General features: G+C 42.3%; 1 protein-coding gene across 2 annotated transcripts; it reads left to right on the top strand.

The window, feature by feature from the left end:
- Positions 1-28889: 28889 nt before the first annotated feature.
- Positions 28890-70876, top strand: LOC121283381 (BICD family-like cargo adapter 1). 2 transcript variants are annotated; one of them, XM_041197898.1, is made up of 11 exons: positions 28890-29431; positions 34246-34461; positions 51060-51176; positions 57250-57396; positions 61070-61255; positions 61393-61551; positions 65109-65231; positions 66173-66303; positions 67656-67776; positions 69907-70085; positions 70268-70876. In XM_041197898.1, the coding sequence occupies exons 1-11, from the start codon at positions 29186-29188 to the stop codon at positions 70365-70367; spliced, it is 1725 nt and encodes a 574-aa protein (XP_041053832.1). In that variant the 5' UTR covers positions 28890-29185; the 3' UTR covers positions 70368-70876. The 2 variants fall into 2 exon arrangements, with proteins under 2 accessions (XP_041053832.1, XP_041053833.1); XM_041197899.1 differs by lacking the exon at positions 65109-65231.
- The last annotated feature ends 1213 nt before the right edge of the window (positions 70877-72089 follow it).

Genomic DNA, 72089 nt, shown 5'->3' with positions numbered 1-72089 from the left:
AGCTCAGCAAGAAGAGGTGATGATAGGTGAATGGGACAGTGAAAGTTAGGACGCTGGCAGCAGGGGTTTGGATGACTCAAGTTCATGGAGAGTAGCAAGTGGGACGCCAGCCAGGACTGTCAAAATAGTCAAAAAGAATAGTCAAATCTAGAAGTAATAAAGGCCTGAATGGAGGATTTAGGAAGCAGATGAGCTGAGACAGGGTCAAAGCCGGACAACATTACAGAGGTGTAAGTAGGTAATCTTGGTGGTAGTATAGATATGTGGTCAGAAGCTCATATCAAAAGTATGATACCAAAGTTTGTCTGTTTCAGCCTCAGACAGTTGCCAAGCAGAGGGATGGAGTCGGCCAGGGAATGGAGTTTGTAGAGGCACTGAAGGCAATCGTTTCAGTCTTCCCAATATTTAATTGAAGGAAATTTCTGCTCATCCATTATTGGATATCAGACAAGTAGTCTGACAATTTAGAGATAGTGGAGTGATCAGGAGAGTTGGTGATGAGGTAGAGCTGGGTTACACTGGATTACACTGCAGTCTTTAATGGATTGGTCTAAACATAACCCCATATCAACAACACAGCATTCTCAACCATTATCCCCATTGCAAGTCTCATTCATTATAACATAATTCCTAAATTAATTAAAACTGTACATGTACTAAACACCAACATGAGGGGTTCAGGGCTGGTGTTGCTCAAACTGTGCTAATGTAGCTTGTGGTATTGCTACACCTCACGATTTTAGGGAAAACACTTTGTTTTGCATTGAGTGTCAATGACAGAATTTCTGCAGTTGGTGCATGTTGTTGGGACAACTGAGTGAAGGAATATATACCCAGCAGATTATTCATGCATAGCATTGCCACAGTGCAGCACATCAGGTTGATTCGATTCATTCAACATGAGTTTCACTTTTTTTGGAAATGTAAGGATTGGGGCAGTGCCTCAGTCCAAGGATTGACTCCAAAATAGTCTTTATTGGTGAGTTCTAGAATGGGAGCCAAACGACTAAGATTGACCACCAATGGCTATGGTAGCCTAGTGTTCATGGCACTGAATGAGCAACCCAGATATTATGAATTCATGGCATGACACCATGACAATTGAATAAATCTTGTCATTTGTAATGTCACAAAATGACCATAAAAGCTGCTAGATTGTCATAAGAACTCATCTGATTCATTAACTCCAGTCCCACACTATGGTTGCCTTTTAATGCCTTCGGGGCAAATAAAGATGGCTAATAAATACTTTCTCACCAGCGATGAACATATCCCAACAACAAATATATTTTGAAAAATTGAAGATAGGGCTAATATTCTGAATGATAGTGTTTTAGAAATGTGAGCTTTTTGGTGAAGGCCTCAGGTTAAGATCTGTACATTTCTCACCTTAAACTGTGATACAGTACAGGAATTGTGGACTTTAGTATGCATTTCCTGTGCAGTAGTCCTCCCTACGAATGGTGACGATTAACAGAAGTTTAATCCATTATGATATTCATGGCTAACCAGATGGAATTGTAGAATGCCCTTATCCAAAAGCACCAGTAAAAACCTTGAAATTCCAAGTGATAAAATGTAACTTATTCTGTAAATCAGTGTGAATTAGCAGCACTGATTATAATACACTAAGCTATTACCCAATGTGCAATGACCTTTTATACTGTGTTGCTGTCAGTTGCTGGATGGAGCAGGGTGTGTGTTGCGGTGGAAAAGTGCGGTATTCCATATTTTTATCCATGAAATTCTCTCCTTCCATGCCAATTACATTCCTGCATGAACATCCCCACCTTGAAGAGCATGGTGAAAAATTAAATATTGAGGTTTATATTCTCTTGGTGCTCATGTGCATGGCTGCCAGGAGCAGGGTAAATGGGTTGTTATGTTAATGGCTCTTTGATGCAATGGGTATAAACAGAATTGAATGTATTATAAATAATGCATTAATTTACCTAAAATGTTTATTTCCACTTTATAGGTGGCATTATGTTGGGTATTCTCAACTTAATGCAATTGCACACAGCAAGATTATGTACTGCAGGGTCATTTAACTAGAATCGCAGTCACAGGGAGGAATCAAACACTAATATACAATTCCAACTAGATTACTAGGGTCTACATAAAACAGTTACCTCAATAAGCGCTTGAACATTGTCAATGTCCCATGCACTAGTTCCTGGTCACAGACACAGCATTAGAGAAATTGAAGGCCCTGCACTTCAAACTGAAACCAGCTGCAGCTGCATCCCATTCCAAACTACACAAGAAGTGTTAACTCCTTCAGATTGTAACAGCCAAGTACAGAATGTTTTTTTCATTCACAGAATTGTGCAGTTAAAGTGGTTAATGTGAAAACGTTTTATTCAACAAAGGATGAATATGGGGTCAGGATTGGAGTTAGGGTAAGAAGAAGAATCACAGACAGAGATGATTGAATTCTGCCTTGAGAGAGAAAGTGAGGATAAGAGTGGTGGGGGAGATGTTTTTGGTGCATCTGAGGTTGAAGGAATTGAGAGGGAGGGAAATGGGGTGGAAGGGCTTGTGGAAGTGACTGGTCATGGAGACAGTTGTGGGACGGAGGGACTGGGATTGGGGTCATTGGGGACAGGGAAATTGGGAAGGGGAGACTGAGTCAACAAAGGGAGATTGGAGATGGGAAGAGGGATGAAGCGGGCTTGTGGAAGAGAGACTGGAGTTGGGAAAAATGGGATGGAGAAGGTTGGAGAATAGAGGCTGCAGATAGAGAGGGATGTGGCACAGGGAGCCTGGGGCCAGAGGAAGGTGGGATGGTGGAGGGAAAAGAGGTAGATGTCAGTGAAGTGTGGAATTAGGAATGTTGGAGAGAAGGAACTGGAAGGAGGGATCGGGGAGAGAACATGAAATAAGAGCAAAAGTAGGCCAATCAGCACCTTGAGCCTCCACCATTTAACAAGATCACGGATGATAGACCTCAACTCCACCTCCCTGTACTATCTCCATATCTTTTGATCCTTTTAGTATCCAAAAATCTATCAATCTCTATTCAATATATTCAACAACTTGGCATCTGAACCCTCTAAGTAGTGAATTCCAAAGATTCACAACCCTTTTGAATGAAGAAAATTATCTTCTCAGTCCTAAATAGCCGACCCCTTATTCTGAGATTGTAATCCCTAGTTCTCACACATCCAGCCTAGGGAAATATCCTCCCAGCATCTACCCTGTCAAACCCTCAAGAATTTTATGTTTCAATGTGATCACCTGTCCTAACTATACGGAATATAAATCTAGTTTACTCCATGTTCCCTCAACCCTGTCATCCTATGAATTAGTCTAGTAAATCTTTGCACATCCTCTAAAGTAAGTACATCTTCAGTTAGGATCCTGAGACAGACAGACAAGCTGGGGTGTCAGGCTGCCTGCTGAATTTTGCATGCAGCTGTTGGTGTAAAACCACAAGTAAAGATACAAATAACAAAAGACCCAAAGTTTATAAGATCAATAAATGCAATAACATTCAGTAATGCAATCATACCTCCAGAAATGCCTCCAACCAAAGTTGGCAACCTTAATGGAGACCAGTACCCATGTCTGTATAAATGTAACATTACCTCCTTGCTTTTGTATTCTATTCCTTTAGAATTTTACCCAAGTACTGTGTTTGCACTATTTATTGTGTAATCAACTTGTATTAAGACCATCAAAATGTGAGGCTAAATTATGAAATGGTGACTAGTTAATACTAACATTACGTTGGAAGAAAACTGGATTCCCGATGGAAGGAAAGATAGAGGGAAGTGAGGGAGTACTACAGATGTGAGGTCTTAGGAAGAAAGAATCAAGAGTTGGAGCCAGTGTGGCAAAATTTGATTTCAACACACTGAGGAGGATGGTGGGTTTGCAGCTTGGGACGAATGTGAAATGATGAACGTTCCTGTATAATTGAAACAGAAAGGACTGGTTTTTTTGAGGAGAGGTGCATCTGTGTGAAGGTTGGAGATAGGATTTGTATTTTGGATTGCAAGCTTTTTTTCCCAGTCAGCACTCACTCAACCACTGCTTACTCCAAGCTCACATTACAGGCATTCCTGCGAGCGTAAGTATTGGAGAATAATGGTTGAGAGCTCTTGGAGCCAAGGCTGAGGCTGCAAACTGAATGCTGTGTGTGCGGAGCAGATGGCCTGAAGCACCACAGAGGCTGATCACTACGAGGCAACTTCAACTTGTGAGTAATGTAATCAATTGGGCACCTGACCTTTCACTGATCTCGCTAACCTCGATACTGATGGCAAAATAAAGATAGGGTCCCCTTCACAGTGTGCTTTATGCTGGGCCATTTGTTCAGTAACCCAGAAGCTTGAGGTGTTTAGTAAAATGATTGTTGATTGGGAGGAGCCTGACTACAAATTAGTGCTCATGGAACTGAGATGAATTCCTGGATTTATTAAGGTCAATCAGTACACAGAATTCCAGGGCAAGGACAGGCTTTTCCATAGCAAGAATAAGAAAATGCCAGTCAAAGCAGTCCATACCCTTTGACCCCTTTGATGGGAAGGTTGTATTCTCATGAATTGAAAGAATACAGCATTACAGTTCGTCACTTTAAATCCAATCTACTCTTCTTTTTCTCTGCTTTTTTAAATTCATTCATGGGATGTGGGCATTGCTGGCCAAACCAGCATTTATTGCCCATCCCTAATTGCCCTTGTTCAGAGGCATTTTTAAGAGTCAACTGCATTGCTGTGGGTCTGGAGTCATATGTAGGCCTGACCAGATAAGGACAGCAGATTTCCTTCCTTAAAGGTTTCCTGAAGAAACTGAATCTTGTTGAAGAAGAAAGCAATCTCTGATACCCAGTGTAAAGGCGACATTGTTGCCGTGAGTCTAGACAAAGGGCATCATGACAAAGCTTGATCCTGCTGTCTGCCAATGATTATGAGCACACATTTCCAGCTGGAGTCACCGGGGCAAAAGTAGGATCCTGGGTGATTTCTTTCCCACATGGGGGGGTGCTGAGGCTTATTGTAGCATTGAACTCTGCCCTGACAGCAGCTAACATAAATCAATTCTGCAACCGTCTTGTCTGTGGTCTAGTGCCACGAACACACGATGCCGTTACCTATTGGGACATAAAGGAACTCTTTGTGTATTAGACATAAAAATAGCCTTAAAAGCAAAAAACTGTGGTGCTGGAAATCCAAAACAAAAACAGAATTGCTTGGAAAAACTCAGCAGGTCTGGCAGCATCGGCGGAGAAGAAAAGAGTTGACGTTTCGAGTCCTCATGATCCTTCAGCAGAACTGGTTGAATCCAAGGAGTGAGGTGAAATATAAGCTGGTTTAAGGTTGGGGGTGGGGGGAGAGAAGTGGAGGGGGTGGTGTGGTTGTAGGGACAAGCAAGCAGTGATAGGAGCAGATCATCAAAAGATGTCTCAGACAACAGAACAAAAGAACACAGACGTGTTGAAGTTGGTGAAATTATCCAAATGAATGTGCTAATTAAGAATGGATGGTAGGGCACTCAAGGTATAGCTCTAGTGGGGGTGGGGGTCATAAAAGATTTAAAAATAATGGAAATAGGTGGGAAAAGAAAAGTCTATATAAATTATTGGAAAAAACAAAAGGAAGGGGGAAGAATCAGAAAGGGTGGAGATGGAGGAGGGAGGTCAAGACCTTAAGTTGTTGAATTCAATATTCACTCCAGAAGGCTGTAAAGTGCCTAGTCGGAAGATGAGGTGCTGTTCCTCCAGTTTGCGTTGGGCTTCACTGGAACAATGCAGCAAGCCAAGGACAGACATGTGGGCAAGAGAGCAGGGTGGAGTGTTAAAATGGCAAGCGACAGGGAGGCTTGGGTCATTCTTGTGGACAGACCACAGCTGTTCTGCAAAGTGGTCGCCCAGTTTACATTAAGTCTCTCCAATGTAGAGGAGACCGCAATGGGAGCAACAAATGCAGTAGACTAAGTTGGGGGGAATGCAAGTGAAATGCTGCTTCAATTGAAAGGAATGTTTGGGCCCTTGGACGGTGAGGAGAGAGGAAGTGAAGGGGCAGGTGTTGCATCTTTTGCATGGGCATGGGGAGGTGCCATAGGTGGGTGTTGAGGAGTAGAGGGTGATGGAGGAGTGGACCAGGGTGTCCCAGAGTGAACGATCCCTATGGAATGCCGCTGGGGGGGGTGAAGGGAAGATGAGTTTGGGGGTGGCATCATGCTGGAGTTGGCGGAAATGGCGGAGGATGATCCTTTGAATGCGGAGGCTGGTGGGGTGACAAGTGAGGACAAGGGGGACCCTATCATGTTTCTGGGAGGGAGGAGAAGGCGTGAGGGCGGATGCGTGGGAGATGGGCCGGACACGGTTGAGGGCCCTGTCAAAAACTCTTCTCAGCCGATGCTGCCAGACCTGCTGAGTTTTTCCAGGTAATTCTGTTTTTGTTTTGGATTTCCAGCATCCGCAGTTTTTTGTTTTTATCTCTTTGTTTAATTGACTGCCACTGCTCTTCAAGAAATGCCTACTTGAAGAAGTTTTGTTCGTCTCTGCGACAAGACTTCCGTATCTCTCTTTTGCCTTCTTCACCTTCATTGCTTTCCATTTCTTTCTTTGTGCTTGACAAGGTGTTTACTAAAATCCACTTTCACAGCCATATCTCCTTTCTCAATGACTGTCTCCATCTCCGACTTATCCCACGTGGATTTCAACTGAAATTCCATCCCTCTTGTTTTGAACCCACCCAGGATTACAGGTATCTCCGGGACATAAAACGTTTCTCGGACTGCTGTTCCCATCACATTCGGAGATCCACACTCAGTGCCATGCGCCGCCATAAGAACACACTCGACCTCTCCCTCCAGCAGCACCGCCGTACCCTTTTTCAAAGCTGCGCGTGCCCCCAGTTTCATTTTATTCTTCGTCTCATCCGACGCCTCAACAAGAAACTTTTTCTCTTTCTCTCAAGTGCTAAGGAACGCAATTTCCAACAACTCATCGACACCAACACCCATCTAGGACCCTCCACCCCTGCCTGTCCCTCCGTCCCCACCACATCTTCCAATCCCAGCCCCAGCCGTGTATTCACTATACCCCCGACCTTCCCCTCTCCGACGCTGAACGTTCAGTGCTCAGCAAAGGACTTAGTTTCATACCCTTACGCCTTCATCTCAATGAATTTCAGGCTCGGCACGATGCTGAACCCTTCTTCTGCCGTCTTCGTCTCCGAGCTCACTTCTTTGGGCAGGAGTCCTCTCCCTGTTCAACGGATCCTTTTACCCACCTCCAATATTCTCCCTCCACCTGGACCCCTCCCTCTGGATTCTTACCTTCTCTTGATCTTTTCATTGAGAACTGTTGGCACGACATTAGTCGTCTTAATTTCTCTGCTCCTCTCACCCATTCTAATCTGTCTCTCTCTGCACTTACTGCACTCCGTTCTCTCAGGTTCAACCCCAACATTGTCATCAAATCCGCTGACAAGGGTGGTGCTGTTGTCTGGTGCACTGACCTCTACCTCGCGGAGGCTGAGCGTCAACTCGCAGACACTTCCTCCTACCTCTCCCTGGACCATGACCCCAGCACTGAACATCAAGCCATTGTTTCCAAGACTGTCACTGACCTCATCTCCTCTGGAGATCTTCCTCCCACAGCTTCCAACCTGATAGTCGCCCAACCTCGGACGGCCCGCTTCTACATCCTACCCAAAATCCACAAACAGGACTGTCCCGGTAGACCGACCGTGTCAGCTTGCTCCTGCCCCATGGAACTCATTTCTCGTTATCTTGACTCCCATCTCTCTCCCCTTGTCCAGTTCCTTCCCACCTACATCCGTGATTCCTCTGACACCTTACGTCACATCAACAATTTCCAGTTCCCTGGCCCCAACCGCTTCATCTTCATCATGGACGTCCAATCCCTCTACACCTTCATCCCCCACCAGGATGGTCTGAGGGCCCTTAGCTTCTTCCTCGAACAGAGGCCCGAACAATCCCCATCCACCACTACTCTCCTCCGTCTGGCTGAACTTGTTCTCACACTGAACAATTTCTCCTTAAACTCCTCTCACTTCCTCCAAATAAAAGGTGTGGCTATGGGTACCCGCATGGGCCCCAGCTATGCCTGAATCTTTATGGGGTATGTGGAACATTCCATGTTTCAGTCCTACTCCGGCCCCCTTCCACAACTCTTTCTCCGGTACATTGATGATTACTTCGGTGCTGCTTCATGCTCTCGTTGGGACTTGGAAAAATTTATTAATTTTGCTTCCAATCTCCACCCCTCCATCATCTTCACGTGGTCCATCTCTGACACTTCCCTTCCTTAACTTCTCTGTCTCAATCTCTGGTGATAGACTGTCCACTAATATCCATTACAAGCCTACCGATTCCCACGGCTACCTCGACTACAGCTCCTCACACCCCGCTTCCTGTAAGGACTCCATCCCATTCTCTCAGTTCCTTCGCCTCCGTCGCATGTGTTCTGATGATGCTACCTTCAAAAACAGTTCCTCTGACATGTCCTCCTTCTTCCTTAACCGAGGTTTTCCACCCACGGTCGTTGACAGGGCCCTCAACCGTGTCCGGCCCATCTACCGCTCATCCGCCCTCACGCCTTCTCCTCCCTCCCAGAAACATGATAGGGTCCCCCTTGTCCTCACTTATCACCCCACCAGCCTCCGCATTCAAAGGATCATCCTCTGCCATTTCCGCCAACTCCAGCATGATGCCACCACCAAACGCGTCTTCCCTTTACCCTTCCCTGGCGGTATTCCATAGGGATCGTTCCCTCTGGGAGACCCTGGTCCACACCTCCATCACCCCCTACTCCTCAACCCCCACCTATGGCACCTACCCATGCCCACACAAAAGATGCAACACCTGCCCCTTCACTTTCTCTCTCCTCCCCGTCCAAGGGCCCAAACACTCCTTTCAAGTGAAGCAGCATTTCACTTGCATTTCCCCCAACTTAGTCTACTGCATTCGTTGCTCCCAATGCGGTCTCTTCTACATTGGAGAGACCAAACATAAACTGGGCGACTGCTTTGCAGAACACCTGTGGTCTGTCCGCAAGAATGACCCAAGCCTCCCTGTCACTTGCCATTTTAACACTCCACCCTGCTCTCTTGCCCACATGTCTGTCCTTGGCTTGCTGCATTGTTCCAGTGAAGCCCAATGCAAACTGGAGGAACAGCACCTCATCTTCCGACTAGGCACTTTACAGCCTTCCGGAGTGAATATTGAATTCAACAACTTTAGATCTTGAACTGCCTCCTCCATCCCCACCCCCTTTCTGTTTCTTCCCCCTTCCTTTTGTTTTTCCAATACTTTATATAGATTTTTCTTTTCCCACCTATTTCCATTATTTTTAAATCTTTTATGCCCCCCCACCCCCAATAGAGCTATACCTTGAGTGCCCTACCATCAATTCTTAATTAGCACATTCATTTAGATAATATCACCAACTTCAACACGTCTGTGTTCTTTTGTTCTTTTGTCTGTACATATTTTGATTATCTGCTCCTATCACTGCTTGCTTGTCCCTACAACCGCACCACCCCCCTCCACTTCTCCCCCCTCTACCCCCCCTCTCCCCCACCTTAAACCAGCTTATATTTCACCCCTCTCCTTGGATTCAACCAGTTCTGCTGAAGGGTCATGAGGACTCAAAACGTCAACTCTTTTCTTCTCCGCCGATGCTGCCAGACCTGCTGAGTTTTTCCAAGTAATTCTGTTTTTGTTTTGATAAAAATAGCCTTTCTCCCCTTCACCTCTCCTGATGGTACTATCTCTTTGCTGAGGTTTAGTCCCTGGATGCTAAATGTCAGTATGTTATTTCACCCTGGTGAATATCATTGCGTGTCCAGCCTTGCCTGACATCCCCACAGGTGCTCTTCAGCACAAGTTCTGGATTGCAGTCAAGAATGGGACACCTGACTGAACATCCCTTGTGTAATCTAAGGATGCTGAGGCAAATTAGAGTGCTTAGAAATTGGAAGGGAACATGCCCCAGCTAGTAGCAGCTTTATATATATAAACAACATATAAAGAAAAATCTTTTCCAACAAAAATTGCCCTCTATCCAATAATGGCTGATTGCTCATATACAGCGTAGCTGGTTTCTTGACACCCAAGTTCCTTAAAGAATGATTATCTATATTTTATTCCGCCTCTTCCACCCTCCCCAAATCCACTCTCAGTTTGTGATGTGCTGGGTGTACCAACAGTACAGGATGTCAAAATAACAATGTCATTATTCGAGATAATGGTTCTCATTTCAACCATAGGGGGCAACCTTGACACATCCGGTACATGTGGGAGTAAATGTTTGTAAGGTTTGTGGTTTAACTTGAATTCTGTTCCAGTAGGTGACAAATTTGATCCAAATCTTCTGCATAGATTAGTTTGGAGGCCAGGGGGAGGTGGGAATGAGTTTGAATATTTCCAGCTGAGAAATTGTACTTGTCTGCAGCTCATCTTCATCTGCTACCTGGTAGATGTCATAGAGTAATGTACGGTACATAAGGAGGCCATTCAGCCAATCGTGTCCATGCCTGCTCCCCACAGAGCAATCCAGTCAGTCTCACTCTCCCGCTCGATCCCTGTAGTCTTGCAAATTTGTTTCCTTCAAGTGCCCATCCAATTTGCTTTTGAAGTTATTGATTGTTTGCACATCCATCATTCTTCCTGAGCAGCAGGTCCCAGGTTATTACCACTCGCAGTGTAAAAAAAGTTCTCCCTCACATTCCTCCTGCACCTCTTGCCCAAAATCTTAAATCTGTGTCCACTAGTCTTTGTACTATCAGCTAATGGGAACCACATTTCCTCGGCCACCTTATCCAAACCTCTTATAAGCTTGTACACTTCTATCAAATTGTCCCTCGATCTTCTTTGCTTCATGGAGAACAATCCCAGCATTTCAAACCTAATTTTCTAACAAAAAATCCCCCATCCCTGGAACCATTCTGATAAATTGCCGTTAAAAAGATTTATTTTGAGTCTGTGTTTGTGGTAAATGTAGTTTGCTGACCAATATCCTGTTTACATATGACTTCATTTTTTATAGTTGTGTGCTTGTGACTTACTCCATTTGCACACCTTGCTTTCTGCATCAATCTTAAATCATGGAGTGGAAATTACTAACAAAATACTGTAACTAGTGTCCCAAAACACACAATAGATCCCTATCTGTACTAAAGCACTATTCAGGTAAATGCTTAGATAATTTCATCTATCTTGAGTGGACACAATTGCCTCCCTTTAATTTTCCCAAGTTTGCTTTTGTAGTCTGCTTGTGTTAAGATCATCTGGAAAAACCCAGTCAGTGAGGAACATCTTTCCAGCAATATCATTTCACCAGACGGTCCCTCTAATTGTGCTTTAATATTGGCATGTTAAATTTGAACTCATTGGACACAATGGTCTCTCCACATCTCCCAGTAGTGCAATTATTGGCAAGGAGGGTAGATTGAGGTTCCAGTGTTTTTCATTTTTTTTTATTCTTTCACAGGATGTGAGCATCACTGACTAGACCAGAATTTATTGCCCATCCCTAATTGCCCTGACAAGGTGGTGATGAGTTGCCTTCTTGAAACGCTGCGGTCCTTGTGTAGATACACCCACAATGCTGTTAGGAAGGGAGTTCAAGGATTTTGACCCAGAGAAAGAACGGCAATATAGTTCCAAGTTAGGGTGGTGTGTGGCTTATAGGGGAACTTGTAGGTGGTGGTATTCCTATGCATCTGCTGCCCTTGTCCTTCTAGGTGGTAGAGGTCATGGGTTTGGAAGGTGCTGTCGAAGGAGCCTTGGTGAGTTGCTGCAGTGCATCTTGTAGATGGTACACGCTGCTGCTATTGTGCATCGGTGGTGGAGGGAGTGAATATTCAAGGTGATAGAAGGAGTGTCATTCAAGCGGTCTTTGTCCTGGATGGTGCCAGGCTTGTTGAGTGTTGTTGAAGCTGCACTCATCCAGGCAAGTGAAGAATATTCCATCACATTCCTCAGACCAGAAAAAACAGTGATAAAGAATGTATGAGAGCACAAACATTTTAGTGCAGGCCAACTGAACTGTTTTAAATGTGATTAAAGATTGGCTACATATGTAATTAACGGGCAATTAGTTCACAGATCACACCCAATACAAACATATATTGGCCAAATCAGTGTTAACTGCAATCTCACTATATTTAGATTTTAAACCAGGCTCAAAGTAGTTTATTATTGTTTTTAAACTTATAAACTTACAAGTTTCCATCCCTCCAATTCTATTTCCCCGCAATGTTCTACAGATCTGTGCAAACACAGCTGGATTTATCATTATTATTTAATCACGCAAGGAATTTACATTATTGCAACATGGTGGAAGATTTCAGTACATCAAACTGACAGCTTTTTCACAATTACAAAACTCAAACTAACAAGGGATTAATATAAGCAGAAAATGCTGAAAATACTCAGCAGGCCAGGCAGCATTATAATGGCACCTGCTCCTTGCATGAGTCCAAATTGAATGGACCCCTGTATCACAGGAGCAACCGGGCTCTCCCGTCCCCTGCCAGTGAAAGTAAATGCAAGACTCACCAATGTAAATCATGGCAACCGGGATACTCATCAACATGAAGAAAGGCCAGTATTTGGGAGTGGATAGTTTATCACTAATTGTGCAGGGCTAACACTAACCATCATTAATTTATGTAACACAGGTGGCTTACCTATTCTTTTCTTCCTTCTCTTTAATCCCCTTTGTGCTTTTTCCCCCTCTCTCTCTGTCACCCACTAAACAGATTATTTAGTGAACCCCTGGAAAGTCTCTCTGGATCCTGCAGAGTCCGCAGAACCTAGCTTGAGAACCATTGTCCTACAGTTGTTATGATCCTATGGAGAAAGTCTGTGAATGGTGCCTGGACATGCAGAGGAGACATTGGCTCCAGTGAAGTCAATCCTGATGCAGGAGCATCAGTCCCAGAAACTTCTGAGATGCTGCTGTGTTGTTCAAGGGAACAGATATATAGTGTTCCCAAAGAGATTTGTTTTTGGTGTTGACACAAAGCCTCCTGCCAACATGAGAGCCAACTAGAAAATCCTGTCCAGTGCTGCTGGAGGAATGGATACATTAGATGTACTGGCCTACTATTAAGCTGAATAATGCACCTGTTCCAGCTTGTGCATCATCTTCTCTAGCGTGGATTGCAGTGCAATTCCTAAACAAGCCTTTGTGGGTTCGTGCAGCTTATCTCTCAATTATTACTGAGGGAGTGTGCAAATGAGATGCGACTGTATGACTGAGTCTACTATGGAATGTGTCACAACTTGGATTTATTGTATCACCTATCTCAGGCTAGAGGTATCTTTCGCAATGCTCTTCTCAAAGATGTTCAGGATTTGTGACTGACTGTCAGAGAATCCAGAACTTGCTTCACTCCATGACTTACTGAATGAGGAGAATTTATTTTACACAGTGAGTTGTTGTGCTATGAAATGCGCTACATTGCACTTGAATTCCTCTCCTACATTACACGAACATCACAAACATCAAGTTACTCACAAATTTGGATGAAGTATTTTGGAGAAGTAGTTTTCTTAAGTGAAGGAAAGAGGATTATGAGGAAGGTAGAGACATTAAGGAATTTTTCCAAGAAACCCCAATGCTTGTGACCCAACCACGCAGAAACCTCTCATGATGAACTCAAGGACTTTCATTCTGTACAATGTTTATAACCTCAAATCTTGAAGCTCTTTACATTCAATGAATTATTCTTGAAGTGCTGTTTCCTGTTGTGTAAGTAAAAGCAGCCATTTTGTGCACAGTAAAATTAAAGAAAATGTAAATGAGCTGAATACCAGTTAATCCAACTTTTGGTGGGGTTGCTTGAGCAATGTTTTAAATTATTTTATTATTCCAGCTGATGTTATCCCTGGACAAGCCTGATCCCAAGGTGGAGCCCAGCTTGATAGATCCTAACTTTTATTTGTTTGGTTAAATATATGGAGAGTAGCTACTGAAAAGAATCACAGGAGTCAGCTAATGAACTTTTAACAAAAGAATAAAACATTTATTCAACAAGAAAAGATGAACTATATTACAATGCTCCTTCACCCACAACTATAACTTTACAGATGTATACAGATTTGTAAGGATAACACAAGTTACAGAACTTATACTTTAAGGTTCACAGTAAGTAGACAGTCCATGTAAACCAACAGGCATCCTGTGGTCAGACACAGCAAACTCTGAAACCGAGTGACAGATGCCACCTCAACCAGATGCTATGGATCTCTTCTCAACTCCCCCCAGATGCTTATCACACCATGAGCCAACCGGCCTCACTGAACTCCATCTTTCACATGAAGGTTTCCAATCTCCACTATCTCCACTTGCTTTGGAATCTTCTTTCAAACCAATGCTTTCTCTCAGATGCCTTCGCAAAGGTTCACCTCCAGAGTTTAGAACTCTCTTTCCGATGTTCCTCTTCCCTGGGTCACTACATGCATTCAAGCTGTCTTCCACGCACACTCTCTCACACTGACTCAGCTGTCAACAATACACCACTGTTTCACATGCCCATAGCAAAAAGTAACAGACCTTCAGTCACCTCTTTGGATTTTCGCGCCTCTTGCAAGCTGTTTTAGCTTTAAATCTGCTTTTGCAGCTTTTGTCCCTTTAAATCTGAAGCTTGGAGCCTTTCTCTCTGCCCCTCACTCTTAACTTCATTTAACAGGACCTTTTCTAGATTCCAGTCCTTCCTTTTGACCAGAAGCTCTGCTTGGGATTTTGCCCTGTTCCACTCCCCTGGATTCTGGGGTCTTTTTTCTAGCTTGGGAATTGCTATCTGCCCCCTTTGCTCCAGTCTCTCCTGGCAACTACTTTCAAAACCAACTGAACTCAAACAGCTTCCAAACCCAAACTGCTGTTTCTTCTGTGTTTGTGCCTGTGGGAGGGACCTGCCTCTCTGGACCCCTGTTGCTAGGCAACAGCTCAATTCCTCTACTGTTGTTTGCTTACCTGAGCAGCAACAGAAAACTTCATTAGAAATGCAAACATCTTTTAAAGTGAAGCTAAAACTCAATTTGACCTCTCCTTAACACATTAGGCAGAATTTTTCAGTCAGCGTGCGGGAGCGAGCCCGACACGCTGACGCATAAAATGACTGTGATCACGTGCGTCCCAATGTCATTGCACTGTGTTGCAATGTTACGTCCAGCGGGCGTAAGGCGGAGTCGGCTGCGTGCCTTCCAATATGTAAAAGGCCTATTAAGGACATTAAGGAACTAATTCATGTAATTGGTAGCGCAAAAAGGCCAAGCGGCCTTCACATTTTTTAGGAAACCTCATCCACAAGCGGGATGAGATTTTCTAAAGCTTTTATTAATTAAATTAAAAAATTTTCATAAATGTAAAAACATGTCCCATCTCAGGTGACACAGTCACATGAGGGGACATGTTTAAATAAATTTTTATTCATTATTTACAATAATGATTCAATCTCCCTGAGGCAGCTCCGTGCCTCAGGGAGATTGAAACGTTCTTTCGAGCGAAAGAGCACTGGCTCTGAATCTCTCTCCTCCCCCCACCCACACAGGTGGCGCTGAATGCTACCGCTCATGTCTTACGCTGGGCGGGCCTTAGTTGGCCCGCCCACATAAAATGGCGGCAAGGAGCCAATCGCAGGCAGTGATTGGCTGTGCACTCACCCCCGCCCACTCCCACCGAGTCCGCCTGCTGCCTGGAAAATTCAGGCCATAGACACAGAAACACAAATCAAACTTAAATATTAAAGCTAAAACTCATTTCTTGGCAGATGGTGCTATCCTACATGCTGTGCTCATGAAGAGAACTGTAGAATGATATAGCACAGAAAGAGGCCATTTGGCCTATCAAGCCTGTGCCATCTCTTTGAAAGAGCTATCCGATAAATTTCACTCCACTTGGCCCTGGAATTTCTTTCTCTTCAACATTTATCCACTTCCCTTTTGATAGTGAATCTGCTTCCACTATTCTTTCAGGCAGTTCTTTTCAGAGCACAACCACTTGCTACATTTAAAACAAATTAAAAATCCTCACATCGCCTCTCATTCTTTTACCAATCACTTCAAATCTCTGTCCTCTGGTTATCAACACTTCCACCAATGGAAACAGTTTCTCCTTATTTGCTCTATCAAATCTGTTCATGATTTAGAACCTCTTATCAAATCTTCTCTTAACCTTCTCTGCTCTAAGAACAACAGCCCCAACTCCTCTAGCCTCTCCAAATAACCAAAGTCTCTCAGTCCTAGTGTTATTCTAGTAAATATTGGTTGCACTTTATCTAAGGCCTTGACATCCTTTTTAAAGTGTGATGCCCAGAACTGAACACAATACCTCAACTGAGACCTAACCAGTGTTTTATAAAGATTGAGCATAACTTCCTTGTTTTTGTACTCTGTTATTATGAAAGCCAAGGATCCCAGATAATTTTTCAATAGCCTTCTCAACTTGTTCTGCCACCTTCAGAGATTTGTGCACATTAACTCCCTTATCCCCTCAACATCAGCAAGTTCCCATGTCCTCACACCTCAGTATCTCTATTCCTGTATCCCCTTTAAGATGAAACAATTTTGTTTATATTGTCTCTCCTCATTCTTTTTATCAAAATCTATTACGTCACACTTCTCTCCATTAATTGTCTATGCCCCTCTGATGTCTACTACTATCCTTTTTATTGGTTGGTGTCTTTCCAAGTCTGTGTCATCTTCAGACTTTGAAATGATGCCCTGTGTGCCAATGTCATAGGCTTTAATGTATATCAAAAAGAGCAATGGTCCTACTGTGGGGACACAATTGCACATTTCCCTCCAGTCTGAAAAACAACCATTCACATCTACTCTCTGTTTTCTATTCCTTAGCCAACCTTATACCCACACTGCCACTGCCCCTTTTGTCCCCAAGCTTTAATTTTACTTATGATATGGTCTATGATATGGTCCTTCATCAAATACCTTTTTGAAAATCCTTTAACATAAACATCAACTGCATTACTCTCATCAACCCTTTCCATTACTTCATCATAGAACTCAATGAAATTAGTCAAACACAACTTGCATTTAACAAATCTGTGCTGATTATCATTCATTATCAAATACATTTTCAACTGTCTTATAATTTGTCCCTGATTATTATATCTAAAAGTTTCCTCATCATTTTTTTAAAATGTTTGTATATTTGTTTGTTCATGGGATATGTTTGTCATGGACAAGACCAAAATTCATTGCTCTTGAGAAGATGGTGATGAACCATCTTCTTGAATTGCTAGAGCCTTTAAGGTGAAGGTACTTTTAGTTAGGACATTTCAAGATTTTGACCTAACAATAATGACAGATATTTCCAAGTCAAAATGGTGTTTGTCATGAATGGGAATTTAGAGGTGGTAGTGTTACCAATTGCCTGAAGGCCACCTTCTTCGAGATGGCAGAGTTTGCAGGTTTGAGATATGTTTTCAAAAAAGCCTTAGTGAGTTTCTGCAGTCTATCTTGTAGAGGGTACACACTGCAGCCATGTTGTGAGGTGGTTAGACTCTTCCTTTTTGGAGATGATCATACCTGCCTTGTACTTGTGTTACTTGCCAATTATCAGTCCAAGTCTGAATGTTGTTTATTTTACTGTGTACATGCATGGACTGCTTCATCCTCTGATGATTAGCCTCCTGATTTCACAACATCTTTCTTTGTGCTAGGTATGACACCAATCATTGGAGTGTTTTCTCCTGATTCCCATTGACTTCAATTTTGCTAAGGCTTCTTGATGCCACAGTTGATACCACATTTGGCCAAATGCTGCTTTAATGTCAACTCTCACCTCATCTCTGGAATTCAGTTCTTTTATCCATGTTTTGATCAAGGCTGTAATGGGGCCTGAAGGTGCATGGCCCTGGCAAAACCCAAACTAAGTGCTGGTGAGCAGGCTATTGGTGAATAAGTGCTGCAGGAGCACACTGTCAATGACACTTTCCATCATTTTGCTGATCATTCAGTATAGGCTGACAGCGCAGTAAATTGGTTAGAGTAAATTTTTCATGCTTTTTGTGGACAGGACATAACTGGGAAAATTGGATAGATGCCAGTATTATATCTAGTCCTGGTGCCCAAATCTTCAGTACTACAACCAGAATGTTGAAGGGCTCATAGCCTTTTACTGTATCCAGTGTACTAAGTTATTTCTTGTTATCATATGGAGTTAATTGAATTGACTGAAGATTGGCATCTGTAGTGGTGAGCATATTCTGTGTCTTTTTGACCATTAGTGTTGCTTCCAAGAGGTGTTCAACATTCACTGATTTATCAGCTGAGGGGATGGGATAGGTGGCAATCAGAAAGATGTTTCCTTACCCATCAGAAAGATGTTTCCTTGCCCATGTCTGATCTGATGCCATGAGTCAATGTTGAGTACTACCAAGGCTACTCCCAGCTGTATACGACTGCGAACATACTCTATATAGGGATAGTGATGGAAGAATCTGGGATGTTGTTCGATAGGTATGATTCTATGATTATTGTTATGTCAGGATGTTGCTTGAGTAGCCCATGGAACTATTACCAGTTTTGGCACATCCCAAATGTTAGTGTGGAGGACTTTTCAGGGTTGACTGGCTGGGTTGTGACCGAATCCGATGCCTAGGTCGATGCCATCTGCTTTAATTCTTACTGTGGTTTTTATAAGTTCTTTCTTGGGATGTAAGCATACTGATTTGGTGCAACCGAGTGGCTTGCTAGACCATTTCAGAGGGCAGTTAAGAATCACCCACATTGCTGTAGGTATGGAGGCCAGACTGGATAAGGACTTTAGGTTTCCATTCTTGAATCCGTTGGGTTTTTATGACAGTTGAGAGCTTCATGGTCACCATTGCTGATGTTAGCTTCTACATTGATTTATTCAATTAACTTGTCACGAAGCTATAATGTTCTTCATAATATCATTGTGAGTTATTGTAAAGCAGATTTACAGGAGTGAGTATGGATGATTCTCATAGGGCAGGATCTTCTGCCTGTCGGGTGGGCTAGTCAGGTGCTGGTGGGTGCGATCGGCTGCGTGCTGCCATTTTTCGTAGGCGGGCCAATTAAGGCTGGCCCATCGTGATGCATGCCCAATAGCGAGCGCTACCTATGTGAGCGGGGGAAGGAGGGAGAGTCAGGCCTGCGCTCTTTCGCGCATACGCGTGAAAGAGCACAGAAATCTCCCTGAGGCACGGAGCTGCCTCAGGGAGAATAAGTTCAATCTGAAACTTTAAAATAAAGAAAGATTGTAATTCTTTAGACAAGCCCACTCATGTGACAGTGTCACATGAGCTGGGACATGTTTATGAAATATGTTAAAAAATACTTATTAATTTAATAAAATCTTCATGAAACCTCATCCCGCCCGTTGATAAGTTTTCTTGCTTGGGCTCTTCATCTGCCCACCAACTTTAAGGTTGGATGGCAGCCCTGTCAATTAGTTCAATTGGTTTGTTAGTGGCCTTAACAGGCCTTTGACAGCTTGGCGGGCACGCAGCTGCCTCCGGTGCAAATGACGCATGTGACATCAGGACGCACGCCCGACGTCACCGCGCATCACTTTACGCGTCGGCGTGCGGGGCCGAAGAGAAAATTCTGCTATAGACTCATAGACGTTTACAACACAGAATGAGGCCATTTGGCCCATCATGTCCACGCCTGTCAACAAAGATCTGACTGCATCAACCCTATTTTCAACAGTTGAACCATAGCCCTGAAGACCATCTAAATACCATCTGAATATCTAAATATTTCTTAAATGCTACGAGAGTTTCTGACGCAACCACTCTTTCAGGCAGTGAGTTCCAGACTCCCATCCCAGACACCCCCGGGGTGAAAGAATTTCTCCTCAACTCCCCTCTTAGCCTTCTAACTTTTACCTTAAATCTATGCCCCCTGGTTTTTGACCCCCCTACTAATGGAAAAAGTGCCTTCCTATCCTCCCTATCTTTGTCTTCATAATCTTGTACACCTCTATCAGGTCCCCTCTCAACCTTTGCTGCTCCAAGGATAACAATCCCAGTCTAACCAATCTTTCCTCATAGCTCAGGCCTTCCAGCCCAGGCAGCATCCTGGTAAATCTCCTCTGCACATTCTGCAGTGCAATCACATCCTTCCTATAAAGCAGTGACCAGAACTGCACATAATACTTCAGTTGTGGCCTAACCAGTGTTTTATACAATCCCAGCATAACCTCCCTGCTTTTGTATTCTATGCATCGGCTAATAAAGTCATGTATCCCATATGCCTTCTTAACCACTTTGTCTACCTGCCCTGCTACCTTCAGGGATCTGTGGATATGCACACTGAGGTCCCTCTGCTCTTCAGTGCTTTCAAGGGCTCTAACATTCATAGTGTAATCCCTTGCCTTGCTAGCCCTCCCCAAGTGCATTACCTCACACTTCTCTGGGTCGAATTACATTTGCTACTGCTCTGCCCACCTGACCAGTCCATTGATATCCTCCTGCTGTTTATGGCTATCCTCCTCACTATTTACCACCCTACAAATTTTCATGCCATCCACAACTTCTTGATCATACCCCCTACATTTAAGTCCAAATCATTTATGTAGACCACAAACAGCAAGAGCCCCAGCACTGAGTCCTTGGAACACCACTGGAAACAGACTTCCAGTCACAGACTATCCCTCTACCATGACACTCTGCTTCCTGCCTCTCAGCCAGTTTTGGATCCAACGTGCCTCTTTGCCTTGGACCCAATGGGCTCTTACTTTCTTGACCAGTCTGCCATGAGGAACCTTATCAAAAGCCTTGCTAAAGTTCATGTAGATCACATCAAATGCATTACCCTCATCAAAACTTCTGGTTACCTCCTCAAAAAATTTGTTCAAATTAGTCTAACATGACCTTCTTTTAACAAATCCATGCTGACTATCCCTGATTAATCCATGTTTCTCCAAGTACAGATATAATCTGTCCCTCCGAATTCTTTCTAGTAACTTCCCCACCATCGAGGTTAGACTGACTGGCCTGTAATCTCCTGGTCTATCCCTTCCTCCCTTTTTTAATAATGGGACAACTTTAGCAGTCCTCCAGTCCTCTGGCACCTCACCTGTGGCCAGAGAGGATTTGAAATTTACTGCCAGGACCCCTAATATCTCTTCCCTTGCCACCCTCAACAGCCTGGGATACAACTCATCTGGGCCTGTGGATCTATCCACTCTTAAGGCCACTAAACCTGCTAGTACTTCCTCTCTCTCTGTTAATTTCCTCTAATATTTCGCGGTGCTCCACCCTGATGCCTATATCAGCTTTGGCCTTTTCCATTTTGAAGACTGACACAAAATATTCATTCAGACTGCACCTATGTCTTCCAGGTGCACACACAGATTACCTCTATGGTCCCTAATTGGCCCTACTCTTTCCCTAGTTATTCTCTTGCTCTTTATATATTTTAAAAAACTCTTTAGGTTTTCCTTTATTCTATCCACCAATGCTTTCTCATGCACTCAATTAGCTTTCCTAACTTCCTTCTTAAGTTCCCCTCTGCACTTTTTATACTCCTCTAGGGACTCTACCACATTGAGCCCTCGGTATCTGCCATAAACTTCACTTTTTTCTTAATCCTAACCTTTGTATGTCCCTTGACATCCAAGGTTCTTCGGACTTGGTCTTGCCCCCACCCCCTTTTGTCTTTATGAGAACATATTTGCCCTGTACTTTCACTATTTTGTCCTTGAATGCCTCCCACTGCTCTGACAGAGTTTTATCTGCAAGTAATTGTTCCCTGTCCATTTAGGCCAAATCCTATCTCAATTTAGTAAAATTAGCCTTTTCCCAGTTTAGAACTGACCCAACCTTATCTTTTTCCATAACTATCCTAAGTCTAACTGAGTTATGGTCACTATCTCCAAAATGCTCCCCTACTGATACACCTTCCATCTGCCTGGACTCATTTTTGAATATTCGGTCCAGAACTGTCCCCTCCAAAAGGAAAGAGATCATATTGGCAACATGAAAGATTTTTATATTACGGAAAAAGTAAATTTGCAAAGACATATCGAACAATGGAATTTACAGTTTACAAACAGAGAAATGTATATAAAGAGGAATGAAAGGCTCTGTTGGGGGGCCATGTAAGATCTAACAGGAGTATGTGAAACAGCCTTGAAGAATCTTCCAGCCATTTGTGCATAAGTCTGCTCTGTCCAGTAAATAAAGTTGGAGAAAAGCCTTTGGAATTCCACTGTCAAGTGAGTGCTATGGTAACTTGCTGGCTTGCTTTTTAAATTTCAAATCTATTTTGGACTGCTGCCTTAAAGTGGGGTGCATAGTTGGGAGTTAGGTTAATTAAGAATTTTAGGATTTGTTATAGTATTAAGTAACTGTAATCTTATGTATGTACTTGAAATCTTTAGTTAATAAATATTTTAATTTACTTTATAAAATCTCTAAAGGACTTAGTGGACTAATTACTTCTGAATTCAATGCACACACCTTTTCGTAATAAATACAAATTGCAAAATTATTGTGATAGTGTGGCTAAGATTTGGTCCACCTGGCACACATCACCTGCCACATCATAACAAACTGCACTCAAGTTCACAAACTGCCAAGGTGAGAATTGAGCTCACATTCCCAGATAATTAGCCTCAGGATTACTAGTCCTGTATTATAAACACTATGCTACCACACAAAATTGGTATTAAGATGACTGGCCTTTAATGATTAGGTTTACCCCTTTCCTTTTTGAATAAGATTGTAACATTTGTAATCCTTCAGTCCTCTGCCACTATCCCTATATCTAAAGATGATTGGAAGATTGCAGTCAGAGCCTCAGCAATTTCAATCCTTTCTTTCCTTTGTAACTTGGGGTGCATCCCACCTATTTTGAGTACTGCCCCCTTATTCCCTTTCTTTGGAAGATCTCTGGATTTTTTTTGTATTCAGCTTGGTACCCTACTGTACTTTGAACTTTATCATTGACATAAGACTCCTTTTCCAGTTTCATTTTTAATTTGCATTTGCTACAACTCACCCCCAGGAGAGGTTCCCAAATCCAGGCGAAACCCCTCAATTTGTCACAATCTGGCAGTGACACCTCCAAATTGTTATGCCCCAGGTGAGGAGCGATGAACTGGCTCCCTGTCTTTTTTCAGCCCCCCACCCCAGCACCCCTCTGTTGGTCATAAAAGGGATCACTTTTGCTGATATCTTTTCCCCAGATCCAACCATTCTGGTTTTGAAAGAACCAATTTGAATAGACTTTTTTGAGTTAAAGGTAAGGGTAAGTTTATTAACTACTGAAGTCAAAAAAGGATAAAACACATGCATATACAGTCATACAGGTTAAAAGTAAGAATTTAGCTTGAAGTGATTAGTATATGTGTTTATAAAAAAAGGTATACGGAACAGCTCTAGGCTCGTGGGGAGTAAGTGATTAAGTGTTGGGGGCCGTTGTAATTTGAGCTTCCAGTAGAATTCACTTTGGTCCGCGAATGGTCGGTTTCGAGGTTCCAGTAGTGTTGACTCCAGTAGACAAGTAGTCAGTTTTGAGGCTCCAGTAGTGTTGACTTTGGTAGAGAGGGAGAGAGACTGGGATACCTGCAAAGTGGTGATTTGCAGAGGTACTGTGTGTGGCTGTTACTTCTGAGTCAAACTTCCAGCACTTGCTCTCTCAGAACACCCACAAACAGACAAACCCCGGGGCAGCTTTTCAGTTCACTTTTAACCCTTAATTTGTATATTCCAAGTGAAAACAAATTCACAAATCTGTCTGGGCATTGCTCACAGGATTTCTTGATGAGATGATACTCATCTCCCTTTATATCCCATTGTCTCTACTGGAGGGAGCAATTAGTTTCTGGATGTCTTTAGAAGTACCTTGTATGGCAACAGGGTAGGGTTCCATTACCTCTTAGGGAGTCACCCTGCAGCATTCCAGCCAGTGGCCTCTGTTCATTTTTTAAAACACTCAGGTCTTATTTTTAAAGTTCAATATTTCCAGATGCAATTCAGTGTTTTTTCCTTTATTATCATGACATGCATCTTTTGTCATGTGGGGACCTCCAGATTTGGATGTCCTTCCTTTTATTTTATCCTTATGAGAATATATCTACTCTGTGCCCCAACTCTTTCCTCTTTGAAGTCTGCCCATTGTCCAACTAGTACTTTGCCCAGATTTTTCTTATTAGCTCAATGATATGAGCCTTCCTTCTGTTAAATATTGTTATGTTTGTTTTTTTCCTTGTTCGTTCCCATAATTATTGTAAACCTAATATTATTATCACTGTTCTGCAAATGCTCCCTCACTGAAACACATGGCCATCTTAATGTCCCAGAATTAGATCCAGCACCGCTTCCTTCCTCATTGGGCTCGAAACACACTTGATCAAGAATGTTCTCTTGTATACATTTCAGGAACTCTTGCAGACAGCTTCTCCCATGCCCCTTACACTGTTCCTAACCCAGTCTAAATTCGGTTAAAGTCTTCCATTGTCACTCCTGTATAGTTTTAGCATCTTTCTGTAATTTGCCTGCAAATTTGCTCCTCTATCTCCTTCCCACAATTTGGTGGCCTATAGTATACAGTCAGCAGTGCAATAACTTCTTAATTCTAACCAAACTGATTCTGTATCTGACCTCTCAACTTACAAAATCCCTCTCTAGTATTATTGTAGCTTTTTTGATCAATACTACCACCTTTTTTCCCTTCCATGTCTTTCATGAGTACTTTGTAGTCAAGAATATTAAGTTCCCAATCTTCCCCTTCTTTGATGTACCATAACATGGCCTAGAAGAAGAAAATACAGGTCTTTAAAATGTTGTGATGGTGAAAAGTAAACAGATGGAGCTGCTTTATATGCATTGGTGAGTCAGGGGTAGCACTTCACATTCAGAGGACAACATGTGCCATTTATGCCCTGCTGTGCAAAATCATCCATACCCATTCACTCAGAGTTTCAAACATAGAATGTGAATGACAGCAGCATACTGATATAAAGCTGTCTCTCAGAAAGTCACCTGCCTTTATACAGCAATTTATGGCTTCTTCACAAATATGATGGGTTGACATGCCTAATAAGTAGAACACAGTGGTTTTGCATAACATTTACATGTCAATCTAACTGTTATATCTCAATCTTCCATTCCAGCCACTTTACAATATATGATTTCCCAAACCCAATTTATTATTTTATCCTTCCTTTAACTGCTGTTAGAATCTCTTGGTGCCATTCCAAAGGTCATCGAATCTTTTGCAGACCTAATCTTGTGTCCAAAGGGTTGGAACAGAAGTTTTGTCCCATCTGCAGCATCTTTCCAGGGACACTGCTGCAGCATTTTCAAGGCACAGTGCAAACCCATAAGGCCTTGAAATATGATCAGATCACTTTAATCTTTCTGCAGCCAATAGGCACCACAGGATATTCAGCAGGTCTGGCAGCATCGGCGGAGAAGAAAAGAATTGACGTTTCGAGTCCTCATGACCCTTCAACAGAACTAGGTGAATCCAAGGAAGGGGTGAAATATAAGCTGATTTAAGGTGTGTATGTGTGTGTGTGTGTGTGTGGGTGTGGGGGGGGGGAGGTGGGGGGGGCGGCTGGGTGCGGTGGTTTGGCGGGGGAGAGAAGTGGAGGGGGGTGGTGTGGTTGTAGGGACAAACAAGTTTGTTTGTCCCTACAACCACACCACCCCCCTCCACTTCTCTCTCCCCACCCAAACCCCTCCCCCCACCCAAACCCCTCCCCCCCCCACACACCTTAAACCAGCTTATATTTCACCCCTTCCTTGGATTCACCTAGTTCTGTTGAAGGGTCATGAGGACTCGAAACGTCAACTCTTTTCTTCTCCGCCGATGCTGCCAGACCTGCTGAGTTTTTCCAGGTAATTCTGTTTTTGTTTTGGATTTCCAGCAGCTGCAGTTTTTTTGTTTTTACCACAGGATATTGTCTATCCTATTGATAATGAAAACACATCACTATTTAATGAAAGCGTTTTTAGTTTGACTGGGCCACCTGCTCTATCCCAGATTCAAAAGAAAGGCAGTAATATTGGTGTCTCCCCTTTGCAATGGTGATTCCTGCCTCACAAATATTGCATCCTGACAGAGTTGCATCAGCAGATGGAGTTTACCCTTGGATACATACTTGATACTTTTTTGAGGAATTGTACTGTCCACCAGCTCTGTTCTGTGAAGTTGCTACTTGACCTAATTAAGTGGTTGTTGAGCTGATGTAGAAGTGAGAGACTGGCAATGGCCAGAAATGGTGAGATTTCCTGTGTTAGCTTTAACTCCTGTGTGGGTAGATTTTGATCTCAGCAGAAAGTATGAAGAGACTTCAGGAGCAAAACTTTCAGGTTAACCAACTCCGTAAATAAGGATTATTTGTTATGGAAAAAACAAAAGCAGAAACCTAACTATTGTTGGTAGTTAATTTTGGATATGCTTTGCAGATGCTTTTCTCCCCCATTTTCTCCCCTTCTGTCCTCACTGTGCTATATTTCCATAGGTGCTTGAAGCCTCCTAGCACCTCACCAAAGAACAATTTTACACATGGGAGACTGGAGAATGAGCTTTGGTTGTTTATGAAAGGCAACACAACCAATTGTGATTCCTGATGTCGCAAGAGGCACATGTGCCCTTTCCAGAAACAGGCACTAGATGATAATCAGTAGCAGAAACCATGTTGGATCCCATACCCCACCCCCTCGCGTTCTTAGTTCAAGGATCCTGAGGCCCGCCCAATCTAAATTTAAATGAAATAATGAACTAAAGTAACAAATTTAAAGGATAATATCAGGCAGTCACGACAAACGGACCATGTGATGCCAATCAGTCATCCATTTAGGCAGTAAAGATCAAATGTTGATAGCTCAAATTTGCCCAGGCGTGTACTATGTATTACATGAAGGAATCCTACTTCAATAGGCTGCTAGGACTCCACTGGGATTGAAAAAGTGCATCCCTTTATAAGGTCAACATCAGTAAAATTCCAAAGAGAGGCAGACACAGAGAGAAAGGCACAGAAATAAAAGCAAAACACTGCGGACACTGGAAATCTGAAACAAAAACAAAAATTGCTGGAAAAGCTCAGCAGGTTTGACAGCACCTTTGGAGAGAAAGACAGAGTTAACATTTCAAGTCTGTAGGACTCTGAGTTCTGAAGAAGTCTGTGACCTGTTCTGATGTAAGGACACAACCTTAAACATTAACTGATAACTGTTCCTCTCTCCACAGATGTTGCCTGACCTGTTGAGTACTTCTAACATTTTCTGTTTTCATTTCAGATTTCCAGCACCTGCATTTTTGCTTTTGTATGAGTTTTTAAGGACAATTTTAAAGGAGGAAAAGGAGGTATGGGGCAGAGAGATTCAGGGAAGGAAATCCAAAGTTTAGAGCCTTGTTTACAATATTAGAGGCTGCAGATAGAGTCATGGCATCATTGCGGCACAGAAAGAGACCATTCTGTCTGAGTCCTTGCCAGCTCCCTGTAGAGCATGCCAGACAATTCCATTTTCCCCACTCTATCACCTCATCCCTGCAAGTTAATTTCCTTCAAGCAGCCATCCAATTTCCTTTTGAAATCATCTATTGTCACCACTTCCATCACCCTCATAAGTAGTGAGCTCCATGTCATTACCACCCTGTGTAAGAAACAGTTCTTCCTCATATCCCTCCTGTATCCTTTGCCTAAAATCTTACATCTGTGCCTCCTTGAAACATCAACTAATGGGAACAGTTTTCCTTTGTCTACCTTAGCTAAACCTGTCATAGGGCAAAATTTTTACCTCGGTGGGCTGGTGCACATCTGACCTGCTCGAGTGTAAAATAACGCGCGCTGACGTCGGGCGAGTGTCCCGACATCAACGCACAGCTGCGCGATATTTCGGTTGGCGGGTGTGTGCCAGAGTCAGCAGCGCGCCCGCCAACAATTAAAAGGCCTGTTAAGGACATTAACAATATAATTAAAATAAATTTTTTGCTGCCGTCCATCCTTACAGTTGGTGGGCAGGTGAAAAGGCCAAGTGGCCTTTGCACTTTTTAGGAAATCTTACCCAAGGGCAAGATGAGGCTTCCTAAAGCAAATAAAAATAAAAATTTCAAAACTTAATTAATAACATGAACCTGCTCATGTGACAGAGTCACATGAGGGGACATGTTTTATAACATTTTTAATTTCTTTATTTTTTTCTAAAACCCTTTCATCTGCCTGGGGCAGCTCTGTGCCTCAGGGAGATTATCAAGCCTGCATGCGCGAAGTTTGCGCTCACCCCGTTCTGCCTCCTTCCCCCATCCGCTCGCGTTTCACGCTGGGCAGGCCTTAATTGGCCCCCGCCAACGTGAAATCACCTCCCAGCCTCGATCACGGGCGGTGACTAGCTTCCCGACCACCCCTGCCAACCCCTGCTGAGCTGCCCGACGAAGGCAAAGTTCTGCCCATAACCTCCTACACTTCGAACAGATCTGCCCTCAATCTCTTTAGCTCCAAGGAGAGCAACCCCAGCTTCTCCGATCTAACCTTGGAGCTAAAATTCCTCATCCCTGGAACCATTCCGGTAAATCTCCTCTGCACTCGCTCAAGGGGATCCTCAGGTGTCAGATGTATGAGTTTCAGAAGTGGATAGACAGGAGGTGGGAAATGTTCGAGAGATGGAAGTTGGTGCGGAGAGGATTTTGATAGCGAGTGGTCTAATTCATTCCTTATCCATGCCGGTCGATGTCTTGTGGAGTTGTGTTTTTTTATCTGATTTGAAACCGGATAAGACTCAGTCACTGTGTTTGGACTCGGTCACTTTATTTTGGACGCTATCTAGGCGTGTCTGGACTTCAGATTCATTTCAAAGGTTTAATGCGCTTGTGTTGCCCCAGGTGACTGACAGCTCCCCGGAGTCCCCGATGTGATTCGTTTCTTTCAGTTACTCCCACTAACGCGGAACTCCCATTGAAAGGTGCGGGGATTTGATGCTGGATGCAGCCGCTGGATTGACCTCATCCTCTCATATACCCTCCATCTCTCACTTCACCATCTGTCTCCTCAGGGGAAGACGCCGAATCGGCGACGCTCATTTCCATCGTGTGCTGCTCTATAAAGACCAAAGCCCAAACATCCCACAGCCTGGGACAGCCGGGACCGAACAACCCTGGTCTCTCCGCAAACTTTGAGGGAACTTGGAGCGGTTCCTGGTGCACCAGTTTCCGGCTTCGCTGGGAGGCTCAGGAGAGTGGCCGCTTGCTCTGTATGAGCACTGGGACTGGGGGTTTGGAGATGAAATCTCCTCTGGAGGAGGATTTATTCCCGTTCACTCGGGACCATGTTGGGGACGTCTCCGCTTTTGTGGAGCCCGCTGAGCTGCTGTCTCTCCTCAGGCAGAGGGAGAAAGAGGTGCATGTGGCGGCAGAGCTGGGAAAGGCTCTCCTCTCAGAGAACCAGGACCTGAAGAGGGAAAACGATAAACTACAGGAGGAATTCACTCAGAAACTGGAGGTGAGTGCCCGGGAAAGGGACATATCAGTGGGAAGGTTATCACCTATATTTCTATATATATATATATATATATCACTCAACCTGGCTCGAATAATTCTTCCTATTCTCTACCCATTTCTAATAAAACATTACTTCCTTGGCAGGCGAAAGTCTATATACCTGCGTTATAGAAGCACTGTGTGAATATATATAAATATCTCCCAGACTCTCATCCTTTTGTCAGGTAGTATTCTTAACGATCCCTCTATATTTTGTACAATCAGCAATGCGATTCATTATGAAAGTTACGCAGCATTTGGAGGTAGTCGCTTTGGTACCAACTTGATGATTTATAGGGGCTTTAACTGATCAATAAGCCACCTCTAACTCCCTCGCCTCGCCAAAAGCGATAGGTGTCTCAGTCACTTTTTTTTTGCCTCCAAGGGGATGAAGTGAGTGCAGATCTCAGCGTTCGGGCGAGCCGATGAGCAGTGAAAGGGGTTTGACGTTAGCAGGTTAATTGAGTTGAGTTGTCACAGAAATCAAAAGCAGCTGCCTGAATCTGCTGTCAAGCCCAGCGAGTCTCCAAGAGAAACACGGCAACTTCAATCGAGCGGCTTACTGACAAAAGGAACTGTTGGTGAAAAGCTTTTGAGGAGGCATGGATGGACCCACTGGCCAAGTGCATCCTTCTCTCTGAGGATGGTGCAAAGTCCACGTTGGGCCGAATGGCCTCCTTCTGCGCTGTAATCAGATGTTAGCCCTTCATCTCACAAGGATTAACACCCAGATACCATCAACCTGCTCTGTATCCTCAATATTTACCATTTTAGTTTTAGATTTCCAACCATCAGTTGTTCACCATCTTTTCTTGGTTAGACTTGTAAAAAAAAAACTTGATAAAAATGTCTTTGGAGAATAGGAAGAAATATATTTTCTCTGTCCCAGTGAAAGGCATGAAGGTGATCATGAAATCCAACGGGAGAACTGGGAGCATTGGGCACTCAGCATTTTGATTTGACAATAGGTGATGTGTAGAGTGGAAGCATTAGCAAAAGGCTAGTTGTTTAGTTTATGTGCATTTAAAAAAAAACATTTTTTTCCATATTGAATTTAGAATAATTAACAATCAAAATAACTAATACTTTTAGTCAGCTACAAAATTCTGTTTTTGTGGTTAAATCTTGTTTAAAACAAGCACTCTGTGCTGATATTTTTGGGATATTTTTTGAGACAGTGCTCCTCATGTGGTCATTAGATTAATGGCCTGATGGAACAACTATCAACAAAATACCACCAGTATTCTGAACAACACAACATGGGGATGGACACTGTAACATTAGTTGTATTTGATGTGTGGAGTAAAACAAGAGCAGCCACAAATTAAAATACAATGCCATCACCCATACAACATAATGCATATAAGTCTTCTAGTGGCTATCCTCTGTGTTCTGTCAATATCTCCTTGATTGTTGAAACAATATGAGAAACAACTACAATGAAAAGAGGCATAGCAAACTCTAGTTTAGATGAAACTGGGTAAAACTGCTCAGGTCTTAGAAGAGAAATTATTTACCCCCCTCCCCCAAACAAAAAAAATGGGAGCAAGGGCAAGCCATTCTGCTGCTTGAACCTATTCCGCCAGAAGTTGCTGCAACCACTTCCAAGGCCTTTGCAGCTTTCCCAGCTACATTTAAATCAGGGGAAATGATGTTAGTGGTGAGTATTAGGCTAATTGGAAGTGATACCCAGGTTTCCATTGCTACTAGCATGCACATTTCATGGAAAATCATTTCACAGCAGCTAGTTTACCACTAGGGTTAACTTTCATGTGGCTTATTTTACTTCATCTTCCTCTGAATGAGAGCTAGGAAGAGGCGGTGGGCAAATGGAATAGTTGCAGTTTCAAATTGCTGCACTGGCTGTCACATATAATGAAGTTGATTTGTAGCTGGCCTTTGTAGTATATTCCTCTTCCTGGGAGATTGGAATGTCTTAAAATGGGAACGCACTGATTATATCACCATACCTGAGGCATAGCTTTTGTTGGTTGGCCTGAGGGGCCACGGGGAAGTCGAAGTCTGTCTGATGAAGTCTGCAAGCAGCCTCAATAAAGAAATAGTGAACAACTTAGTTATCTAACTTTTGGACATTCAAATATAAGAATTGTTTGAAGTAAAAGGGCCATTAGGTCCCACAAGTCCACCCATTTTTCCTAGATTTCCTCACTGCTTATCATACCCCTCTATCCCTTATCTCCAGAAAAAAGATCAATTATTAATATATTTGGATCTTGTCTTTTTCACATTTCAGGATTTTTGACTAACTTTTCACAGAAAGGAACTGGAGAAAATGAATTACTTTTAAGTGATTTTTTAAAAAAGTAAGCATTTTCTTACAAGTTTAAAAAGATGACACAAATATGTGATTTAAATTGGCAATGAGTGAAACATTGATGTTGTTTCCCATGGGGGAAACAATTTGTTATCCCATGACGAAAATCAATAAACACATCACACACATTGTTTGGGGAAGTCTCTGGTACATTCTGGTAATGAAGAGAAAAAGGAAATAAAAAGATGGAGATGCAATCTATCAGTGAGATCCAGCAGAAGCTGTAATGTTAACTAGATTTTAAACACAAAGCTGTGAGTTCAGAATTTGGCCAGGTTCAGAAGGGAAATGCAGAATGTAGTTAAGAGTCCTTTTGTTTAAGTGAAGTTAGGTGACTTACTGATGTGGAGTGGGGTAGCATGTTTATTATTTTTGTATTATTATGCAATGACAAATTGTTCTATTTGAACTAAAAGAATCTGATCATTACTGTTGTTCCATATGTTCACACTGTAAAATAAAGCACCTTAAACTTTGTACTTGGCATCTTCTAATCAAGTGTTTCCTTGGTCCATCTTCAAAGTGTTTGGAGAGACACAAGTTGGAAGACATAAATATAAAGGTCAGACTACAAAATGATATTATTGTTTCATCCTTTGATCATATTATAATATAGTCAGATATTGGAGAGGATGGGCACACCCCTAAATGTAAGATGCTCAGACGGGTTATAGGAGTGAATATTACGACTGTACCCAACAGAATAGCTCAGAAAAGACCATAATCTTGTAAGGATCCATCTCTGGTAACATCTTGCATAACTCTTATCCTTTATGTAATTTACCTTCTTACTCCTAACTTGCTTATTTTGAACTGGTGTCCCTGGGATAGGAACTGTTCCTCATCAATGCCTGAATTGGTTTCATCAGCCCCCTTTATAACCTGGAGAATGTCAATTAGTTCATCAAAGAAATAAATCCTGACTTCCTAAGCCTTTTCTGGGAATATCCACAGTTTGAACCTAACCAGTAGTTTTTTTTATGAAATTTCAATTGGAAGTCTAAGAAAACCAATATACTACCAGGGCTCCAAGAATTAAATTATGAAGAGAGAATACTTAAAATACATTTGCATTCCCTGGAATATAGGAGGCCAAGAGATGATTTGATATTTAGGTTAGATGAAGAAAAACTTTTTCTGCTGGAAAATTGTGAAGAGGACATAACCTTAAAATTAGAGCCAGGTCATTCAGAAGAGAACTGAAGAAACACATCTTTTCACAAATGGTAGGAGAAGTGTGGAATTTGCTCCTGCTAAAAGCAGTAGATGCTAGCTGAACTAATAATTTAAAATCTGAAATTGATAAATTTTTGCTAGCCAAGGGTCTTAAAGGTTATGGAGCCAAGGTAGACAGAAGGAGTTAAGATACAGATCAGCCATGATTTCACTGAATTATGGAACAGACTGGAGGTTCAATGGTTTACCCCTGTTCCTATACTCCTAAACCAGATTATAGGTTTCCAATAGTTCATTTAGGTTGCAGCTTCCTCACAAAAAAGTCTGGGAGGTTTGTCATGCACAATCTTCCCATCCCAAAGCCATATTGGCTATTGTTTACTCATTTATTATTATACAAATAATCTTCAAGTTTCATCCTCATAACTGATCCATCACTTTACCTAGAATTGAAGTAAGTCTAATGGTAATAATCTAGTAAGTACAGCTGCATTACTAATACATGCTATATTGCCCGGGCTTTGGGTAAATGAATGGATGGTTACATACACTTCAGGTGAAAACGTGCATTACCAGATGAACACAGTAAAAGGCCAGAATGTTTAAAAGGCAATGATTCATTCCCAGCTGTAGTTCTGTGTGTGGTTAGGCACAACATACAATGCAGTGCAAACCCTCTAAGCTGATCCTTAGTGCCAAAGGTTGAATGATGATGAAAGGCAGGTGCAATTTGTTTTTTGGAATCTGGATAGGAGGCATCTGAGAGATAATCTTACAGGTATATAACATGATTAAGAAATGTAAAAGGTAAATCCAGATTTAAATTGCAAGAATAGGACAAGGTTCATATTAATAAAAGAGATTTCAATGACTGATATAAGGAAACTCTTCACACAAAGAACAATCACTACTTGGAGCAGGCATCCAGATACAATAGTTGGCCCTGAAATGATTTTTAAAAATGGATACTGAAAAGGTAGGACAATATGGCCTTTCTGGATAGATGAGTTATGATGGGCCAAATTGCTCTCTTTGTCGGTAATTATCTCATAATTAATAATGATCAGTAAGAATAGAAATTCATGTTCACAGTTTATTCACATGATCACTTATTGTTCTTGGGAAAGTAATTCCTAGTAACTAATATGAATATTATAAAATGCATTCTTTCAGTACCAATTCTTGTATCTAATATGTGATGTCAGTAATAATGTAATGTTATGCCATTTGCTTAAACCTCCACATTGTGAAAATATTTCCTTCAGGAACTGGAACAGGAGAAATATGCATCACATCTGAAGCATGAGGGGAAGAAGAGTGAGTGGGAGGCTCAAGTAGCAGAACTGGAAAGTGATGTGCAACGGTTACAGCTAGAGCTCCAGAAGCAGCAACAATACCTACGAGAAGTTGAGAAGGTCAAAATGGACATGGAATGCAATCTAAGTGAACAAAATCAGAGACTAGTGGAGCAACTGAAGAAAGTAAGACTAGGAAGCATTTAGCAGGAGTCTTTTTATCTACAAGTTAACTATAATGATTTTGAGCAACCAGTTTTTAAGTGATTTAAGTTGGGCGCTGGGCTGGGCTAGATGGGATGTTTTGGGGAAAGATATACCTCATCTTTGTCTCTCTTTGTTTTTCTGATCCTTCCTAAAACTGAGTATATCTCCATCACAGTGGATATGCTGTGGCTCTAAGGCAGACATGCCTAAGGCCTTCTGGTCAACCCTTAGGCATGGAATAACAATGCAGGTCTATGACTTGCTGCCAGCAACAGTAAATGGAATGACATGGCCAGGATGGATTGGAAAAGTCACCACAAACAGAGGACATTTATCAGCAGTATAGCTAGCAGCACATGGTTACAAATAATCTTCAAGTTTGGTTCTCATAACTGATCCATCACTTTTATCTAGAGTTGAAGTAAGTCCAATGGTAATAATCTAGTAAGTACTGCTGCATTACTAGTACATGCTATATTACCTGGGCTTTGGGTGAATGAATGAGTGGTTACTTTCACTTCAGGTGAAAATGTGCATTACCAGATGAACAGTAAAAGGCTAGGGTGTTTTAAAAGGCATTGTTTCATTCCCAGCTGTAGTTCTGTGTGCGGTTTGGCATAACATGCAGTGCAGAGCAAAACCTCAAAGCTGATCCTTCGTGATGGTGGGAACCTTTCCAGTCCATCCTGACCATGTCATTTCATTTACTGTTGCTGGCAGCAAGCCATAGACCTGCATTATTACACCATGCCTAAGGGTTGACCAGAAGGCATTGGGTCTTTCCATGCTTCCCTTAGAGCTATCTTAGGGCAGAGTCAAGACTGAGGTCTATTGTCAGATTTCTATGAAATAAACACCTAAGATAAACAAAAAAGGCACAGGTAGGGAGGATAAGCAACAAGATTCAATCTTGTGATAATGAGATTTGTTAGCCACTGAGTGAAAGAGTCTTGGCATTTTTTCAAGGGTTAGGAGTGGAATAGTCAATTTTATTCATTTTTCTGTGAACTATATTTTTAATAAATCCTTCTATCCAAGGGCTGAGTGAAGCTCACTAAATAATCTTGCTGCACATGTGTCCAAAGCAGAAGGACTACTTGATATCCAGCCTGCAAATAAGTATTCAGGTTTAAATAAGCCTTCAAAGAGTGTTATTCTAGTGAGTAGTTCAAGGAATGATTCAAACATAGGAATAGGCATAGGCCATTCAGCCCTTCAGGTCTGTTTCACTACTCAAGTCTGACCTGTATCTTAAAGCAATTTACCAACTCTTGAACCATATCCCCTGACACCCTTACCTTCCAAAAATCTACCCACCTCTGTAATGAAAATTTTAATTGACCCAGCAGGCATTATTTTTTGTGGGACATTTCAACTAGCCTTTATGTGAAAAAGTGTTTTCTAATAGTGGTTGCATTTAACTCCAGTAATCTAACTTGATTATTATGTGTATCCAAATTAAAGCTTATCTAAGTATTACGTTTACTAACAAAATATCTCATGCCATTATTGGGGCTAGCTGAAACAAATCTCTTCTGGTTGCAAAGACCATTAAATGACCAGCTGCAATTTTCTTTCTTTTGAATTTTGTATTTGATCTTAAAGAGCTTAAAATAACTGAATTAACAGTGCAACCTGTTCATATTTCAGAACTTCAATGCATTTGCCTTCTCTCAAGTGTTTCAACTAACTCAAAAATCAAGTTTTAGCCATGTCTTTGTAATCTATAGATTCACTATGCCAGTGTTCCCCTGTCCAACTTCCCATCTTCATTCTCTGTAAACTTCAGCTCATCCAAAACTGTACTGCCCGTACCCTATCTTACACCAAACCCTGCTCATCTATCAGCCCTGTCCTACATTGGCTTCTGGTCCTTCTGCCTTTACATTTAAAATTCTCATCTTTGTATTTAAGTCCCTTCGTGGCCTGACCTTCCATATCTCCTTTAGTAACCCAACACCCTCAGGGCCCTCTGTTCCACCAAATCTCTCTGCCCCTTCACCCTATCGTTACTGTCCAATCTTTCGCCATCTGAGGCCAAGCTCACTCCCTCCCTAAACCCATCTGCATTTGCCTCCCCTTTAAGATGCTCCCTGAATCCACCTCCTTGACCAAATTTGTGGTCACCTCTCCTAATATCGCCCTCTTTAGTTTGGCATCCGTTTTTTCTGAAGCCTCTGTGAAACACCTTGGGACATTTGACTACATTAAAAGCATTATATAATTGCAAATTTTTGTTTTTGCCCTTATATATTGTACTTCAAGTAACTTGACTAGAACATTATCTGCTGTATTGCCCCACTTTGAGACTTATTGATGAACAGCATGTAGGTCAGTGTCATTTGCTTTTCGGTGCCAATGAAAATAACCTGTCTCTCTTCAATTTAAACAGCCCCACTTGTCCTCAAGTGGTGTCATTTATGCAGACATAGAAAAAATATCTTAATCAATGTGTTTGATCTTATGTTCTAACTGTCCACAGCAAGAGGGAGTGGTCTTGTTCTAATGACAGACTGTAACTAATTGTTCTCTGCTGGCTCCAGGACACTCTGTGCATATTTCAAGGGACAGATAGAGGTTTACCTAGTAAGCTAAAGGAGAAGACATATGGGCTGCACATGCAGAAAAGGGTAACTGCTTCCTGTTGCTTTCACGTCCAGCTTGATCCTAAACTGTCTAAATGGGTGCAATCGTGCATGCTGGAGTAACAGGAACATAAGGAAATGAGTTTTAATTAAGTGCATTCCAGTGGAGATTCCATCATTAACTCCCATTAGGGAATGGACACTTTGAAGTGAATCATTTTGCTCTCATGCTGGCATTTTCCTGGCAGCCCTGTCTGGCCAACCAGTCTCTCACGAGTTTCTGTGTTGGCTTCACTCATGAGTTATTATTGACGTCAAGTTTACTGTGCGTGAGTTGCACAATATGTTATTGTGTTGGAAAAATCTTCTGTAACGTCATGGTGTTAAATGCTTTTTGGCCTTGATTAATTCTGTGAACGTCATCACACAAAGCTGCTAACATTGCATTCCCCCACCCAATGCTGTAATGTAAACTGTCCCCAGGCAAGACTCTGACCTTTTTTTTATTATGTAAGTTTAAAATAGTGCAGGTGTGGCTGCTGGGGGAGTTTTGTGTGTTCCTTTTCTAATCTTGCATTTGAACAATGAAGGACAGGTACCCATCAGTGGTAGCAGGTGTAGCAGATTGCCTAATTCTCACACAAACTGCTGTATAATTCAGAATATTTTATTTAAATTTAGTTTACAATTTAGGGGAAATGTACCATTTCTTGTACTCTCTTCCACTACCTTCATTTATGCCTGAATTTAAATCTCAATTAATCCCCTTCTGTAGAATATGAACAAGTGGGCAGTGGAACAGCAAAAGGCACAGATAGCTGAGTGATTCAAAACACAAGGTATTTAGAAGCAGTGTGTTGGAACAATGGTGTAGTAGGGTGCAGGGATATAAATGAGGTTGCACCACCATATAGTGCCAGACTTACCACAGCCCATTGAAGAAGGACCATCTGTATACGGTCCCAGAATTATCAGAGCCCAGTGAATGAGGGTCCACAATCATATAATTACCCTCTTGCATTCACACTCACCTCTTTAACTTACTGTGGTAATCTGATATGTAATATAACTTTAAGAAGAATGTTATAATGGAAGATCATATGATGTTAGTATCCAGTAGCAGAGTTAGCTCAGGCTACCTCTGTAGTCAGTAGTCTATGGTTGGAGTCTGTAATGTAGAGACAGGGTTTGAGTTGAAAGCACACAAGTGTAGCTGTTGAGTTCCTTTGTAAATAAATAGAATGTGTTCTACCTAAGAACTGCCTGCTGATCTACTCTGTCTATGATACCAACTTGGCCATCCCAAAATAAGCGTGCAACCAGGATCCGTAAGTCCAACCAAACTAGTGACTAGGATCCAACAAACTGGTAACTAGCAAAAAGCAAGAAAAAGCTAGGAAGGACGAGAAAAAAATCAATAAAAAGTGAGGAAAAAGGGAAGATACAGTAAGCTGGCTTCAAGAATAAAACAAATTAACAAAGGAAAACAGGAGAAACAAAATCAGACCATACCTCACACGGTAATCGTAAGTAGCATTTCCGTCCTAATCGTTGAAGCAATCCCCTCAAAGCATGCCACAATTTGGAAGAATTGATCCTTTCAATCCAGCCGCAGATGATTGGTCTCATTATATTGAACGCTTTGTGTTCTTTTTCTATGCAAATGACACTGGGCAGGGGGGAGAAGAGTGATCTCTTATTCATGTGTGGGAGTGTCTTACAATGGATTGATTCGAAGTTTGACAGCACCCAGTGCCCCAATTCGAAAAGTTTTGATGACTTAGTGAACCTTGTGAAGAGTCATTACCAGGCAAAGACCTTCGGTAACGATGCAACGCTTCAAATTTAACTTAAGAAACAGAGCTCCGGGGGTCACAATTGCTTGTTCTGTGGCAACTCCGAAATAGTTAATAGAACATTGCGAGTTTGGTACATCTATAAATAATATGCTTAGAGATCGTTTGGTGTGCAGTGTAAATGAAGATACGATTCAGAAGAGATTACTGTCCGAAACAAATTTGGATTTTAAGAAAGCACTAGAGATAGCACTGGCAATGGAAACCACAGTAAGGGATTCGAAAACCACACAGGGAGTGCAAAATGGCACTGCCCTCTACATTGGGCAGGAAGCCCCAGCCAAAAAGGACGTGAAAATGCAAGGCTCTGCTGAGAAGCAAGAAGCAGCCACCGCTAGCAAACTAATAAAAAGAAATGACTTAGCAGGGAAAACATGGAATAATAGTAACACAGGTGGAAGCAGACAACCTTGTAATGAATGGAAGTTTAAAAAATCTAATGTTTTTACTGTCATCAAAATGAACACCTAATGGGACAGTGCAAGGATTAAATCAGGCAGACTTTCAAACATAAGAAAATATTCTATGAAATCCACAACATTGAAGAGCCTGAAGTAACAGGTTCTGATATTTGTCCATTGTATAATTTGAAGGTGGGAAGAACAGAACCAATCTACGTAACAGTGAGAGTGAACGATAGACCTATTAGAATGGAGGTAGACACAGGAGCTTCCACTACGTTAATTGGTAAACATACTTTCAAATATTTTCATTGTGGGGAACGTAAATTAAATTTGGAAGAAACAAATGCCAAATTGAAATCTTACAAGGGAGAAGACATCAAAGTCAAAGGCATAAGCAAGGTTACTGTACAGGGTGGAAGTCAATCAGTAAAACTACCCTTGATGGTGGTAGCAGGTGAGGGGCCAAGCCTCCTTGGATGAAACTGACTAAAGGAGATTAAGTTAGAATGGGTTGAAATTTTCCAGCTGAGATCCAGCGGGCTACCAGAGCTACTACAAAAATACGCCTCAGTCTTCAAGGACGAATTTGGGAAGATCCAGGGGCTGCAAGCCCCCCACCCAATTCACGTGGATCTAGAGGCAACCCACCCAACGCCCCCCACCCCACCGATTCATGAAGGCAAGACCAGTACCTAATACACTGCGGGAAAAAGTCGACACTGAACTGGACAGATTAGAGAAACTGGGCATTATACAACCTGCGCAGTTCTCAGAATCGGCAATGCCAATAGTCCCTGCCCTTAAACCCGACCAAAGCATTCGAGTTTGTGGAGACTACAAATTGACAGTTAATGAAGTGGCTAAGCTGGACAGACGCCTTATACCAAAAATCAAAGACCTGTATACTAAGCTGGCAGGCAGAACCGCCTACACGAAGCTTGATATGAGTTATGCTTATCAACAATTAGAATTGGAGAAGGCACCCTGGAAATTTGTCACAGTTGTTACACACAAACGGTTGTACCAATATACCCATTTGCCTTTTGGTGTCTCTTCAGCTTTTGCCATATTCCAGAGAACAATGGAAAGTTTACTGCAGGGACTGCCCCACGTTGTAATTTATTTAGGTGATGTTCTGGTGACAGGGCTCATTGAAAAGGAGCATTTGGTTAACTTAGAAGAAGTTTTAAAATGTTTCATGCAAGCTGGAGTGCATTTAAAAAAAGAAAAGTTCACGTACCAAGCAAGGGGAGTAATCTATTTTGGTCACTGGGTGGATTCACAGGGCCTCCACCCGGTTGAGGAAAAAGTAGGAGCCATTAGAGAGGCACCAGTGGCAAAGAACATCTCAGAACTCAGATCATTCTGGGGATGATCAATTATCAAGAGTGCCTCTTACCTAATTTGTCGGCAGATCTGGAACCCCTCTATTACCTACTCAAGAAAAACTAACATTGATCTTGGCAAACACCACAGATAGAAGCTTTCATAAAGATGAAACAATTGTTTCAATCATCCACCCTATTAGCACATTTTGACCAGAGAAAAGAGTTGGTGTTGACATGTGACGCATCTCCTTACGGAGTGGAGCAGTGCTCTCCTATCGAATGGACGATGGGTCGGAATGGCCTATAGGATATCTATCAAGAACGCTCAACATAGCAGAAAAGGGATACACACCGAGAGAAAAAGAAGACCTGTCAATCATCTTTGGTGTCAAGAAATTTCACCAGTACATACACGGCCGTCATTTTCCTATTGTTTCGGACCACAAGCCATTACTAGGATTATTCAGCATATACAAGGCTATACCACCCATAGCCTCAGCAAGAATACAAAGATGGGCATTGATCCTGGCAGTGTATGAGTATACTTTCATCCGTAGGCCTGGAAATCAAATTGCAAACATCGATGCACTTAGTCGTTGGCCCTTACAAGAAAATGATGAGGATGTTCCAGTCCCTCAAGAACTTGTTTTATTATTGAACTTCTTAGATTCATCACCGATATGTACTAGACGGATCAGAGACTGAACAAGTCAAGACCCAATCTTATCCAAAGTACATGAACAAGTTCTTCATGGTTGGTCACAAAAGCAGGAATCTGATGAAATGAAACCATATATTCAAAGAAGATATAAAATAACCAGCCAGGCTGGCATCTTATTGTGGGGAGCATGAGCAATTGTTCCTCCAAAAGGATGAAAACCATTGAAAAAAAACAAAAAAACTGCGGATGCTGGAAATCCAAAACAAAAACAGAATTACCTGGAAAAACTCAGCAGGTCTGGCAGCATCAAGATGAAAACCATTGTTGGTTGAACTACATAGTGCACGTCCAGGAACATCCCGAATGAAGACCATAGCACGCAATTACCTATGGTGGCCTGGGATGGATGGAGAAATAGAGAGCTTAGTGAAGAGTTGTATGCAGTGTCAGCGAGTGCAAAAGTTACCATCAACAGCTCCATTGCACCTTTGGGAGCGGCCAGGAAGACCATGGGTGCAATTACACATTGACTATGTGGGACCTTTTATGGGAACAATGATTTTACCTATTGTTAAAGCCCACTCAAAGTGGATAGGCATATATGAAGTAAAGTCACCAACATCTTCTGCTACAACTGACAAGCTACGTCAAAGTTTCACCATCAAGAGACTACCAGAAGTGGTTGTATTAGATAATGGCACGGCATTTATGAATGCTGAGTTTCAATGGTTCATCCGCCTCAATAGTGTCATTCATGTAAAAATTTCACCATACCACTCTTCCTCAAATGGACTGGCCGAAAGAACAGTTCAAATATTCAAGGCTGGCATGAAGAAATTAACTGGAGATTCCATAGCAACCAAGCTAGCACGCTTTCTTTTACATTATAGGACTACCCCACACGACAAGAGGTGTCACACCTGCGGAATTGTCAATGAAACACCTTCTCAGGACAAGATCGAGCTTAATAATGTCAAATTTAGGGGAGAAGGTGGAAAGGAGTCAGGGAAGTCAGAAAACTAGACATGACTGGCATAGTTGTGACAGGAAGTCTACCGTAGGAGAGACGGCGTAGGTGAAGAATTCTGCAGAAGGACCGGAGTGGTAATCGGGCGAAATAAACGCAATGACTGGACCTTTTTCTTACTACATGAAAGTGGAAGACTGGGTTTTATGGGGACATGTGGATCATATCAAGAGGAGAGAAACAAAGTACCAAGAAATGATACCACCAGTGTTCACAGCTCAGTGTTCACAACTGAGTCAGATATGATTAAAGAACTCAACTGAGTACAGATGTGTCTGAAGGGTCGGCTGTAACTGCAAGAGTTGAGGAAACGGTGCCCACCAAGGAACCTGATGTTCAGACAACACCAGAAAAGGAGGATCCTGACGAAGCGTCTGAAGCTGTAGAACTGAGATGTTTTACACACACAAGGAAACCCCAGAAAGACTGAACTTGTAAATTACTTATCTTTGTAAATAATTTGATATTTTGAGATAAATTGTAATTGTAACTGTAAAATGTATTTTTGAGTAAAGGGAGAGATGTGGTAATCTAATGTGTAATATACCTTTAAGAAGAATGTTATTATAGAAGATCACGTGGGGCAAAACCTTTAGCTCATCAGTCGGGCCTGTGCCTAACTTGCTTGAGCTTAAAATGACGCGTGTTGACGTTGGGCAAGCATTCTGATTTCAACGTGCAGTCGCGCAATATTTTGGTTAGCGGACACGCGCAGGATTCAGCAGCATGCCCACCAATAATTAAAAGGCCTGTTAAGGCTATTAAAGTATCAATTGACTGACAGTTTTTACTGCCTATCCAACTTTACGGTTGGTGGGCAGGCAAAAAGGCCAAGCGGCCTTTGCACTTCTTAGGAAACTTCTTCCAGGAGCAGGATGAGGCTTCCTGAAGCAAATAAAATTAAAATTAAAATCTTAAAATTTAATTAATAGCATGTCCCTGTTCATGTGACAGAGACACATAGAGTCATAGAGGTCTACAGCACAGAAAAAGGCCCTTTGGCCCATCGAGTCTGAGCCATTCAAACAAGCACCTAACTATTCTAATCCCATTTTCCAGCATTAGGCCCATAGCCTTGTATGCCATGGCATCGCAAGTGCACATCCAAATACTTCTTAAATGTTCTAAGGGTTTCTGCCTCTACCACCCTTTCAGGCAGTGAGTTCCAGATTCCCACCACCCTCTGGGTGAAAAACTTCCCCATATCCACTCTAACGTGAGGGGACATGTTTTATAACACTTCTAATTTCTTTTTTTTTTAAACGCTTCATCTCCCTGAGGCAGATCTGTGCCTTAGGGAGATTCTGAAGCACGCACTCGCATACATGCGCGAAGCTCGGTCTCGCCCACCCTTCACCCTCCAGCCCCCGCCCGCACAGACAGCACTGAGCACTGCCGCTCACGATTCACACTGAATGGACCTTAATTGGCTCGCTGGTGTAAAATTGCCTCCCAGCCTCGATCGCGGATGGCAGCCGACTTCCCGACTGCCCCCACCGAGCCCACCCAACAAGGGCAAGATTCTGCCCATGATCTCAGTGTCCAATAACAGAGTTAGCATGGGCTACCTCAGTAGTCAGTAGGCTATGGTAGGAGTCTGTAATATAGGGTTTGAGTTGAAAGCACACAAGTATAGCTGTTGAGTTCCTTTGTAAATAAATAGAATGTGTTCTACCTAAGAACTGTCTGCTGATCTATTCTGTCTGTGGTACCAACTCGGCCATCCCAAAATAAGCATGTAACCAGGATCCATAAATCCAACCAAACTAGTGACTAGGATCCACAACTTTCTAGTGGTGCAAATACCACGGCTTCAAGTATCCTTCTTGTAAGTAACTCAGAAGCTGAATCCAAAATAGTAGCTAAAGCTGCATCCATTTTGCCAATGTCAAGTTATGCCTCAGTGTCCTTCCAATCGTATTCGAATATGCTCAGACTTAAAATGGCTATAAATGGGCTTAAATCAGCATAAACAATTGGGGCTTAAGGAAACACTGAATACATTCCAGTATATTTCTTCCTTGAGGTTTAAGATTAAAGTTTTCAACTCACTTCACAACCTACAGTACCCAGTATGTGTTGTACCTGCTGTACCCTGTATGTGAAGTAATATCAGAAATGGGCCCAGGGTGTGTTTGACAGAAACTACTGGAAATAAGGCATCTTGAAACTTATAAATGCTTACTAATTATTTACAAGTATGTACAGGGGCAGATAAGCATGAGATTCCTTCCAGAGGCATCTCCAACTGGGTTCCAGAGGCAAGTGATCTGACATCAATGATGATGTATATTAGCTATTAGCATAATAGCTATTAACCCATTATACTACATCTCCTCATTTCCTCCCAAGTCTTTCATTCTACTCATGAACATTAACTATTTACACATCCTGCCTCCCACACCCCACCATAGTGTCTAGCGCCTTTGGCATCAATCTTCATCTGTTCTCGGCCCTCTTAAAGAGTGTAGGGTGCATGTTCTCCATTTTCTTCCTGGAATACATTTGAATCAGCAGACAGAGATTCCTGTTTCTAGTGTACAATATAAAGGTGATGAACAGACGTTCTGTTTCTTCTTCTTCTTTGCGGTCATGCTGCTGGCTGCCCTCTTTTGAAGGAATGAGACTTGGTTAGCTTTTGCTGAGGGTTGTACAGCTGTAGTGGGTCTGCAATCTCCTGATCCAGCAATTTCGTTGTTTGCCGAAAGTAGTTGTTGCTTAAGTTCATTTAATGATTCATGCACTCTGAATGAAGTTACCTTTGAGAATTACACCGATAGGCAAACATAAGAATGAAGGAAAGTGGAGTCACTGATCCTTCTGTCAATACTGTGGGGTTTTGTCTTTCAGCTTGTGGTTGTTTGGCCTGTGTACACTGTGCATTCACATCAGTGTGGGTTTAGTGTTCGCTAGGGATTGGCATTTCAAGAGCTCCAGCAGTGCAGACAACATCTGGATAGAGCTAGGTGGCACCTCGGGTTCTCTAATTGTACCGTATCTTACTGGGTCAGGTTGTTGTTCTACTAGATTCAGAGAAGTTACACTTCCTTGTACTTTAGGCGTGTGTGAGATCTGTAACTAGGATTTCAGCAGCTTCAATCACTTCCTCTTCAGTCTTGACATCAGTGTTTGGGGAGTCAGCTTTTTGTTCTGTTCTTCTCTCAACTGGCCATTATCAGAGCCTCTGTTCCTGGTTTCTCTTGATGAAAGTCAGTGCCTGCGCTAGGTTGTTCTATGTCATCAGTGTCTTTACTAGAATAGTCAGGTGGATTGGCATCCTGGTCAAATTCATTAGTTATGTTCTGGTCACACTCATTAGTGGTACCTTGGTTATCATCCTCATCCACTCGCTCTTCAAAAAGTAGTGCAAGGTCCAGAATTTCTTCCTCTGGCTGGTAGCTGTGGTCAATGGTGGTCTGGTTGTCTTCTTCCTCTAACTGCTCCTCAAGGAGTAACACAAGTTCCAAGAATGTCTTCCTGTAGCTGCAGATGTGGTGCTTTTCCTATGGAGACTAGTTTGAACTGTTCTGAGTCGACTTTGGTTTCTACTGCATCTGATGCATAAAGAAGTTGCAAAGCCACACAAGTTTCTCTGCTTAATAAAAAGCAATCTTAGTTATGAATAATGTAGAGTGTCGCTAAGTTCTCTTTCATTACGTTGAAGTGTGGCAGTCATCTGCCCTTGCACCTCGAGTGGAGTGCCTCCTGGACCATGCAGTCAGGTCATAGAAAGTTGGAGAAACACAAGATTCAGCCACTATACCAGATCAGAAAGAATGGACACTTCTGCATCCATGTCCAATTTAAAGTTGATTTTGCGGCCATTGACTATGATGTTTGCACTCCAAAAGGTTCCCTTAGATTTTGCTACTTCACCCAAGAAAGGTGCTTCATGTTCCTCTGTTTCTTCTATCTCCTGGATACTGCTTGATCTGATTGGTTTCCTTTTTGAGTAGGAGGCTTTTGGTTGCGACATGCTGCTTTAATGGCCCTGCCTCTGGCAGGAATGGCACTCTGCATATATGGCGGAATAATCTTCATGCCTATCGGGTTTTTTTGGCACCACAATGGGAGTATTGGATAATGATGGTGACTGCCCTCTCTTTGTTCTGGGTCTGCTTTTTTGTTTGTATGCTGGTACCTCTATTACTCACAAACTGGACTGAGTCATTTTTCTGACTCCACAAAGGTTCTTCATCATCCCAGATTAAAACTTGGTTTCGCTTTTGAAGCTCAACCATTGAACTGCCTTGGAGAATACTAGCTTTTCCCTGCATGCAGAAAATTGAACAAGACTCAGTCTATGATAATGTTCTTCCGAGGACTGAAAGGCAAATCGAAGGCCTTAGTAACCTCTTCATAGGTTGCTGTGTCCTCATTAACACCCTCTCTTACCAGGATATCATCTCTGCTTCTGCCAATAGAATAGGGAAGTGCGCTGACCTGCTCTTTATCAGGCTCTGTGCTAACCCTGAAGTGGTCCTATTCCTACTGAATCTGTAATGCCAATTTTTCCAGTGTGTTGCTTGGTCGGGGCCTTCCACATAGTCAAAGAAGTCAGGTAGAGGTAGGATTTTTTCCACTATTGTCTGTTACTTTAATTTACTGTCTTGGAAGTCTGATGGTAATTTTCTTTTTGATTCCTTGCCACAATCATTCCCTCACTGTTTCATGCTCGATGGCTTTTCTTTTACCGCCACTGACAGTTTCGTCGGGCATCCTTGGAGATAGGTTACATAACTACTGCCACCATGGAGTAATATCAGAAATGGGCCCTGGACTGTGTTTGACAGGATCTACTGGAAACAAGGCATTCAGAAACTTCCAAATGTTTATTAACTGGTTACAACTATGTACAGGGAGGGCTAAGCATGTGGCCCCTTCTAGAAACAGCTTTCTCTAAGTTCCAGAGACATGTGATCTGACATCACTGATGATGAATATTAGCTATTAGCTTAACTATTATCCTTTTATATCACAATGTGTGCAGTTTTCAGCGTGTGCAGTACCTACCATACCCAGTATGTGCTGTACCTATTATACTGTATCCAGTATGTGCTGTACCTACTATACCCAATGTGTGCCGTACTCAGTGTGTGCTGTATCTACTGTACCCAGTATGTGCTGAACCTACTGTACCCAGACTGCTGTACTCAGTGGGTGCTGTACCTACTGTGCCCAGTGTGTGCTATACCTACTGTATCCAGTGTATGCTATATCTTTTGTACTGTGCCCAGTGTGTGCTATACCTGTTGTACTGTACCCAGTGTGTGCTGTACCTGTTGTACTGCACCCAGTGTGAGCTGTACCTGCTGTTTTGTACTCAGTGTGTACTGTATCTGCTTACCCAGCATGCTGCTCTATATGGAAAATCAGCTTCTGCTTACTTTGCTGTTTCATCTCAGCACCTTTGAACCCCTCTCTAGCTGTGTGTCTGCAGTCCTCTGGTCCCACAATTTTAATATTTGATGGTGTAGTTGAGGTTTCCTGTGCTGCACACCCTTGTATGACATAAGAAAGTATGACAGTGATGGTGAGCGAACGCTGCCAAACTTTGTTAATTAACTTGACTGAACAAATGCCTCATCGTCAGACCGCTCCTGAGTGCTTTGTTTTCCTGAGAATTGACTCTGAGCTTTCAAAGCTTTCACAGTTGATTGCTTTAGGCTCAAGTGGTTGAATCAGGCATCAGGCAGTGGTAATAGTCCTGTTGACAGGTCACAATGCCGCTGATGTCTCTGAATATCAAGTCAGTCTGTTTAATATAAGGACCGGACATGTTCCTTTCTGTTTGGTGCATTCCTGTTGAATTTTTAGGGAGCTTGAACCATCTTGCAGTAAAAATAACAAGTGTATTTTGTACACCACAAATCCCTCTAAGGAGGAGAGAGACTTGTATTGATATAGTGTTTTAGTACATCTCAGATGATTGTTATTTACAGTGCGATTAGTGCTGTTATTTAGGGAAGCAGAACAAGTATTGTGAGGGCCTCCCACCCCCCAATAAGAAATTAGATTAATTCCAGTTAATCTATAGTTTCTGGTGATGGTTAAGGATAACAAGCGAATTTGCTGCTTTTCAATAGTGCATGGGATTTCTTTTACAGGCATCTGAACAAGTAGGTAGGACATTGATCTTATGCCTTGTCCAAAAAAAGAGTGTATAATTCCCTCAGTACTGCACTGACTTGTCAGGCTAGGTTATCTACGCTAGTTCTGAAATGGGGTTTCAAGCCTCAACCTTTTGACTCGATGAGAGTGTTAGTAACTGTGCAAAGCTGATACCCTTAAGTAAACCCGAGTATTCCTAAAGTAATTCTGCCTGGAAGATTAGATCGTCTAAACTTACACGGAAGGCTCCCATTTGGAAGGATTTGACCAACCTATCAAATTTCGAGTTTGTGACACACAAAATACCCCAGAGCAACATTAATAGGCATTTATTGACAATCTCATCTGCAGGAGACATAGGATGGCTTAAACAGGAAATGGGAAAATACCACAATGGTCCAATAGGATGTTGAAATTTAGTCAAAGGACAGGGAATTTATTCTGTATTCAAGCATGCTACATCTGGTCTGAGAGTGTTCAGTACCAAAACAGGTTGACAGAAAGATTGATTAATTCCCCTGCAAAACATCCTTCAACTTAGTAAGCACAAAATTCACAATAGGAGCAGATAACTGTAGACGTGTAGAGTAGAGGCAGGTACCTGCAGAGATTGGTGTAGGCTTAGGTACCTTGTAGAGGTGTGGTGTAGGGACAGGTACCTGTTGAGGTGTAATATAGAGGCAGGTACCTGTAGAGGTGTGAAAAAGTGTGAGTACCTTGTGGAGGTGTGGTAGGGGCAATTACCTGTTGAGGTGTGATGTACAAGCAAGTATCCGTAGAGGTGTGGTGTAGGGGCAGGTACCGAGAGAGGTGTGGTATGGGGCAGGTTCTTGTAGAGGTGTGAAATGGGGCCAGATACCTGTAGAGGTATGATACAGGGCCAAGTACCTTGTGGAGGTGTTGTGTGGGGATAGGTACCCGTAGGGGTGCGGTGTAGGAGCAGATACCTGTCGAGGTGTGGTGTGGGTGTAGAGGTGTGATGTTTGCAAAAGTGTAGTGTAGGGGCAGGCACTTGTAGAGATGTGATGTTGGGGCAGATACATGAGTGACATGGTGTTGAGTTAGGTATTTATAAAGTGTGGTGTAGGGGCAGGTACCTGTAGGTGAATACTATGTAAATATAAGCACAGCGTATGACCCTTTGAATGCATATTGGCTGCAGATATAAAAGTGCTGGTTGGGTCTCAATGACAGAAAAGCCACATGATGAAGGAATATTACAGAACAGGTTAGACTGGAAACTACTGAAGAAATTGGAAGTTACTTCCTTTCTTGGTATCGATCTTCCTGGGTAGGTTTAGGCTCAGCCAGCTTTAAGTCCACTCAGCTCATCTCTCCATCAGAGGCCGTCCGCACAAAAACACACAAGTTTTTCCTTCCTGCTCTTCTGAAACCTCCCCCTTTGTTCTGCTCAATTCAGGACACACTGTCCTGGTGATAACATAGAGTATGTTTGATCTAGGAAGCTGGTTATGTTGGGTGCTGTTGTTTTCTGTAATGGGATACACGCAGAGAGACAACAATAACATGAGCCCAACAGAAATCTTTGTGGTGAGTCATGAAATGGAGATACTGCCTGGAGAGATAAAAGTACAGGCTGGGACTTTGTACAGATGCTGAGAAAACATTACACAGCAGGATAGGAACCGAATACATTCATAGCTATGGTGTTGTTTCCTTTTTGGCCACTGTATCATTCCCTGTTTGATTACTGTATCTGTTCGCTGTTTGATCACTGTGTCTTCCCCTGTTTGATCACTGTGTCAGTTCCCTGTTTGATCACTGTGTCTATTCCCTGTTTAATCACTGTGTCCTCCCCTGTTTGATCATTGTATCTTTCCCTGTTTAGTCACTCTGTCTATTCCCTGTTTGATCATTGTATCTTTCCCTGTTTAGTCACTCTGTCTATTCCCTGTTTGCTGACTGTTTCCATTCCCTATTTTGTTACTGTTTCTTTTTGTTTTCCAAAAATCTCTTTCTATTGAATGTGCTGATTCATGCTGAGTTATGGTTCCGCTTATGCTAAGAACATCTCTAAGGACTTCATCCATCAGGGGTGCCTTAACATTAAGTATAGGCAGGCCAGGGTGCACAGCTGACACTGGCCTAGTCCTTATCTGACACAACCAAAACTACTCTTCTTGATCAATGCCATTTACTTATGATTCAGCATTCTGGGTGATTTTTAAAACGTGCTTGCCCAGGAGTACTGAGGTTAGTTGAAGCCCTTCCATTGTTACCCCAACCGAAATCAGTTAACTCAGCACAGGTCAGGAATTGGACCTATGATCTTCACCCTGCTTGACTCAATGTTAAACAAGACAGTGCCTTTACACACCAGTCATTGGACAACTCTACTCTATTATCTTAAGTAGATTTTAACATTGTTTATTGATAAATGCAGACATAAAAGAGTGTACAGTGGGGAACATGAGCTAAGAGCACATACCCAAGGCTATGGATGTAATGAACAACAGGCATTTAAATTTCTCGTTTAAAGAAATTTTGCATGCAAATGAAACTGTGCTGGTTTTGAGAATCGTATAGGAAGCAATGGATGTGATAGACAGACACACCTCAGTAACTAATTTACCTCTTTATCCAGGCAGTGAATGTGGAGCAGACCCTTACCCACCAGATCCATACATTGAGGGACAGGTTTATGGGAAAGGAATTCCTGTTGAATGAGAATGCAACACAGGCACAGAGCCTCCATACTGAGGTGGGTATGAAACTAGAGTCTGAGCCTGTACCACAGGTGGGCACAGAGCCTGTAACCCTGGCAAGTGCAGAGCCTGTAGTCCAGGTGGTTACAGAACCTATGTGGTGAGGCTGAAACAGTTCTTGCAGCTATTTGAGGTTATAGATTGCTCACTTGATTGAGCAACCTGAGGGGCTGCAATGTCATGCCCCACAGTGCTTAAGTACTTAATCTGTTGAAAACTAAGCATTCTTGAGTACTTCTGATGTACTCTGCTAATTCATGTTTCGTGGCACAGAACACTTTCCCTGTGTGCACTCTAATGTTCTTCCTGCTAGTAGATTAATTTGCTAATTCATTTACAGCTTCTACTCTCAGTCTCTTTTTGATCTTGCACCCCATCCCCACTGCCTTAACATCCAGAGGCACAGGTGGATGCTGAGATAAATAGGTGCCAACATCCCACTATGTTCTTATGTAAACCTATGTAATGAGTGCCAGGCTATTCCTTAGAAGGAGACATTGCAACTGAGCTCAATCCTTTCTTCACCCGACATCCATTGTCTCAGAGCAGGAGCCATTGGAGCACAATAAAGAGCAAGAGAAGCAAACTTGGCTGATTTGTCCCTATCCTAACACAGGGGCATTGAGGCCAACCTTTACCACTGTCTCCATGGAGATCAGCTGATTCAACACAGACCAGGAACTAAGCCTAACATCTTCCTGGTCTATACATGAGTTTCATGGGGATATAGACGGGCTGGTCAGATGGGCTGATCAGTGGCAAATGGAATTTAATCTGGATAGTGTGAGGTGATACACTTGGGCAGGACAAACAAGGCACAGGAATACACAATGAGTGGTAGGACCGTGGGAAGTACCAAGGATCAGAGGGACCTTGGTGTGCATGTCCTCCGGTCCCTTAAGGTATCAGGACAGTTAGATAAGGTGGTTAAGAAGGCATATGGGATACTTGCCTTTATTAGCTGAGGCTTAGAATATAAGAGCAAGGAAGTTATGCTGGAACTGTATAAAACGCTGGTTAAGCCAAAGCTAGAGTATTGTGTGCAGTTCTGGAATCTGCATTATAGGAAGGATGTGATTGTACTAGAGAGAGTGCAAAGGAGATTTACCAGGATGTTGCCTGGACTGGAGAGTTTTCATTATGAGGGGAGATTGTATAGACTGGGGTTATTTTCCTTGGAGCAGAGGAGATTGAGGGGGGACATGATTGAGGTGTATAAAATTATGAGGGGCATAGATAGGGTAGACAGGAAGGAACTTTTCCCCTTGGTGGAGGGATCAATAACCAGGGGGCATAGATTTAAGGTGAGGGGCAGGAGGTTTAGAGGGAATGTGGGGAAGAATTTTTTCACCCAGAGGGTTATGGGAATCTGAAACTCACTGTCTGAAAGGGTGTTAGAGGCAGAAACCCTCATAACATTTAAGAAGTATTTGGATGTGCACTTGCGATGCCATGGCATACAAGGCTATGGGCCTCGTGCTGGAAAATGGGATTAGAATAGTTAGGTACTTGTTTGACCGATGCAGACTTGATGGGCCAAAGGGCCGTTTTCTGTGCTGTAGAGCTCCATGACTCTATTAAGGGGTAATTTGATAGAAGAGTTTGGAATTATGCAAGGATGGGACAAAATAGAGAGAAACAAATGGGGCTGAGTTTTACCCTGAGGAACATGTGTGTTTGGAGCAGGAGGAAGGTTAAATGCTGGAAAATGTACAACGCATCAGGAAGCTGACCCCAACCTGCTGACTTTCACATTTAGTTGCAGTATGTTAGGCTGCGAGTGAACAAACCCCTCAGGAGAGACATGTTGTCAATTTCAATGTGTTAATTCCTCAATTATGATTGTCACCACAACCCTCAAGTTTTTTGACTCAGGTTCCTAGCAGGGCTCTGGTGGAGACATTGGGACCTCGCAATCGGCCACCCATAAATGCACAAGACAACTGATTGATGGCTTGTTTGCCAGGGCAGGTAATTAACTTTTCTACCAAAGAAACCGTTCAGAGTGAGTGTTTGCTCGAACTGCAGCTCCATCTGTCTTGCCGCAGGGGCAGAGTGTCACTAATGCATGCATGTGACAATGAAGATCACCCAGAGTGCTCCTCAACCAGAAGGACCTCCAGTCCATCAGCACGCAGCTGGTGTCCAACCACAAAAAGATCATTTGTGTAGGTATGCAATTTAACTGTAAATCCATGGGTTTCCTGGAACTTACCAGTGAAAGCAACATGAGAACACAGCAGCCATTGATGGGCTGAGACATGACAGAAAAATATTCTATTAAATACTGACACCTCATAGCTGCTTTCTTGCCTACTTGTTTGAAAGGGTTTGTTTACTTTTGCTGATAGGTATTTTCCACAACTTTGGAAGTTTTTACATTGGACCTCCACTTTGGGTCTCTGATCTATCAGATCAGCATGGCTGCCACTTTTGCTATTTTACTTTGGGGCTCAGGTGTGGACAGAGGTGGCCAACACATCAACAGGAGCAGGAGCAGCAGGAAGAGCACCCAAAGGAACACCAGCCGGAACAGCAACAGCCTGCAGCTCCACAGCAGAGAGGGATGAGCAAAGGAATGCAGCTCTCAGGAAGTTTTATCCACAACGCAGACTTCTTCAGCCTATCAGTATCTCAGGACACTCAGTGTTTTCTATCAGGTGCTGGAAGACATTTGCAGCCTGCTGTATCAAAATCTGCTGCCTAGTGAATCCATATGGCTGTACTTCACCAGTGGCTGTCAAAGTCACCACAACCCTCAAGTTTTTTGACTCAGATTCCTACCAGGGCTCTGGTGGAGACATTGGGACCTCGCAATCGGCGACTCATAAATGCACAAGACAACTGATTGATGCCTTGTTTGCCAGGGCAGGAAATTAAGCCAACTTTTCTACCAAAGAAACCGTTCAGAGTGAATGTTTGCTCGAACTGCAGCTCCAGCTATCTTGCCGCAGGGGCAGAGTGTCACCGATGCATGCATGTGACAATGAAGGCACCCACAGATCACCCAGAGCGCTCCTCAACCAGAAGGGCCTCCAGTCCATCAGCACACAGCTGGTGTCCAACCACAAAAAGATCATTTGTGTAGGTATGCACAAGATTCCCAGGCAACCCCCATGATGCTTTCATTTTCCACCATTCCACTCTTCTTAACCTCTTCACACCTTGAAGCATACTTACTGGCTGGCTGTTTGGAGACAAGGGATACCCACTCACAAAATTGCTGATGACACTCCTGAGGAGCCAAACTGCTGAAGCACAGGAGCAGTACAATGATACATAGAGCCAGATGTGTCATTGAGCAAGCAGTTGGCATGCTGAAGATGCTGATCTGGTGCCTGGACAGATCTGGAGGCATGCTTAAGTATGCAGCAGCCAGGATCTCAAGAATGGTCATGGTGTGCTGTCCTCTGCCCAACATTGCAGAGCAGCAAAGTTTGGACCTGAAGCAGGAACAAGAAGCAGAGCACAGAAACTCTGTAGATGATTCCGTGGAGGAGGAAGCTGAATGTGATGTGGCCAAAGTATCAGCAGCGCACATTGCTGCCCAGGATACCCTCGTTATTATGAACTTCACTTAGATCCCTCCAGTCCACCCATCTGACAGCCGCATGCAAAAGCCACTTTATCCCATGTCCCCAACACACAGAATCCTGCAAACAGCCAAGCCTCACTTTCAGAGTCGCTAATTGCTCGGCATCAGTTCAAGTCTTACTATTCATCACAGGTGAAAAGGCCACTTACAGTTACCAGAAAGGGGCAAGATGAGAAAGTGTTGAAAGAATTCATATTTATATGGCTCAAAAAAACCCAGAAACTTAACAATCTAACATTCTGCAGCACACCCATTTGCACATCCATGTAGAAACCTTTACTCTTCCACCTCCCAGCACTTTTACATGGTGGGACTCCTATGGCTTCAGCAGACAAACTGTTCAAATCCCCTACTCTAGCTGGCACTGACCCTGGATGGCAGGCACACACCAGTGACGTCTGTGGCAGGAGAAACCATGCGTGCACTGAAGGAAGCAGCACGAGCCAGGTGTGCATTTGCAACTGCTCCTGCACCTGATTGATCAGCATTAGAGTTATAGTGTTTAAGAATAGGTTACACAAAATGGTTGGATGGAAGGGTAAGAAAGAAATATGGGAACAGGGTGAGCTCATGAGATTAGTGCACCAAAATGTACTGGTTGTACTGATTGGCCTGTTTCTGTGTTGATGTTCCTATGGAATTCCATGCTCTGCACTGATGGTGTGGTCCATTTACTTATCAAGCCTTGCAGAAAGTGAGGGACTCAGGTTTTTTAACTCTATAAAATATTCACATCAACATTTCCTGTTGCACTTTATCATTCTCTCTCTGGCACCAAAAACTTCATCTGTTGGACTTTAATAATCTACATGCTGAAGCGTTAAAAGTTTCAGATACACCAAAGAAAGAACTTGCATTTGCATAGCACCTTTCACATGCTCAGCATGTCCCATCCAATTAAACACTTTTTGAAGCATGCTCACTTGTTTTGCAAACAAACGTGAATTTGCACCCAGAAAGATCATACAGGCAGCAATGAGATGAATGATATATAGTAATATAGGTTAAGGGATGAATGTTGACCTAGCCACTGGGAGAACCTCCTGCTCTTCTTTGGATAACTGCTGTCAGATCTTTAAAATCTACCTGAACAAGAAGACAGACACTCAGTTTGAAGACTTATCCAAAAGATGCCTCCTCTGACAATGTAGCAGTCGCTGAATACTTCTCAGCATTGTCAGCCTAGAAACACTTACCCTATTACTTAAGCTTTCCCTGATAATATTTTAATACTCTTGTATATTTAATAGACTATCTGTTCCAAAAGATTACTCCTTAATACTGAGAAACCCAGCTACCCAAAGATTCAAGGTATAGGAATGATGATGTACTCACAAGAAATAGCATTCTAAGCATAATGCTGATTACAAATTGAGAATCCTTTTTTTAAAATTGTAATCCAGAATTTTTTAAGTTATGAAAAAGTTCAGAACGTTTACCTGTGATGCCAGCTGTGACTCAATGGGTAGAACTCTTGCCCCTGGGTTAGAAGGTTTTGGGCTTCACCCCTGCTCCAGTAATTATCTCCACAAAATCTATGCTAACACTTCAGTGCAGCACTAAGTGGGTACTGCACTGTTGGAGGGGCTATCTTTGTGATGAGGTGTTTAACTGAGGTCCTGTTTGCCCTCTCATGTGGATGTAAAAGATCCCACAGCACTGTTTTGAGCAAGGGAGTTCTCTCTGGTGTCCTGGCCAATATTTATCACTCCACCAACATCATATTGCTGTTTGTAGATTTTTTCTGTTTGCAATTGGCTGCTGTGTTTTCTACAAAAGTACTTCATTGCTTATAAACACTTTGCGACTTTCTGAGGCAGTAAAAGATGCTATCTAAATGTGAGTCTTTCTTTTATGTGGAGTAATAGGATTGAGTTATGGCGAACTGTTGGCAATATGAAATTGTAGAACACGAAGAGCTCAGGGAGCAGTAAAAACTCAGCAGTCAGCAGTTCCTTGGTCACTAGCTTTACTGAGGAGGTCTATGGTGCAGTGGGTAGTGCCCCTGCCTCTGAGCCAGAAGGTCTAGGTTCAAGTCACACTCCAGGACTTGATAACCACAGGAGGTGCATTTGCAATGTGGCTAAGCAGGTTGATCGTCAGCCTGTAAATCCTTCAAATATATTTATGGCAGGTGGAGTGGGAATCTCCTGGCCAGCCATGCTTGAAGCAGAATGGTGCCCCTTAACCTATAGCCTCTGGTGACAGGCTAGTGACCCATTCCAGGAAAAATTAGCTATGATAACAGATGTAAGCACATGCTTTGTTGGTCCCATGCAACACTAGGTGTGGAAAGAGAAATAAAATAATTTTTACTGAAAGTGCTGGAAATGCAGACCAGAGGAAATTTTCATTAACACATTTATGATTTTGCTACACACATTGACCAGGATTTATTGAGCATTATCTTAAGGAGGCTCTTTTAAGGTGGCATATTTGGAGTGTTGATGAATTTCTTCACTGTCTCTTGACAGATAGCTCTGTTGTCTGAGCAGAAACATAATCTGGAACAACAAACAGCCATAGTGCAGAAGGAGAACTTGGCACTGAAGAGCAGCATTGATGCAATGCAAGAAAAGTTCTCTCAGCTGCAGCAAAAGAACACTGAGCAACTACTGCAGGTGAGATCCATGAGATAGACTTCTGGAGTCGGTACAGGATTACAGCAGAACAGTGACTGGACTAGTAATAATGATCCAGGGACAAAAGTTCAAACCCCAATACAGCAGCTGGGATATTTAAATTCAATTAATTAAACAAAATCTGATGAAAAAGCTAGTATCAATAATGATGACCATGAGCCTACTGGACTGTCATAAAAACACATCTGGTACATTAATATCTATCCTACAATATGACATCAGACCCACAGAAATGTTGATGACTTTTAATTGCCCTCAGAAAAATGGCCTAGCAAGCCATCCAGTTGTGTTCAAGGAAGTGGCTCACCACCACACCCTCAAGGGCAGTTAGGGATTGGCAATAAAAATGTTGGCCTTGACAGTAATGCCCACATCCCATGAATGAATAAAAGCAAAGTATATGGAACTGCAAGAAAGTGTTTGGAGTAAATATATAGATTAAAGGACAGGTTCAATCAATAACAACAACTTATATTTATACAGCGCCTATAATGTAATGAAATGTCCCAAGGCGTTTCACAGGAGCATTATAAAGCAATATATGAAATCAAACCACATAAGAAGATATCAGATTTGATGAGAAAAAATGTAAGAGGTAGGTTTTAAGAAGTGTTTTAAAGAAGGACAGTGAGGTACAGAGGCAGAGATGTGTAAGGGGGGAATTTAAGAGCTTGGAGTCTAGGCAACTGAAGGCACAGTCACCAATGATGAAGCAATTAAAATTCGGGATGCTCAAGAGGCCAGAATTAGAGGAGCACGGATATCTCAGAGGGTTGTGGGGCTAGAGGAGGTTACAGAGATAGGGAGGGGCCAGCCTTTGGTGGGATTTGAAAACAAGGATGAGAATTTTAAATTAATATTTTTAAAAAATTGGCATGAGCAGTCCATGAATCATATCTAAGGATGAAACAGAGAGAGACTTGGGGGTTTGAGTACAATTTACAGTCAGTGAGCATAAAACTCACCATGGACGAAACTGAATTTACAGCCTGTTTTACATGCCACATGATTTTCTTTTCCAATTTCCTATCGCATGTTTCATGCCACTGCCAAGATTAACTTTACCTCCAACATATCCATCTAATGGAGAGCAGCAATCAATGCAGCAATAGAATATTGAACCATATGAACAACACAGTAATGTATAAATGAGAAGAAGTCATCTTCAAACTGTACAAACTCTACCAACCTGCTCATATTGCTACTTAACTACTGTTATCTAGTTTGATCCCAAAGACGCTAAAAAGATATCCAAGCATTAGAGACAGTTCAGAGAAAAGCCATGAGGCTGATTCCAAGCACCATGGACTGAACTAGGAAGATTAACTGAAGAAACCTGAAGAGCAATTTTAATCAGTCCACCAGGGGGGGACGGGATGGTGGTGGCCCTAAAATTGGAATGGTGCACTTAACATCCATTCCTGATCTGATTCCAGCTGCTGCAATGTACTCAGGGCTTTGATAAAGGCAAACTAGGCACAAGCCAGAATCAGGCAGGAGCTCCATTAAAAAGTGCCAACTGGAGTCCTAAAAAGCACATTGGATCCCAATTCAATTTTGAAGAACAAAAGGGCTCCATGCATCCTATACGCAGTTGCATTGGGGGCAGCGAGCGGCCTAAGCAATAGCAATTAAAGTAGCCAATGTTGAGATTCCTCCTGGCTAAAACGATGCTCGTAGCTCCCCACCCATTGTATTAACTTACCCCCTCCTCCTATTACCTCCTCCCACCCCCAACAAATTAGCTGTTGGCTGACTCCATGTGTCTGTCCAGAGTCTGCCCATGAATTGCAGCAAGGCATATGTTCAGGGCGTGGAGCTCAGTAGCCAATTGGAAATGAAACCCAGGCTGCTAATAGTTTGCACTTCTTGCCAGCAGGAACAGGCCGATGGCGGACGTGCTGTGCCAACTACCTGCCTGTACTCTGAAAGCACTTAAAATCGTTCAATTTGTAGGCTTTACAGCCCTGATGAGAATTAACTGGGAGGTGACTATCCAGAGGTAAGTATCAGATGGTAAATGGTATGAGAAAAAGGCAAATCCAAACAATTCCTTCAACTTAAACATAAGTTTAAGATAAAGGTCCCTTGTCCTACATTTACCATTTAGTTCTGAGTAATTTTCTGGATCTACCTTTGCCATATAATTTACTGTCTTGTAAGTCTCTATGCCAGTTTCGACACAAGTTCAAACTAATAAAATGCATATTTTGGACTGATGTTGGGAAGTTCCTCACAGAGAGTGAATGGTCAATACAAAAATAAAGCAGGAAAATAACAAGAAACAACTGGATGCAATGATAGGAGACTTGGAGCTTTCTGACTGGATGAATTAAGATCAACTATGCCTATCTCGTAATGTACACACAAAAGTACTCATATCTACAAAAGCAGGTGAAAGCCTCCCACATTATGGCACCCAAACCACAACCTCCACACATGTATACACACGTACACACAGACACACACATACATACATAAAATTATACATACATAAATGCACACGCACACACACACACACACACACACACACACACAGAACTTTCCGCTGGTGTTGCCAATTAGTTAGATCTAGCTAATCCTCTAGAGAGGAAGTGGGACTTTCGGAAGTTCCCGCATTTGGGATGGTCAGCTGTACTGAGTGCTTTTATTCACGTTCTAGGCAGCCTTTCATAGTGCTTCTGTGAGAAAGGACAATATCAGGCAAGTAGAACTCAAAGGTGAGGCCAGCAGACTTCTCAGTTACTTGTGTGACAATGTGGAGTTACTGTTTAACCAGCAGATTAACGGTTAATTTCAACATGGCTGCACATGAACTGGCTTTCTATTTCTTTTAGCAGTAGCTGGCAATAATGTGTGTGTGTGTCTGTGTTGATTAACGCAATCAAAACAAGAGCTGGATAACTTTCGAGTTAAGGGCTGGACTGGAAGTTGTATGGATAAACAGACTGTGATGTTAAAATGCTCCACAGATACAACAGTTCCTGTGCTGCTGTGGTCAGGGAATTGCTTGGTCACCTTTGGGGATGGGGGAATATGTGTACAGAAATTCCTTTTAGGAGATTAGATAGGTGGGCTAGAGTTCACAATCGGTTAAGTTCACCTGATGGATCCTTGTGAGCAAACACACTGCCTGATGTAGTATTAAAGCCCCTGGTTTGACAATTCAACTCTGCTGCCAGCTAACCTGTGTGCTGCAATTTACCTTGGTTCACCTGGGCTTGGAAAAGAGATTATGAGTTCCAGACTGATCCTAGTAATTATCCAGTAATTCCTACTGGAATGTGAGTGTCAACTGAGAAAAGCTTTGGGCCTCATGTGATGCCATTCATAGTTGAACAGCCTGATGATATTAGCCTTGAACTTCAGGAATGGCCATCTGGCTCAGATACCTTCCATAGAATGTCCCCCAGAAAGAGACAGCAGCTTCAGGAGGAGGGTGGTTGGGTTGGAGGAATTTGGGGAAAAAGAGAACATTTTGGTTGCTGTGCAGAAGGGGTGGTCTTGATAGGCTAGACCTTGTCCAACCTGTTTTAGCTTCTGTAATCCTATGCAATATGTGGATACCTCTACACTATTGCCATATATTGCTGAGAATGTGGTTTTCTTTCTGAATGTGGCTGATGCATTCACTGTTCTTTTCAACCTGTAGCTAACACTGTCACAGGAGAATGTCAATGAAGTCCAGGCTCTGAATCAACAATTGCGGAGCCGAATGCAGGATCTGAGCCAGCAGCTGATGATGCAGGAATTTACAAGTCACAATGATTCCCTTCACTCAGAAATTGAGCACAGTCTGGAAACCGAGGCTGAGACCTGGGAGGCCGAGAAAGATCAGGTATAGTTAGCTATGGAGCCAATGTGTCAACCTATTTGCATGTTACAGTACCTTATACCCTTTCATCACGTAGGGGATTTGCGAACTTACTGTTTCTAAACGATCTATCTGATGTACTTCTCTGCAACTTCTCCCAGGTAAAGAACAATATTTTGAAGATCCATCAGCAATTACTCACCTTGAAAGGTGAGAAGTGCTCTGACAGTTTGATTGGACGTCAGATTCACAGTCTGCAGGAAGCCCTTTCACACCTGAAGAATCTGGTACACAGCCTAGTACGTGGCCCAGCTACACAGGTAAGAAAGTTCTTAGATCCATCAACCAGCTAATTTCAGTAGGGAACTGAATGGACCAATGGGAGAGCTGGGCAGCGGTCACAGTGAACGAGGCTTTAGGATCATTTCTGGGAAGTGATTTCAAATTGAACCTGGGTTGGGAGAATGAAAGTCTTCAACTGACTGTAAGAGAATTTCAACTATCCCGTAAATTGGAGAGGAAACTATCAAAATCGCTTCGCTATAGCCGAATGACATACATTGGTATAGCCCCTTTCAATACCTCAGGACACCCCAAAACACTTTACAGCCAATTAAATAATTTTGAAATGTAGTCACTGTTATAGGAACAGCAGCAACCAATTTGCACACTGTAAGTTTCCAGTTTTTTAAAAAAAAAAATTCATTCATGAGTTATGGGCATTGCTGGCAAGATCAGCATTTTTTGCCCATCCCTAATTGCCCTTGAGAAGGTGGTGATGAGCTGCCTCCTTGAACTGCTGCAGTCCATGTGGTATAGGTACACCCACAGTGCTGTTAGGGAAGGAGTTTCAGAATTTTGACCCAGTGACAGTGAAGGGACAGTGATATAGTTCCAAGTTAAGATGGTGTGTGATTTGGAGGGGGACTTGCAGATGGTGATATACCCGTGCATCTGCTGCCCTTGTCCTTCTAGGCGGTAGAGGCTGTAGGTTCGGAAGGTGCTGTCAAAGGATCCTTGGGAGCCTTGGTGTGTTGCTGCAGTGCATCTTAGAATTGATCATTAAAGAGATTATAGCTGGGCACTTAGAGAAACTCAAAGTAATTAGGAAAAGTCAGCATGGTTTTGTGAAAGGCATATCATGTTTAACCAGTTTATTGGAGTTCTTTGAAGGAGTAACATACACTGTGAATAAAGGGGAGCCTGTAGATGTGCTGTAGTTGGATTTCCAGAAGGCTTTTGATAAGGTGCCACATCAAAGATTACTACGGAAAATAAAAGCCCATGGTGTAGGCGGTAAGATATTAGCGTGGATAGAAGATTGGCTGGCTGGCAGAAAAACAGAGAGTAAGCATAAATGGGTCTATTTCTGATTGGCAAGATGTGACAAGTGGAGTCCCGCAGGGGTCTGTGCTGGGCCTCAACTTTTTACAATTTATTTAATGACTTAGATGAGGGGAGTGAAGGTTTGGTAGCTAAATTGTGATGCCACAGAGATAGGCAGGAAATATGTTTTGAAGAGGACATAGATAGGTTGACTGAGTGAGCAAAAATCTGACAGATGGAGTATAATGTCGGAAAACGTGAAGTTGTTCACTTTGGCAAGCAGATTAAAAAACAAAGTATCACTTAAATGGAGCACGGCTGCAAAATTCTGAGGTGCAGAGGGATCTAGATGTTTTAATGCATGAGTCACAAAAAGTTAGTATGCAAGTACAGCAAGTAATTAAGAAGGCTAATGGAATGCTATCCTTTAATACAAGAAGAATTGAACATAAAAGTAAGGAAGTTATGCTTCAGTTGTACAGGGCATTGATGAGACCACATCTCGAATACTGTGTGCAGTCTTGTTCTTTTTTAAAGAAGGATGTAAATGCATTGGAGGCAGTACCATAAGATATAGGAGCAGAAATTAGGCCATTCGGCCCATCAAGTCTGCTCCACCATTCAATCATGGCTGATTAGCTTCTCAACCCCATTCTCCCGCCTTCTCCCCGTAACTTTTGATCCCCTTACCAGTCAAGAATCTATCTATCTCGGTGCAGAGGAAGTTTACTAGATTGATACTTGGAATGAACGGGTTGCCTTATGAGGAAAGGTTAGACAGACTGGGCTTGTTTCCACTGGAGTTTACAAGAGTGAGGGATGACTTGATTGAAGTATATAAGATCCTGATCGGTCTCGATGAGGTGGATGTGGAAAGGATGTTTCCTCTTGCGGGTGAGTCCAGAACTATGGGGCACTGTTTTAAAATTGGAGGTCGCCCTTTTAGGACAGAGATGAGGAGAATTTTTTTCTCTCAGAAGGTTGTGTGACTTTGGAACTCTGCCTCACAAGGTGGTGGAGGCAGGGTCATTGAAAAGCTTTAAGGCAGAGGTGCTTGATAGCCAAGAGAATCGAAGGTTATTAAGGGTAGATAGGAATGTGGAATCTGAATCACAAACACATCAGCCATGATATTATTGAATGGCTGAGCAGTTTTGAGGGGCCAAATGGCCTATTTCTGCTCCTATTTCATATGTTCATGTCTTGTAGATGGTACACACTGGTGGTGGAACAAGTGAATGTTTATTCTGGTGGATGGGGTGCCAATCAAGCAGGCTGCTTTGTCCTGGATGGTGTTGAGTTTCTTGAGTATTGTTGGAGCTGCACTCATCCAGGCATTGCATCCAGGTAACATTAGATCTAAAAGACAGCATCTCCTGCAGTGTAGCACTCACTCAGTGCTGCACTGAAATGCCAGTCAATTTTATGCTCAACCAGAACCTTCTAACTCAGGGGCAAGAGTGCTACTAACAGCCAACACTGTAGGCCAACCTTCTGAGGAACTGAGACATATTGTGGAGGGATGGAAGAAGAACTTTACTTCTGCATCTTATTGTTCCCTATGTGATCTTGGATTGCCTCATGCTGACATTGGATATCTGCAATGGAAGCTCTTCCAACAAACCCCCCTCTCCTCCGCCTATCTACAGTAGACTTGTTCATCTAAAAATGGCGTCCAATTGTCCCAGCCACAGCTCTGCCAGATAGTTTCATAAGTTTCTCACTCATTTTGCCTTTCTGATCTGTCAGCAGGGGGAGTGAGGTGACAGTTTGCCTCTATCAGTGGGAGGGCTAAATACTGGTTTCTGTGATGTCCCATTAGAGAGGAAGGGAACACATGCTGTAGCAAGATTGTCAGATGATCCCCAGGGACCTCACATTATCCTTTCCCCAGATAGAATACTTTCCATCCACCCAAACACCCATCCACCCTCAATGACACCCCTCCCCCAACCCCCCAATCCCCGAGGAAAAGTTCTTCCATGTCCATGCCTAGCTAACAACAACAGAGCTTGCTAATTGCTACGAAGTTCTACCTCAGCCTGGGCAACTGGATGGTCGTTTGGACTTGTGTCTTGTGAACAAATAGGGAAAGGAGGAAAGGATCAAAACCAGCAGCAGGATTTGGGCAGATTACAAACATGGCCATCACCTGTTGCTAATAATGGCTCCAAAGATCAATGGCAAAGTCTAAGGTCAAAGCATCCTTAAAATTAGCATGCAGCTAGCAGCATCCTTGAGGTGAATGAAGGTGTGTGGGGAACTGTGGACTAAAAAAAAAGAGCTGGTTGAACAGATGACTAGCAGAAACTAATCTGCCGATAGGATTGGCAAGTTTAAGCTTTACCAGCCTCCTTTGTAGTTGAGGGTCCAACAGTTAGTATTGGAGATCCTAAGCTGAACGCTTCCAAAAATGTAGTCCTACTGAATAAAACTGATGTAATTGAACATGCTCACTGATACTCTTGGACGGCTATCCTTTTACACATGTTGGGACATGTCTGATAATGGTTTTCGATGGTTGTTTACCATTTTCCGACATTTCCATAAGGTTCTTGGGGAAGGCAGCCAGGAGGGATTACAGGAAGAGCTGAAGAGGGAACGGCAACAATTCCAGTGGGAACAGGGAGTGAATGAAGAGAAGCAGCAGATGATTGAGGAGCTTCAAAGACAGGTAATGCTTCATGTTGCCCTTGAGATGGCTACATATCGCAGACAGGCTCCCTGATCATCCAGAGAGTAAATGAACCATCTAATATAGTATAGAGATTGGCAAAGTCCCAGAGTCACTGCCTAGGCAGTATAGATGTAAAACTGACTCTGGGAATGGGAAGAGAAAAATCATCCTGGGTTCCTCTTCTCACTTACTATTCTGCTGAAAAGCTAGAATCTACTGGTAAGACACTGTTTGGGACATCTCCAGTTGCTATGTGGTTTCTAGTGAAATTGTAACTGTTGTAACATAATGGATTTATGGCCATGATTTTACAGCCCTGCTGTGGTGTGTCTCCCCCTGGCGGAAGTGGTGAGCCATTTAAATCTCCAATCAGTTTGGCAGAACTGTAATATCCCACTGGGCAGGAGGGGCTGTAAAATCCTGGCCTCTGTTCAGCTTGAAATATCAAAATTTTCACTAAATTACACATAGATTAAAGTTCCAATTGCATTGCTTATCATGCTTTAATGTCAGGAGAGAACTTTCTTTTGGACCAGTGTGACAATTTTCCATCTCTGATACTAACCTATCTGAATGAGTTTGTTGACTTAATTCTTTTGTTAGTTTTGTGTTTTTCACTGGATTGAAAGCACACAAAGCCATTTAACACAGGACTCTTCAAGGTAGTATTCAATCAGTCTGAAACTGAGGAGATAAAAGTCCTCATCTAAAATGTTCTTCTAACTAGGTGATTATTACCATTTAAAACTTAATAGCAGTCTCAATTTCTGTTCCGATTAAGATGTGTTGAGGTTGTAGAGAGTGTTTGGCACAGTGTACAGTTGAGGTCATGGCTCCAATGATCTAGTTTGGGATGGATGTGGTGAGATAGTATTTGATGAAAATAAGAGTCCAGGTTGTGTTTTCACTCAACAATATGATATGATTTAATCCTCTAGTTGCAGCTGCAAAGCACTGAACTGGTGAATCTCAGGAAGGAAAACGATGGATTGAGATGCAGCCTGGAGAATGACTCTGGTGATAGGCACCTCCAGCAAGCAATCCGTGAACGGGACATTGCAATCACAAAGTGAGTGACAGAGCTAGTTTTGTTTCACTTACCCCTTCCAGTCAGATCCTCTAGCTGTTATATGATCCTTTTCCCTTGTTATTGGCAGAGATATTGGTCTTGTACTTAACCCCAAGATGTGCTTCTGACCACATATCCATGCCACTACTAAGACCACCTATTTCCATCTTCATAACACTTCCCACCTCATCCATGCTTTTGTTACCTGTGGACTTGACTATTCCAAACACTCCTGGCTAACCTCCCATCTTCCACCCTTCATTAACTTGAGGCCATTCAAAACTGCTGTCTGATTCCTAACTTCGTCAACCCCATTGACCCATCACTCCTTTGCTTACTGACCTATATTGACTCCCAGTTAAGCAACACCTCAGTTTTAAAATTCTCAAACCTTGTTTTCAATTGCCTCCCTAGCTCTGTGACCTTCTCTAGCCCTACTTGTCCCTGAGATATCTGCACCTCTTGCTCCTCCCTAATTTTAACTGCTTTAAGATAGCTGAAAAGACCATATGATCTGGAATTCTCTCCACCTCACTACCCCTTTCCTCCTTTAACATGCTGTTTGCAACCTCTTTGATCAAACTTTTGGTCATATGTCCTAATACCTCCTTATGTGGCTCGATGTTAAATTTTGTTTGATAATGCTCCTGTGAAGTGTCTCGGGACATTTTACCACTTTAAAAGCACTTTATAAATACAAGATTTTGGTTTTGTTAACTGATATTATCTCAGTCATTGACGATCCCTGCTCTGGAGCTAAAGTTTATTGGGTTTTAGTTGTATGGTGGTACTGTTTTTAAGTCATAATCTTGATACTTATGTGACCAATGGGATTAGGTAAAAGAAGAAAGACTTTATATTTATATAGCAGTTCTCATGACCACCAGATGTCTCAAAGGATTTTACAGCTAATGAACTAATTTTGAAATGTAGTCCTTGTTGTAACATAGATAACTTGCACAGAGCAAGTTCCCACAAACAGCAATGTAATAATGACTAGATAATCTGTTTTAGTGATATTGATTGAGGGATAAATATTGGCCAGGACACTGGGGATAAATCCCCTGCTCTTCTTTGAGATAGTGCCATGAGATCTTTTATGTCCACCTGAGGGCAGACCTCGGTTTAACATTTCATCTCAAAGACTCCTTCAGTACTGCATTGGAATGTCAGCCTTGACTTTTGTGGGACTTGAATGCAGAACTTATGACTCAGAGATAGAAGTGCTACCAACTGAGCCACAGCTGACATGGGAAGGGTAAGAAAGGAGTGACCTATTTAATTGAACACTGGAATGAATGAGAAACTTAAGCTTGTAATGGTCAAACCAGAAGAAACTTTTGCTTTTACAGGAAGAATGCTGTGGAATTGGAGCTGCTCAAGTGTCAAATGGATATGAAGTCATTGAACTCCCAGCTTCTGGAGACCATTCAACAGAAAGTGTGCCTATCACAAGAGCTAGAAGCTTGGCAGGTATGTCTTCAGCTCATGCAAGGCCTAATTGAGGTCTTCAAAATCACGAAGGGTTGTGATAAGGTAACTAGTGATTTAAAGTTTCTACTAGTTGTTAGAGTAACATAAAGAGGGTATTAGTTAGAATAATCATAAAGGAATTCAAAAGAGAGGTCAGGAAACAGTTTTTTTTACACAGTGGCCACAAACCTTTGGTGAACGATCGTCTGTACATAAAGGGAATTGCTTGAAAAAGAAAAATAGTAATAGGTGTGAAAAATAAGCAGGAGAGTGAGATTAAAGTCAGTGCCTCAGAGAGAAAAATGCCTACCCCGTCTGGGTGACATGATAGATCAAATTCTCATCAACTCACCCATTACCAAAATCTATCTCAGTAGATGTTCACTCAATTGTCTACTCTACATGACTTGTATAATAGTCCCGTGATATACTGAACACATGGTTACAGAATGATAACATGTTACAACAAGAAACAGGTCAAAGGGTGAGCTGGAGAGGGTAGGAGGATATAAGGACAGCAATGTGGTTGGTGGGAATGGAAAAAAACACCGATTAGGAATGTAAGATGTTGTGAAAGGAGAGCAGGCATGTTACAAGGGCAATACAGTGCAGGACAGTAGCAGGAAGCAGAAGGAAACCACTGTTCAGTACAGTGATAGTGAGACAAGTGAGAGAGAGGATGTAGGATTCAGCAGTGGAATCCCAACCAAGGTAAAATCCTTGGGAAATGCCAGTAAAACGCTTCTATCTTTATTTTCCCTCAAAACAGCACTGTAACTTCACTCTCCAAGGTTTAGTTTCAAACTGACAATCAGCCCTTGAAGGAAAGAACATAATGTGACTTTGTCTCAATCACCATGGATTAAGGACAGTAAACAGAAGAAAGGAAGATGAAATAATGAATAAGTTGGCTATTATCTACAACATGTCTTATATAAACAGAGTATACAGCAAGAATCAGTGGTTTACCATTAATAAGAGCTATTCAGGCCATGGAGAAACAGAAATCTGTGGTTCTAGTCCTCATGTTACATAACCAACATCACTTGTTATATGATCAGTACTATTTTTGATGTAAGTGGAACCACTTGTGCTCTACAGCTAGTACTAGCGTTATATAACCAGTACCACTTATGTTAAATAGCCTCTACCACTCATGACAGGACTTGTACCATTTAGTGGTTTATTTTCTAAAAACAAGAGGTGCAAAGAGGACATCTTCCATAGCCATCAGGCCACCACCTCTGCCTCTATTTGCAGCTGCAGCAATAACCTTCTAGTCACTCTTGTTCCAGACTCAATCTTAAAAGGAAAGATATTGATAGTCAGTGTGGCACAAACAATTATTATTGTGAAGATTTTTTGTGATCACAGATGTCATACATTTGTATATTCGATGGGGTTAGATACATGAACCGAGGGATGGCTAGAGAGCTAAGTGGATTGATGTATTTAATGCATGAATTGTACAATGGAATAAGTAATGATAAATCAAATAATGTATGGGAAGATAGATTCATGGATTGAATGACTTGGCAGCTAAGTAAACAGGTTGATAATTGATCGATAAACCAATGTAAACATAGACTGACAATTGAGGAAATAGAATGAAAAGAAATTGCTTGATTGATTCAAAGAAGCAACCAGCTGGCATTTGTATAGCACTGTTTATGACTTCAGTATGTTCTAGTGCACTTCATAGCTGATGATACCCTTTTGAAATGCAATTTGCTTTTGCTTTAGGCAAACATAGCAGCCGGTTAGTACATAGCAAACCCCCATGAACAGTAAAAAGATAAATGACCAGTGAACCTGTTTTGATGTCATTGGTTCAGAGGTGAACTACCCCCTGCATTTACAAGAAGTCCTATAGGGTCTTTCATGCTCACCTGGCAGGGACCTTTGGTTTAATATCCCATTTGAAATGCTTAGAGAATGAATTCATGCCTAGAGATGGATTGGGGGATAGTTGACTGTAATAGATGGCTTGATAGATGAATAGGTAGATGGACTGATAAAAAATGGTGGGGGATTCACAGACCTTATGAACTGATAGATACATGGCTGGATTGTTAGTTTCATAATTGGCAAAAGGATTTACTGTTGCTATTTCTGTTATATTATTGAAAGGATGACATGCAATTTGTGATAAGTCAGCAACTGAAAACTCAGCAGCAGACTGAGCAGGCCTGGAATGCTTCCTCTCAAAATCACAGCGAGTACAGGGATTCCAAACATCGCCATTCCTTTCTCTACAGGACCAGGAGTCAGATTCCCGAAGGAAAAGGCTTCCTCTCATTGTTTAAGAGGTGAGCAATGGTTGCCTCAGACATCTTTCCTTACTACAATGTTTATCAGCCTTTCCTGAACAATTAAAAGACATGTGGCTGATGCACTGGGAGATTGTTCTACAGAGTGTAACAAAATTCCAGAGACTGTGACTGTCTCCAAGATTGGTATCTAGAACATGTAATTAAATTTCTTGTCACAGGTTATTGATCAAGCGAAAACATGAAGCCAGGGATGTAGACTGCTGGTTACAGAATTATTTTGAAAAGAGGAAATGGAAAAAAAAATCAACAAAAATGTAGAAAGACTAAAGCTGAATAAAAGTGAAACTTCAACGTTGCAGAGATTCTGCAGACTGGAATCTACAGAAGTGACAAAACAAACTATCGAGGAATGTTGTGAAATAACAGGAGGTGGAGGAGCTGGCAAGACAGCAATGGATATGAATAGCTTTTATTTTACACAATGTAACACTAGATCTACCCAGCTTCATGACAGGCTGGAAGAAGCTGATGAGGTGCTCAATAATCGGAGATGAAGAAGGTTTCCTTAAAAAACAGGGAAGTGTGTAGTAAGATACAAACTCCTGTCAATGGTCAGAATCTGTAAAGAGAAATCAGCATCAGCATCTGTAAAGAGAAAAGACTGGTTCAGATTTCAGGTGAAGAGCCTTTATCAAAACCCTTATGTTATCCAGGAAGGTTAGTACCCAAAACACTAACCTGTCTTGCTTTTTACTGTTGTGACAAATTTGTTCTGTATTTTTAGCCTTTCCAGTTTTTATTCCCAGCATATGAAGTTTTCTTTTTATTTACACTTTTTATATATATATATATATATATATATATATACTTGATAAGAGTTGAGAGTACATTCTACAAGTTCTCTAATGACTGGATGGTGCCGTATACTGTTTGTTGAATAAAATGTTATTTATTACTTCATGATAAAGCGTGATTATTGACTTCTTAAGCGATGGGAAAAAACACAAACACATTCATTGTTTCTGGTATGCATACATATCCACTGTCAATAATGGATGGACAGCTATATGCACATGTAATGTAGAAACACTCATCTACATGCTCTAAATTTGAAGGACAGTCATATGGACAGTAATAAATATTGGGGTAGAAGGAAACAACTTAACATTAATATCCACACTAAAAGGCACTGTTTGCAAGTGTCTGTTAGCATAATACACTAACTGTAATTGAAAACCCATTTATACTGGCATAGTGTCTGAAATGGTCACGTGTACTGCATATAACAGGTAGTCACGTAAATTGCTTTTTCAAGAAAGTTAAGACAATGACGAGTATGAGGAAATAAACAAGTAAAACTCTGGAGTAGAGCCAAGTTCCCATGACAAGGCTTTGACATGTACACCCAGGGTGAGATTCGGCTCTGCCCAACTTTGATTAACCATCAGATCACAACAAACACAAAAAACACAACAATGTATTGCAAAAGCTACTAACATTGAAGCCAGATGCTTACGCTATTCAGGAATGTTAGTCTTTCTTTTACTTGTTCATGGGATGTGGGCATTGCTGGCAGGGCCAGAATTTATTGCCTATCTCTAAATGTCCTTGAGAAGGTGGTGATGAGTTGCCTTCTTGAACTACTGAAATTCAGAGAGCTGTTAGGTAGGGAGTTCCAGGAATTTGACCCAGTGATGTTAAAGGAAGGATGATACATTTCCAAGTCATGATGGTGTGCAAATTGGAGGAGAACCTGCAAATGGTGGTTTTCCCGTGTGTCTGCTGTACTAGTTCTTCTAGGCGGTCGCGGGTTTGAGAGGTGTTGCTTGAAGAAGCCTTGGCAAGTTGCTGCACTGCATCTTGAGGATTGTATACACTGCTGCCACAGGGGATGAATGTTTCAGATGGTGGATGGGGTGCCAACCGAGTGAGCTGCTTTGTCTTAGATGGTGTCAGGTTCACTCTGCCACCACTGTTTGTTCCATTTCTACCAGTCTGTTTATGCCTGTTGCCACCCTCTATCCTAGAGCATCTGCTCTA

Source organism: Carcharodon carcharias, chromosome 10 (genome assembly GCF_017639515.1).
Source record: "Carcharodon carcharias isolate sCarCar2 chromosome 10, sCarCar2.pri, whole genome shotgun sequence".
NCBI lineage: Eukaryota > Metazoa > Chordata > Chondrichthyes > Lamniformes > Lamnidae > Carcharodon > Carcharodon carcharias.
This window is presented reverse-complemented; position numbering and strand designations above follow the sequence as displayed.

Bases quoted from the DNA above. Each gene is read 5' to 3' on its own strand.
- LOC121283381 (XM_041197898.1), top strand. From the start codon at position 29,186: ATGAGCACTGGGACTGGGGGTTTGGAGATGAAATCTCCTCTGGAGGAG. The intron at 34,462-51,059 runs GTAAGACTAGGA...CTCTTTATCCAG, and splicing joins TAGTGGAGCAACTGAAGAAA to GCAGTGAATGTGGAGCAGAC. The intron at 67,777-69,906 runs GTATGTCTTCAG...TATTATTGAAAG, and splicing joins AAGAGCTAGAAGCTTGGCAG to GATGACATGCAATTTGTGAT.